At 42.6% G+C, this 72,089-nt stretch overlaps 3 protein-coding genes and 1 pseudogene across 4 annotated transcripts; 1 reads left to right on the top strand and 3 right to left on the bottom strand.

The window, feature by feature from the left end:
- The window catches only part of LOC115385885 (GRB10-interacting GYF protein 1-like), a 13,597-nt pseudogene extending 2,918 nt beyond the window's left edge, over positions 1 to 10,679 (bottom strand).
- An 11,446-nt stretch (positions 10,680 to 22,125) lies between these two features.
- Positions 22,126 to 22,868, bottom strand: ufsp1 (UFM1-specific peptidase 1; the record flags this gene model as incomplete). The annotated part of the gene is made up of 1 exon (XM_030087887.1): positions 22,126 to 22,868. A coding segment is annotated over one exon (741 nt), but the record flags the coding sequence as incomplete, so codon positions are not given.
- Positions 22,869 to 33,304: 10,436 nt separating this feature from the next.
- epoa (erythropoietin a) lies at positions 33,305 to 42,316 on the top strand. Of its 2 annotated transcripts, none has more exons than XM_030087189.1 (5): positions 33,305 to 33,412; positions 39,387 to 39,517; positions 39,612 to 39,698; positions 39,835 to 39,999; positions 41,566 to 42,316. In XM_030087189.1, the coding sequence occupies exons 1-5, from the start codon at positions 33,334 to 33,336 to the stop codon at positions 41,716 to 41,718; spliced, it is 615 nt and encodes a 204-aa protein (XP_029943049.1). In that variant the 5' UTR covers positions 33,305 to 33,333; the 3' UTR covers positions 41,719 to 42,316. The 2 variants fall into 2 exon arrangements, with proteins under 2 accessions (XP_029943049.1, XP_029943058.1); XM_030087198.1 differs by lacking the exon at positions 33,305 to 33,412 and adding an exon at positions 33,805 to 33,884.
- Positions 42,317 to 44,579: 2,263 nt separating this feature from the next.
- pop7 (POP7 homolog, ribonuclease P/MRP subunit) lies at positions 44,580 to 47,661 on the bottom strand. Its single transcript, XM_030087728.1, has 2 exons — positions 47,529 to 47,661; positions 44,580 to 45,352 (listed from the first exon to the last, which is right to left on the bottom strand). Exon 2 carries the CDS (start codon positions 45,338 to 45,340, stop codon positions 44,888 to 44,890), a length of 453 nt encoding a protein of 150 aa, XP_029943588.1. The 5' UTR covers positions 45,341 to 45,352; positions 47,529 to 47,661; the 3' UTR covers positions 44,580 to 44,887.
- Positions 47,662 to 72,089: the final 24,428 nt, after the last annotated feature.

Genomic DNA, 72,089 nt, shown 5'->3' with positions numbered 1-72,089 from the left:
TCCTCCTCTCCTTTTCTGTTCCTCCTGTTGCCTCCTCTTCTCCTCCCTCCTCTTACGCTGCTCCTCCTCCTCACGCTTCGCCCTGAGTTCAGCGTCTCGTCTCTCCTGCTGGAGCTGAAGGAGAAAAAGTACACAGATATCCTGATGTATGCAAGTTTCGGTATTTCCTAAAGGAGAGGAAAAATTAATGTGGCAAAAAACCTCAATCTCACCTTCTGAAGCTGTTCGAGAGTTGGACCCTGAGTAGAAGGATTCATTGTTATGTCCCAAAGACTGGCTTCACCGCCTGCGAAGAGATTTCGCATTGTTTTAGCAGCAGTACCTCCGACGACTATGCATCTTAAACAGCGCGTGCTTGTTTGTTCAAAGTGCAGCAGGCGGCAGCTCACCTGACGGCTGTGAAGCTGAGGTATGCATGTCCCACATGGACCCTGTATCTGGCACTGACATCGACCTGTTCATCGAAGGCATCATACCCTGCTCACTGCACCTGCCACACAAACACTTCCAGTCAGAACCCCCCCGGGGAAGCAACGCGGATTTCTGCGCGTGAGGCGACACCTCACCTGTTAATGAGCTGGAATAGCTGCTGCTGCTGGAGCTGTTGATAAAGAGCTGCTGCTGCCAGCTCCTGTTGCTTTTTCAGGCGCTCCTGGTCCAGGTTTCCCTGAAAGGAGGGGCGAAATCATCGTTTGATGCAAATCACTTGTAGAGCATGCAGAAAACACAGCTTATACATGCAAGCAGTATCATTATGTGTCATGTAATGAATACTTTACAATTGTGCTTCAACAGGCAGATTAACAGTGTGTGACATGCATGAAATATATGTTTATTTAGACTGGAATCAAGTTAAACGCTCATTACCCCAACCTGTCTGTTAATGTGCCCTCTCATCTCCAGCCTCCCCTCCCCATCCACTAGGTTGGCTGAGCTCTGACTCACAGTCCCGGCGGGCCCCCGGGTGGGCTGCGGGCGCTGCGTCGGAGGGAGCTGTCTCACCAGCAGGGGCGGCGGGGAGGGCCCCGGGGCGAAGGGCACGCGGCCCCACATCTTGATGACGTCGCCCAAGGGCTGGAAGCCCTCGTCGCAGCCCCGCTTCACCAGCAGGGTCATGGTGAAGTAGCCCGCCTGGAACCACTCGCACATCTCCACCGTGGTGAAGGGACCTGGACGGCGGACAGAGGCTCAGTGGATCCAGAACAGCAGCGTTTGATAAAAAACCGGGTGAATGTGAATTCTATCCAGCCAGTACCCTGGATCTCCCCCTGCGGGTCCTTGTAGAACCACTTCATGGCGGCCTCGTGCGACAGCGGCAGAGCGGCCGCAGTGTTCCTGCTCTCCTGCTGCTGCTGCAGCGCCTGGGTGAAACACTCCTCCTCCAAGGAGTGTCCTGCAGCGAGGCCACCATCTTCTCGGCCTCCTACACAGACACAAACAAGCCCGTTCATTTATACACTCATCGCAAAGGGAAGGAGACACTTCTAAGTGTCGTAACACACAAGCTGAGCTGCTTAATTCACCTGCTGAGAGAATAAGAAAGCTGACAATCTAACAAGCAGGTGTCAGAAGAGACTGCGTAATCCAAAGCAGAGAAAGGAAGCAGCTGCAGACTGTCGGATGTGTATTTCCAAATGAGAAGACGGCAAATGAAGCTAAAAGCTAGTGGAAAAGTAGGGAACATACCACCAATACGAAAATCTAAACACTGTACCATCATCAAGCAGATAACCAAACCCTCCATGACTGGGATTGAACCCATCTATTCCACACGGTCATTTGCAAGCCCTCATTTCCTTAAAAATCTACAAATCTACAGTAATCGTCTCTTGATATTCAGTGACTAGTTTCCTCCCTCCTCTGAGGGAGAAGCAGTTTCTGAGACATTTTGCGTCAGCTCGCTGAGACAGATGCTCCAGACAGGCCTCCTGCTGTTCCTACCTGCTGCAGGTGCTTCATGCCTTCATCATCCTCTGCGTCTCCTCCAGATGGAGGGAGGAGAGGAGCGGCGGAGGAAGGGGGAGGGGGAGGCAGGGCGGAGGAGGCGGCGGGGCTGGGGCTCAGCTGGGCCTTGGAGCCCCCCATGGGAGCTACGTCTGACACGTAAACAAGGAAAGAAGAGAAGAAGAAACATGAGTGAAACAATGGCTTCTATTTTTAGTTCTTCTATTTCTGGATGCCGGATTGTGAGCGGTAGAGCCGTCTACCGGCTCTGTATATCATACATCAGGAACAGCAGGCTCAGTAAACAAGATATTAAGTGACTGTGAGCAAACATATTAAATATCAAGCCAAAATACTGAATAAAATCTGGTCACAGACACAGATAGACTCAACACTCCCAACATAATGTTTCACACCAGCTGAAGACTCAAGTGTTTCCCAAATTTCTATTCAAGACAAAGATCGCTGGACAAGCCAAGCCATTAATCCTAATGCCCCACCCCTTCAAGAGGCGGGGTTAGCGTGAACTAGTGATCGGAAGCTGAATGAACGGCCGATGCTGCAGTTGTTGACCCAGTTCAATCACATCATCAAAGCGTCACAGTCAATAAATGCCCATCCCATCCCATCCCCCACGGCAGCACTGAAACGGTCTTGCACATGAAATCACATGCAAACATTACATTTGAAACACAAAATCACTTCGCAGCACTCATCATCATACATGCAGCACCGACAAACAAATGTAAACAACGCTTTGCAATTCAAAAATGAGCTGGGGTCAGATTCAGTGTGAAAGCGTACTGGAAATGCATCAATCTGGTGCAACGACATACACAGCTATAGTGGCGGTGTAAACCCTGAGTATGTTACTTAGAGAGATATGATACTACCTGTGGTTTACTATGAAACTGTGGTCTGACAATGAAACCAACGCTACATGTTAGCTAGCGCTGTGCTGAGCAGCACACAGAAACCTGAGTCAGGACATACCTTCGCTGGGCGAGCTGTTGGCCTTCACAGGGTGGCTGTTGCTGAGCGGAGCGTTCTCCACCACCTGACCGGCCAGGCTGGGCTGCGGCTCCAGGGATGAGGGTGCAGTGGACTGGGGAGAAGAGGAGGGTGATGCTGGCTTTATCTCGCCATCCCCAACTGCAGGAATGGCTTCTTTACACTCTGCTCAGTTTAGAGGAGAGGAAAGGAAGAAATGTGTCACACGTTAGTAATTTCTCCCTCTGTGGGCCTTGAAAGGTGAAAACGCGATCGAACACTTTAAAAAGATCATAATTTTCCTCCTCACCCTTGTCTTTGTCTCCTTCAGTGCAGTTCCTCTCCACGTCGGCATAGGCCTCCTCCTCGTCTTCCTCCTCGATCCCCTTGAAATCTAACTCCTCCTCCAGGATTGTCTCCTTGCCGCCCTTCTGGCATAAACGTACCAAGAAAAGAGGAGAAACAGAAAAACGTCAAGCAAAGAGAAATATATGTTTTAGCTGTGGTTATGATTCAGTGTTTGTGGTTTGTGGCAGAACAGCCTCTATATTCTGGAAAGAGGCCGACTAGATCAGGGGCAGATATCTGACACACCTTCAGAGGCATGAACCCCCGGAGGAGTCGAAGGTGCCCAGGTCTCCGTCCTCTTCGTCTGTACACCACTCAGGCAGGCCGTCCCTGTCGTCCTCCAGACCGTCGCTGCCCGCACGCCGCCGGCCCCCGCTGTGGCCCTCCGAGTCCCGGAAGTCGAAATCGAACTTCCTCCGACGGCTTTCGCCTGGACCGTTGTGGTCCCGCCAGCCCGCTGAGCGAGGACCACCATCTAACAACAACACAACACAAACTGTCAACAGAGGCAGGAGAGTAGTCTCTGGAAAACAACAATAGCAACATATTTTCTCCAGCGAGCAACTACAGGAGCTGAGAAAGTCTGTGAAAAGGTTTTTTGTTTTTTTTATGACACAACAGAGGTGAAGAAAGACAAATCTAAACCACAATCAAGACTCCTCAGAGCCACAAACTGAAATTGAAAATAAAGTAATTTTGTTTTATTTGGAAGAATTTTCATTGTGAAAAATACTTCAAAGAAGTCCAGCTTGTTAGTGTTATTATGAGAATCACGAACAGATTACTCGTTATTCCGTTGCTTTTTTATTTTCAGTTTTAGAAAACCATTTCAATGCAGAATATCTTCAAACCACCGAAGTTCAATAGTTTGAACCACATTTTTACTGGTAACTAAAAAAAATCTAAATTAAAACGGTATTGCTAGCTATGTTGAATGGAGCTAAAGTACTTACAACTTCAAAACTACTTTTTCAAAGCAGGATACTCAACCATTTAGATTTTTGAAGCTACTTTTACTCACTCAGTTAAATGGGGATAAGATGTTATTACTGAAAAACAAAAGATGGTGTTTGGAATAGTTTGAACTTGTAACAGAAGTCCGTCAGCTCCACTAGATGTCAGTATAGCTGCTGCACCCAGTGTCTCACAGAGGGTTAGAATCACAGCAGATTGTGAATGAGCAAAAACAAATCACTGCTGTTTTATTATGTAAGATTCACCAGCATAAGCCACACTTGGTTTATCATGACCTGAACTTGTTGACAATACGTCTCACCTTCATTATTGCGCACATCAAACAGCGAAGAACATCTTTGTTTCCTAGAGCCCTTAATGTTACTAATTATTAAAAAAATATCTAGCTGGGCTGTGTAGCAGCTCTTTTCCTGATTGTTCAACAGGCATTCATTAAAAAAAAGACATCCTGCTCAGCTGAATCCAGCTACGTTAGCAGGAAACTGAATCCATGAAATCAACATAAAACCCTGAGATCTGCGCAGGCCGTGGCCTTTAAATCTGTGCAGCGAGAAGTTAATGTTGTTATCGTACCATCCCTGCGGGTTCCAGCGAGTCTCCAGTTGCTGCCCGGCTCCCCCTCATCCTCCTCCTGCTCCCTCCCGTAGGGTGCGCCAGTTATCGCTGTCAGCCCTTGTGTACTCCTTCCTCCCTGACCCCCGGGACCCTCCGGCTTCTTCAAAGCCAGGTCGCCCCACCTCCCGCCGCAGAGGCTTCCTCGAATCGGACGCTCGCACCCTGAGGACAGGAAGGGAAACTCTATCAATCCAAAACATAAACCGTGTTCTGGTCCTGGATAAATGACTGCAGCTGGTACTTAATGTCACAGACTGCAAATTGATCATTTGAAACTGATCCATGAGGAAAAGACACAGAAAACTGACACTTGTTTATAGTTTGGACTGATAAGAAAAGATCCTTGCACAAGAGAGATAAAACATCCCACGGGAGCCCTCACAAGACAAAAATACCGGAGCAGATTACAGAGTTTATTACACTGGATGACAGCTCCTCTCAGCAACCTTTACCTCTAAGTAGAGCGCTTGAATTACAACCAACATTTCGAACTAGATTCCTGGTGGCGATCTGCTTACCGGTCGTCCCAGCTCTGGCTGCGGTGAATCTCTCGGACACTTCGGCCGAAGCCCACCTCTGCATCTTCAATACTTCTTGGTAGAATCCACCTTCGCCACGACCTCGGCCTGCGTGAAGAGGCACATGGAAGCAGGTGTTTGCATTCTGCGGGACAGAGCTTGTGGCCACTGCCCCCACCCTGCGTCTGTTGTTTCCCCGGGCCGCTCTGTACCGGACAGCTCGTGTTTACACTGGGGTGGAGTGTGTGACAAGGTGAGCGAGTAAGTACAGTGGCTTTGGACAGGTGTGGCTGGAAGGACGACTGTTTACACGAGCCAAGAGGAAGTGTGCTGCGTTAAGATCTTGGAGAAAGAGAGGAAACAAGCACTCCAGTCACTGCCATTGAATAAACTGTTTTACTTTGCCTGGACAACAGCCATTGTGGCTGCAGCCAAAGGCCCTGGGTAGCATTTCTGTTGTTTTTGGATTCTGCAGCTGTTGTAGAAATGAAGGTGGTCAATGCAAAGACTCATGAAGTGCTTTAGTTTTATGACTAATTCTCGTCTTTTAGTTTGTTTGTCTTACCTCGACCACCTCTTGCGGCCCCTCGTCCACGGAACCACTCCAGCTGGGGCGGCTCCACTCACCACCCCTTTTCCCATGAGCCTCAGCACCGCCACACTGTTCACCGACATGGAGAAGTTCCTCTGGCAGGGAGAGCGGTAGGATTGAAAGAGAGGAATGTGAGGAATTGAGCTCGTGAGCGCCACATCTGTCGGCCAAGACGACGACCGTGATCGCCGTGGCTCGGGCTCAAACTGTTTAACTTCCAGAGATTATCTGTGCATCGGTGCGTTTGAGACCGACCTGCTCCTCCTCGGTGAGAGGCACCAGTGCCAGGGGCTGCATGGGCTCATCTTGCAGAATAGCAGCAAACTCCTTATCCTGCATGTCCTCCGGGACCTAAAAACAGCAGCAGCAGAGGCTCAGCAGGGCAAAACTATCTTTTCCAGAACTGAACTGTGAGTTTTAAAGAAAAAAAAGATTCACCAACATGTCGTCATTTTTAAAGATGGGGCTATTTGCTATGTAAAAGTGAACAAATGTAACCGACAGAGCTGGAAACAAGATCCAGCAGCGGCACGTCACGGTTTAGAAAGAGGGTTATCACTGCACTGCAATCCACACACAAACTAAACTAATTGTTCTCACTTCAAAATCTGCCAAAACCTGACACCTTGACCCATAAGTGACCTATACGGACTTTTTAAGACTTGCTGAACAACAGAAAATGGATCTGGGAAACTGATGCAACCCGAAATCCAATACATTTCACACTTCTACATCCTTAATTGACAAAAGTACCCCGATTCTGTGTCGGGGAGGGCGCGATTATGGAAGGTCTCATTTAAATAAAGGACAAAACTCCACATTGACACTACACTGAACATAAAGACCTGCAGTGTGATCGCAGCCTGCGTTTAATGTGAAATCAGGCATGTGCTGCCCCAACTGACCTTGTTGTCTTTGATATAAAGTGCTAACATCTCCTCTCGGCCGTAGCGGTACTCGGCCAGCTTGTACTTTGGCATGGCGGGGGAAGGAGGGGGGGATGTCACACTCCCCCCACTGGACAGTGCACGAAGCCTGTGAGAGGAAAGAAACAACAAACTATGAGAATTACAATATTCAAATGCACTGACGACAAAAAAAAAATACAAAAGGAAATATTAACAATCATGAATGAATAAATGTACAACAGAAAAAATGTCAGCACAAGGGCTGCTCGGGGTCTTGGTTGAATTAGCTACAAAAGTACAGCGAGATCATCTTGAAATACCAATACCCACCACAGATGGTGTAATGAGACACTGGAGTGTTCTGTGGTATCAAATATAAATAAACCCTTAATCTAATTTCAGTTTTCTAGTGTCTTAAAAGGTTCTTTACAGAGAGCAAACTTCACCTCAGCATTCACCTTGTGCTTGTATTCATGCTTTTACACAAACTGTCCAGATTAAATCATTTTCAGCATTTTTAATAAGGTTAATAGGAAAATTCCCAGGAAAACAGGAATGTGCATTAGTCTTTCAAGTCTTTCTGTGAACAAATCTTGTTGGTGTTTCGTCAAATTGAAGCGTAGAAGTTATAGAAGTCACAGTCTCCAAAAATACATAATTCCTAAAACATTCAAACTGACCAATTGATTATGTTCTCTGTTCCATTTTGGAATGAGTTAACTGAGCTATCATCAGTTAGTATAACTACCCAATGAATGTTTCCCAACTAAAAGCAAACTGCTGAACCAGCACAGGACTGAGAGAACGGCACAATGGCGCCTCTAAATCACCGCCCAACACACAAAGTGGTGCGTTTTCATTTTGCACCTTTAAAAAGCTTTCATATTACTTTGTCCTGACTAATGACTTTGCCCACCATAAAATACAGAAAACTGTCTTGTAAATAACTCGGTGCAGGCCTGCGTGTTGGCTCAGGCCGTTTTATAACCTTAATAGAAGTCATTTCAATGTGAATTGGAGACCGAATAAAATAATAGCATCCATCTCGCCACACAAAGAGAGAGGAGAAAGATTTAGTGGATGTTTTGTAACAGATCAGCCATCCTCCTACGCAGGCCCCCCTGAATATGCTTGGCCCCGACGTGGCTGATATATTAGCTTTCCAATCTCAAGATTTCATTTTAAAAAGCCATTACGAGCAGGCTGGCTTCCAAGGCCCTGCTGTTTAACAATGACTCCATTCACATGCCTCTACAAAGTGTGTCATTGACTCGCAGCTCCACATCAAAACCATATGCGGCTCGGAGATGCAGAGGGTGGGGGTGTGGGGTGGAAGAGGTAAGGGAAAGCATCATGAAAGGCCGTGGGGAGCATGTAGCATATCAAAGAGGGTGAAAATAGCTGGAGCCGCAGCTACTGTGCATAATAGGAGGAGATCTGAGGAGGGGAAGGAAAAAAAAAAAGAAAAGAAAAGCTGCTGCTGCTGGTGGTTGAAGTCGCGAAGGTATTTGTATACAACTGCATCAAATCTATAAGACTGAGATGGATTCTTTCACTGACCTGTTTGGGTTCACGGTCTGATCTGGCAGAGTATCTTCACTTACAATTTCACCGCGGTGACCAACCGCACTCGCGGACCCGACCGCCAAGAAGACGTCACATTTGTTTTAAATACTAACAAGCTTCAACAAAATTGTAAACACGCTGGCCAGGCGGCCGCACATGTGGAGTACGGAGGGGGAAAAAAAGTGGGCTACGAGGGCCACCGAGAGGAAAGCAGCTGCAGATGTGTAAAGAGTGAAATATTCTGCGAGGCTGGCACCGCACCAAGAATGTGCGGGTCAGTCGCACTCTGCGAGATGGAGTGCTCCCAAACTCGACGCCGCACCGCTCCCGCCCCCCCATTAATCACTACACTAACACACAGCAGCGTGTACACGCAGCAAGATAGATGACGTGCATGGGGTAGCGAAGTGAAAAAAAACCTAGATTCTGGTTTAATTAGGTTGAATCAAACGGAAGAAAGAACTTTATTATCATTATCCTTGCCATGTGAATAGTTATGGCTTAATAGAACACAGCGTACTTTGTCTGTGTGACAGTTATTGTAATCACAGATTAAGCCACTGTTTTTTTTAGTCAGTTGAAATAGTCAATTTGTGTTTAACTAAATAAACAAAGTCTACAATCACTTGAGGCAATCAAAACTGTAGTTCGACTTCCTAGACTGTTAAAAATTCCTTTCCAATTACCTGCTAAGTAAAGGGAGTATGTTGTTATGAAACGATTTAGGCTGGGATTTTTAGATCATGGAATGTAAACATGTAAAAGCTTTAAGTCTTTAAGATGTGAGAAATGACTCATGTATGCTTAACACACACAAGACAATAGATATGTGCATTTCACACTGTAAACGGAGCCACCTTCATGCTTCCAGTGTGTTGGAATGAGTCACTCCGAATTAACATATTCACCACAAACCAAGGAGAAGTGGAGAGTTTAATTTGGGAGGAAAGAAGGAAGTCAAAGACAACCAACACTTTCATTATTTGTTATTCTTCCTAACCACAGTAGGGCTCCTTCTGTTGGCCGTGTCGTCATTCACAAGACGACCTTGTAGTCTTGTGGACCTTGTGTATTTAGTTTTTTTTCTGTTTTTAAAGGACCACAGTGGAAACAAGCCCCTGGCTTTCCTGTGCAATCCTTGGCAATAAGTCTGATTTGATCTTATTTTTATCCTGTGGTCATGTTGTGTTAATGTATTATTGCCAAATAAATCAATCAATCAACCAAAAGACTGACAGAAGTATGATCAAGGACAGATCTCTCTGTGTGTATGTGTTATTAATGTCAAGAGCAACCGAGTCTTTATGTGTGAAGACTCCCGTTTCAGTTTTGGATTCGACTACCAACCAAGAAAAACTTGAAAGACTCAATTTAAAGGTCATTAATGCAATATTTCAGCTTTTCTGTTTCTTAAAGACATTTCATGAACTGTTAAGAACATTAATATAACTGTAGATGATCATGCCAGATGTTAATAATGATTACTATGACAACATCAATCGCACACATTTCAATTCAGACATGTGGCCAAAAGACCGAATTAAAGAGAAAGAAAACACTGGATCCATTACCATTCTGGGCCGAAGTTAAGAGTCTCAGCAGTCATATTCCTCACGTCCACACAGAACTGAGTATCTGAAGAGGGAACGAGATTTCTTGTGTTAGGTTTTGCAAAAAAAACAAAAAAAAAAAAACAAACAAAAAACAAAGCAAAACAAATATCAAATGCAAGACATGAGTGTATTTCCTCACCCTGTCCAGATAATCGGAGCAGGCTGGACTGGGCTGGACCAGGCTCGAGCTGGCTGGCTTTAGTTAGGCTTAGGTGACTAGAAGGCTGAGTGGTGCTTAAGCTGTGGTCACAGAGCTCCCCAAACACACAGACACAGAGAGAATAGCTGCCAGTTTCAGGTGCTTGAGGAATACCAGGTTATCAGGTCCTAACTAAGTAAAAAGGAAAGGGCGGGGAGGGGTTTCGACGATAGTTTGGAGAATGGAAGCTCCTGCTACTCACAGCCGAAAAAGGGTTGTTAAACATAAAAAAAGAAACAAAAAGAACCTTGGAAATCAACGATGGAACAAAATAAAACACTCTTGCTAGTAATAATGTTTTCTTTGTTTTTTTTCCACTTTTTTTTTTATCTTTTTACAGCAGTTATATCTCACATTAAAGTTAAAAATATCAACTGATTCATCCAAAAGAAAAAGTAACGCAGGATCTAAATAACAGCCAAATAATGAAATGGGCTGCTGGAACAGCTGCCAAGAGCAGACGCGACTCCCACTCCTCGTCTCCTTTCTCCCTCTCTCCCTCTGTGCCGTTTTCCCCTCGCTCCAACTGAAATGTGGATTGACGGAGACCCTCCAGGTGACTCCTTTATTCCTGTCCTCCTCCCTTCGCACCACTGTTTGGGGAGAAAAAGAAAGAGAGAGAAAAGAGTTTTGAGTGACGGGATCGGAGGAACGCTGCAGTCACAACCAACGCTAAAGGCGTACACTTGATAAATTAGCTGCTGGCGAGATGCGTTTTCACGGCGCAGCGGTCCACCTGTATAGTCGGGAGGAGAGGAGGTGTAATTTGATTTTCCGCTGCAGGGACCTGACACTATTTACGCGGCGTGCCTCAGACTCAGTGAAAGGTACCGGCCCAATTTGATCAATCTGCTCCAGCACACTGAGCGTGGAGAAAAGCGCAGCGGTGTTCCTTCACTGAATAAATGAAAACTATTTCTGGTCTAGCACTCGGTCACGGCCCCGTGTTTCACTGGAGACTTTCCATCCAGAAATGTCTATTTCAGTAACGCTCGCGAACCAGCTGCCTCTTAAAGCGCGCAGCTGGCTGGAAACGCTTCCTCAAAGAAAAACCAAGGCAATATCGACGGCAACAACATCTCAACAGGTAAAGCCCACACATACAAACAGCGTCCCTGTTCAATATTCCAATTCACTTTAAGTGCAAATAAGCGTATAACTTATTCTAACAGTATATACGAGAGCTTTTATCACTCAACCACACTGTCCTTGCTAATGTATGCAACAATCTACAATAAAGTAACGACAGCGTAATATTGTTGGTTTGTTAGTCTCAACTGTAACAAAGCTAAACTCGCAGTTTGGTGCAGACAGGATTAGCAATACCACCACGTTGGGCTGTAAAGGCATTGTGGAAAGGAAGTCGATTCAACAATGAACAAACAGGCGCCTTGCCAAGAGTTTAACAGCCTTGGTAGTAACTTGTATTTGCACTCACTGGGATAAGTGATGAAAGGAAAGCGATAGAAATTTACCACCAATTCATCTGCTGCTGTCGCCAGCAGAGTTACATTAATTAATTCTCAGCTCCATCTTTCATCATCAACGCAAACTCAAAACAGGAGATACATCTCATGACACTATTGTTCTCTGTCGGTTCTCTACTGTAGTTGGAAATCCTCCAAAGTGTGGGATTACTTCGACTGGATAAAGGGTGACGCTCAATCTGTGTGCAAAAAATTTACAAACCAGTCATCCATGCTGAACATTTAGGTATTGTCTAGTGCAGTGGTTCCAAAACTGAGGTCTGGGACCCCTTATTGCAGGGGGGCCAGAGCAGACCAACTCTGGAAACCAGAAAAATCCACTTCTTGGAATTTAGAGCAGACCTGGGCAGTTTGCCGACTGTTTTGACTTTGAAGGATCCTGTTTTTCTAAGTTTACCTGTCTGCCAGCTTTAAGCTCCACTGCAATGTTTTGGCAAATATAATACAATTTAGTGGAGGTAATTGTGTGGGAGGAGGTTTGCTTGTTCTTTCTGAGGTCCAGAGCCTTCATGTGTAAAAGGTCTCCCTTTATTCAAATGAACTTCTCCATCCATCTTTACGAGGCTTTTTAAAGAAGAGAGCCTTCCGGACAGAGTCTGCATACAGTCCAATGTGATCCCAATCAGAGGATATGACTACACTCTGAAACTTTTCTGATTTCTTATGAAACAAAGGTCCAGTGCAAAATCTTTCCTGCATGTTCTACCTTTGGTGCCAATTCTAATTTTCTGGCATGTCAGAATTTCCTCAAGCAGTTAAGATGATTCATCTTTGTCGGTAAGTCGCATGCTAACATGCATGAGGGACGCCTGTAACTTGCAGCATCTATATATACAAATTGTGTGAGGTTATCAGGAGCATCTGAATTCTGTTACTTTATTACCATGTCGCCAACAGTCAGTCCAGTCTCTAGTGGACAACTTAAGAACAGCACTTTAAATGGGGAAAAATGTTGTTCATGTCATCTCAGACTGGATCCGATTTGAGACCACTGGCTGATATTTGTGGGCTATTGGCATTTAACTGACTTTATGTAAACACAATTCTGACTTTTCTCTTAACTATGCTTTTTCTTGACAATGAAAATCATTCCGCTATTCGATGTCTAAAAAGAGATGATTTCAATCAGGGCTGCACAATATATCACAAGAAATCAACATGTGCAATAGCACAAAGCTGAATTGTTTAGACACTGTGCATTCTGGCTCTGCAAAAATGAAATGACAGAAGGCTAAATTTGAAAGAAAAGAGCTCAGATTAATTAAAATGTCATTGGGACGCATGAGTCAGAAGCAGAGAAATCAACAAATGACTGAAAACACCTGGAACTGTTCAGCTACAACTGAAGGAAAAAGAAAACCTCATATCTTGAATGTGCATTGAGTTGGTAAGGATTGTCTTTAAACTCACAACTCGAGCATGAGTGTCTTAAATTACAAGCTGTTCCAAACAGAGGTTATTTTGGCTTTAAGAGACATGTTTCACAAAGGAACAGCAAAACAGCAATTCCTCTGACTTCTCTAACACAATTCAGCAAAAAAAAACAATTTGAAAAGCTTGGTCAAAGTTTGGTGACACAGAATTTTTTGACTTTGTCTAATATTCACATCTCTCACAATACAGTTAAATGCATGTAGCTATACATTTAAACTGTACTGTACTTGCAAGGTTTTAATATAAATGGAAAGAAAATCATTACCAAATAAAATCATATTTCCTTCCTAATATCAACATCATCTCAACCACTGACAGAGACAAACTTCACTCTCTCACACTGTCGTTAAATTACATAAGAGACTTATATATCAATGCGATTTTTTATCTTTCAAGCACAAATATTTTCAAGTGCCTCTCAGAAACCAAATGTTCTCCAAACTTCTCAATGGGGTCTTATGACTCAGGTCCTAGAACTGTGGAGAAATGTGGAATTTCCTCATTTTTATATGATGAGATTACAAATGCAACACGTCATGAACGCAGCTGCTTTTTTGAGCCATTCACTGCTCGCACTGCCTCTTCCGCGATTCTTTATACCTAACACACCAGAAATACACTATTTATTGAAATGTAATTAAGTGACGAATGACTGTAGTACCTTTAAATTGCATAAAGGAAGTTCAAAAACAGAATGCATCAAGTAGAGCTGGGCGAAAACGGCGACATACAATATAAACTAAGTTTCACCACAAATACTATCTAGGTCAAAGCTGGTAACAAACAGCAACACAGGCACTTTTATTATCCACCAGCTGCACAAAGTAAACACATTAATTGTCCAGAAAATATGTGGGGGGGGGAAAAAGAGTCAAGCAGTTTTTTTAGATCTTTTTTTTTAAGTATGTTTGAGCGAAGCTTGTTTCAGAGTGAGAGAGACTGAATTGATAAACAATTCCGTATTTTTTATATCGAATTTGAGGAAAACGTTAATATCTCGTAAGTTTCAATATATTGCACAGCCCTATGACAAACGTAAAACTCTGAAAAATTCTACAACTGTCACACAATCAAAAACTATGCAACATTTTTTTAATTAATGGGACTATATGTTTTTTTAAAAAAAAAAAGACAAGTACATAGACATAAAACACCAAACTGCTCCACTTCCGGTTATTTCTGATTTGTCAGATTATGGTTCTCAAGCTCTCCAACCACAACCCTGTGTAAATGATAAATTAATGTTAATTTTATGCCAAAAATAAAATAAAATTCCAATCATTTCTGATCGTGTATTCTACAATAAGCTTAAAAAGGAAAAATGTGCAAAAAGAAGCAGCATTAGAAAAAATAGTTATACTAGCAGCCAAAAACTAATGTGTATACCTTTTTAATAATAGATTTCCTTCAGATTTTGAGGAACAGGCAACACAATCTGTGCCTCCTGTTGTCATACAATATCTTAAATTAAGTGGAAATCATTTATCCAAGACAGAAATTCATTAATTCTGCCAACTTTGCAAACATTCTGGGAACTAAATGTGCATTTTTGGCATATTGGGACTCCTGCTTTGAATGTTTGCAAACACATGATTATCTTCTATCATTGTAATTTCATAAAGGTGGATAAACCGTAAAAATTTACAGTAAAACAAGCTGCAGAAAATCATTGGGGCTCAAGGATCAAGAGCACTGTTAAAATACAAAATGTAGAAATGTGTACCACCTAGAAGAACAGATTATACTGAGAAAAGCATAACTCAAATGCAGTTACAGGTCATTTCAGGAAGAAAAACTTCATCAACAATGTGAGTAATTAGCTGTAATCCAGATAAAAGCAAAGCAACTGTGCACAGGGAAATGCAGGAAGCAAGGACACAAAATTTAATCGACGTGAAAACATATAATTTGGTCAACAAATGAAAAAATCCCCAAAAAATCTTAAAGCAGTGTCACACAGGTATGAATGTGGCTGCAGGTTAAGAGGGGTTTACGTTTTACTATTGTGCTACGTACGTTAGGACGTGGCGGGATAGCTTAGATAAGTTAAGGGAATATAGGCTGCAACGTCTGTCAAGTAAAATACACTACAAGCACATCGATTTGTAAGTTTAGCAAAGTTAGATAAGGGGGGGGGGGGGGGGAAGTGTTTAGTTTTAGAACATTTTGTTTAGGCAGCTCTACTCGCCACCGTAAGAGGCAGCGAGCTATGCTAACCTTCACATTGCCCATCTTTAAAGCCAAGTACGCCGGGTCGGCTGATATACAGAGTTCAAAATATCAATCAATGCGAGAATATCTGCATGAAAATATCTCGCTCGTGTTGCATAACATTGGTAACCGGCTAAAAGAGTCTCCCTAAGCCTGCGCTGATCGTAAAGGCCTTAGCTTGTAGGTTCAAATGACACTGGATATGATGGCGGAGGGGGCGGAGTGTGGAGCTCGGAGTCCCCGGCCTGCTCCGCCAATGTGCGGGACGACCACCTCCACTCGCCTGTCGGCGATAAGCAAAAAGCTGCGCGGTGTAAACACAACGAACCGCGTCGGGAACGGAGCGGGCGCGCAGGGGAAACGCCGCCCGGTGTAAACGGCGCTCCGAGGCGGAGAGATAGAGCCCGAGCCGTCCGAGCTGCAGCTCGTTAGCTTAGCCAGCTAGCGCGAAGAAGGAACCGTGGCTTACCTTCTCTGTTTATAGCTACCAGACTGCTGGTCTGCTCGTCTGCATTGGTCTCTTTAAACACTGTAAACGTATTCATTCGACAGAATAGTACTTTGAAAAAGTCGTGCTCCGTGTTTTTATTTATTTAATTTCTTTCCCTCTCCTCCAACGGTCGCTGCTGCGTATCTGCGTGTGTCTGCTGGCTCCCAGTCGCTGCTCTTCTTGTTGTTTGTGTTTCGGAAACATGGCCGTCCGTGTGACACCACGTGACTGGACACTGACAAGCGGCGAGCCAATGCAGGAGCAGGACAAACACACCCCTCTTCGCCAGGCCGGGCTTCCACCGGGCTCACACCGGGGCTCGGATCGGGCTTTTTAACGAGAGGAACCGGCGGTCCGTGTCTCTGTGAAGCGTGCCGATCGTAAACGGATCGAATAAAACCCGGAAAGTATCGGTGATATAACCAAGACAACGCCCCAAAAAGTTACGTCCACGCCATGTTGTTGGTAGCGCTGCGTGTGAACTGATAATATCTGTGAGTGTTTTGTTATTGAAACCCTTCAAACTGGACGGGATGGCCTGCAGACACTGCGCATGCGCAGTTTGTGTCCACTGAGTAGTGGCGTCCCGGTTCTAAATGAAACAATTTACAGAGTCTGTTCTTTAAAGTGAAACATTGTATCACATTTCTCTCTTTCTCTCCCGCTCAGAATCAGAAATATCGCCTGCTGTGTTCAACATGTGAGCAATGTGTGTTCAGGTTTTGGAGCTGCATTAACTAAAAACTATGCCGAACACTTCTATTCAGACCCCGTTCACATAACTATATGATGATATATGACCATAGAAGCACAAATAAAGATAATATAATCACACAAATTGTATAAGTGAACATAATTTATGTCTATTTAAGCTACATATTGGTGGACTTGTAGTTTATTTACTTTCATTGCATTGCCTTAAAGTGTTTCTTACCTGTGCACTGGCTTGAACTGGATACACACACACACACATTTCTAAGCCCTAAACAATCCTGAAAATCTTTAGTCAGCATCACCAGAACCCAAACAGAAAAAGCAGTAACACTGAAAAAAAATCTCTTAATGAAAAAGATCTATAACAGAAAACCTGATAAGCAAAAAAATTAAAAAAATGTGCTGAAGAAAATATGCACAAATAGTAGATAGTGATATACTGAAACACAATGTAAATGTAAAACAGATTGAAAGCACTGAAATAAGGAAATGTAAGTAAGGTAAAGAGGTGAAACTGCTTGAGAGTGGCAACAAATATTGGTGTATTATCTATGTACAACTGTATCCATATCAAGTCCTGGAAGATAACCACTGCCCCCCCCCCCCCCCCCCCCCCCCCCCCCCCCCCCCCCCCCCCCCCCGGACAGAGCCAACAGAAAACAACACACAATACCACAATCATAACCACAAGATACCGTCAAACAGCAAGACTAACATCAAGTCTTTGGGCTGTGAGAGAAAAGCCACAGTATGAAAAGAAAATCCATGGCGGCACAGAAACAATGCAGCCCACCTCCAAATATTAAAGTCTTAATGGTGATAATAATCATTCATGTGTATCATTTTAAAAGTGATAAGAAGTGTATCCACCAGCACAGTCATTTATTTCATGGAATAAAACCATAGAATCAATCCAGGACGATTTATGAGGCAAGTTAGACCATGAACACAGCCTCACAGAAATTTGTGGTAAAATTCATGACTGCAGACATTTTCAGACCTGATAAGTAAACCATCCATCCAACAGAGCCACACTGTGCCGCCGCTTTTCATACTTGGTCTGCATTCTTCCTCCACTGTATTTTACTTGACTTTGCAGCAATTGCGAACACCCCTCATTATTGATTACTATTACCGCACGGCAGACATGTCTGTATGAGAAGGAAATAAGCTCCCAGCTCCTCCAGCTGTTTGAGGATGCTCCAGTTTTACCCGTGCATCCTGTCCTCTCTGCTGACGGTGTCCCTCTTGGTGAGTGCTACGGTGTCTCACAACTTCAAAGGCTGCAGCCATTTCTTCTACATGGAGACACCCCCCGCAGGGATCACAGGGACAGGCCTGAGGAGGATCTGTCAGAGGTATGCTGATAAAATGCGCTGTGCCACTCTGTATGACAGCAGTCGCCGTCCCCCCCTCTCCTCAACCTACATCTTTCAGAAGTCTGATGGGAAGAGGAGGATGGACACGCCCTGGATGTATGAGCCCCAGGTAGAGAGAGCACAGCAATGTCTGGATCATCAGTTTGGCTGCACGAAGCTGAACGTCTCAGTGCAATTATATGTTGTATTTCACTGTGATTTCTCTCACTGTCTAGAACAATCACTTGACTTGGATCAAAGAAAAGAATACAGAAGTGTTATTTTGTGGGTGTGTTGCCCAATATGCTCTCAAGTTGCAAATTCCCCCTTTAATTTAGCACACAAGACAATCAAATACCAACAGGGTGGGCCAGAGCCAGAACAAAGCCAAGTGTGCCACCAGCCAGTTGATTCAGCCGATTACTGTTAAAACATAAGATCCACAAGGAAAAAATAGGCTTTGATCATTTAGTTAAAATGGTCTGGTCCTGATCAATGCCTTAGTCCTCATTCAGATTAATACATTTGTTCTGCTCATGGCGCAAATCCCAATCCGTGCAAGTGAAATTTTACTTTCCAGAAGTCAGGGTGATGAAAGTTCCCAGAAAAATTGTCCACCAAAGGTCAATGAGCCACGCTAATGAAAGATCAGCCATATTAAGAAAGCTTGCTATTAACTTGTCCGCCATCATGATGCATCCAGCATCATTTATGCTATTTAAAGGGCATTTTCAAACCAGTGAAACATCATCAGCACTGCAGCTTGCTTCACTCTGTAACCCCATGGGACTCTCCACAGTCGCATCAGCGACTCAAATATTCACTTGGGCTATGTACATATGCAAATTTACACAAATGTTTACAAATCAGATGGAGTGGAGGCCTCTGCATATGTTAAATGTTAAAAGGTGGCATTGAGACAAATCAGCTTTCCTGCAGAAAGGTTCCTGAAGAAGCAGAAAGGTTTTGGCAGTGACGTGGCCATTTTCTACAGGAGCTGTGTGTCAGAAAACCCTTTCAGGAAGAGAAGGGACACCTGGAAACTGTTTCAGCATAACACGTCTTGATCGACACAGTTAAACTCAATAAGTCAGCTTACAGTAGGAACTCTTTTCCCCGATGATAAAGCTCTGAGACAGAAGGCACTGCACATGTTCGGACTGTCTCTCATCGGGGACAATCTCTTGGTTTTTCCACAAATGGTTGAGTAAATGAAAACAAACAGCGAGAGCCACTTTTCCTCAGCACAGCTCACTGTTCATTGATTTTAGAGGCAAAAAAAAAAAAAAAAAACCTGTAGCGCACACACACATCTCTTATCGAATACTGTCCATGTGTGGGGTGAGGACTCTCTGAAGCCGCCACTGAAGTGTCCAGAAATCAATACAGAACGAGAGCGCTTCGAGCACAACAGAACTGTGGGCCTGGCTCATGTAAATGCCAGCTGGCTTTGATGTATTTGTGACATTACTGGTTGGATTTTTCTTTTAAAAAGGATTTTACAAGTAACTTCGATGCAGAAATTATACAACTAACTGTGCATACATGTGACCAGAATCGTTTCGTGTTTGTTTTGCGGTAATAAATCAATTAGTGAAACTGTTTTCATCTGTATCTGTCAATCTGTCGTTATCTGAGGGTTGTGGGAGGCGGAGCCTGGGTGCAGGGAGCGTGTCGCTCGGACATGTTACCAGCCTCAGATAAGCAGGATGAACAAGAAAAGAATCAAACTCAGCTCAACTTCTCTTTAAAGTACCATTATGACAGCACTTAAACAGGTGCTTATCAATTTAAACAGCTGTAGTGTTGCCTCGCTCTGCAGTCAAGTCAAATTGTGTTGATTGGCTATAAAAACACATTCAGCTTTTCACAGATTCACCTGTTTGGCTCTTTATTTTGTAAACCTGATAAAGATGAATACACCAATGAGTGTGCTCGAGTTAAAGAACATCAATTTTATGTCTGCACTTGAAATAATAATACAAATAAAAATGATCTTTGAATGAAAACAACTGGTTTTTTTGACTGAAAGCCATTTGACTACATTGCAAATACGGCCGGTTTTTCTCAAAGAATCCATTAGCATGAAAAGGTTGAAGATATCAGTAGCCAGAGACTTTAGAAGTGAAAAAGAGACCGAGCAGAGCGCAGAGAGGTGTGAAGAGACGACCGAGGAAAGCAGAAGCTGCAGTGATAAAACTTTCATCTGTAAGGAATGCACTTCTGGGGTCCAGGCAGGAGCGTTCGGGGACGTTTTAACCACAATGAACACTGTAAAGACTTTGTTTACAGGCTTTCTACCTCGATGCTACCTCAGCAACTTCTTTTAAAAGGTTCTCCCAGAAGGATGTGGACAAACCTCACGATGTGACACCGTCAAGACACTCAAAAGCATGAGAGAGGCCATAAGAAGGTAGACTTTATCTGGATGTTTCCATCGTGTCTGTACTTTGCGAGCATATGAGTGGGTAATAACGTAAGCTTAAGATAAGCTACTTTACCAGCTATGAATGGAATTTCTGACTTGTACAAATTTTAAACTTGATTCACACGGAAAAGTCTGACATGCTGTATTTCTGCTTCTGCGGCCTGTTCCTTCTTTCTACTGCAATGAGATTCTAACAAGAGCAGTAGTAACACCAGGCCTTGTCTGAAATCTTTAGGAGCGTAATTGAAAACAAACTAAAATAAATATGAAATTAAGACTTTTTATAAATAGTCTCCATTGTTCAGAGTTCTTGTTAGTAAGTGTAAAAGCACAGTTTAACATGCTATTTGAAGAATTCTAAAAGTGCTTAAAGTTACTGGAGCAGTGGTTTTCAATGTGTGGGTCTGGTCTCTCCTCTGGGGAACAGAAGAACTTCAAAACAGATAAACCTCAGGTGATCAGGCTCATTTTCCTCTTCATGTGTGAGCGTTTCTACTAGTGCTGTGATATGCTGGTGACCTGTCCAGAGTGCAGTCTGACAAAAAACTTAAAACTAAACACAGCTGCTTTATTTTTTTCAGTATGGATAGTTGTTGTTTCTAATTCGGTCACCGGGAATCAAACTATGAGCCTGAGGAAATAAGCCATGGCAAGGCATCAGTGATGCAACTGATCAAGCATCAGCATTGCGCAGATCACATCTTTCATCGAAAGTGACAAAAGCACAAAGTCAAGTTTTTTTTTATTTCAATTTGTGAGAAAATTCATGAGACCAAACAACAAAAGATATGATTTTTACACTTTTAAATGTATTCTTTTTTTTTATTTATTATAAAACCAAGGGGCATAATTAAAAACAGCATAATGTTGAAATTGCACTTATTTCCCTTCAACTTTTTCCACATATGTAGAAAAAAAATTATGTAAATATATTCAGAATAATTTGAGCAGCAAAGCCAAGAGAAAGATTTCATGTCATTATCCATAAAAATCACAGCAGTGCGTTGCTATCTGGGCTGATCTGCTCTCCATACTGCCACCACGCCACCAAGTGGACGAAGTGGGGAAACACCAGAGACAGATGCTGTCATTTCACTGGTCTGGGTACTGGTAGAACAGGAGGCAGAGCTCTCAGTTGGAACCAGTAACCAGTTTCAGTAAGTGAAGCTGACTCAGTCTCTTTTTTTAAGGACAGGCTTCAAACAACCTTTCATAAAACTTACTGTTTGGGCTGATTCAGGTCTTTTTGATCAATTTTATCATGAACCGGTAAAGACTGTCCAGGGACCTACACTGAGTTTCTTGCCTTCCTCACTCTCCATGTGTCACTTATACAAGTCTCAAACATTTTGTCTCTTGTCTGTCATCTACAGTCTTTTTCAGTTTCTGTTCATTCCTGCACGATCTCTCAGCAGAAATCAAAGTTTGTGGTCTGATCCTCCTCCTGCCACCACCACACCTGCACTGAGTGGAGTTATGTTACTCTCTGCGCTCTCCTTTTCTCTTTCCATTCTCAGATCTCAACGGGAACGATTCAGTTCAGATTTTTCTCTGTAAAATGTGACTGTGTTGTATTTGCTGCTACAGAAATAAAACTGAAATGATCTGATCCACTCAAAATCAAATTTTGGTTGCATGAATTTGAATACTTTCAACATTTTATTGGCTTTAACCACTGGATGGCGCTGCAGCTGCAGCAGTTCTGATGCATTCCCACTCAATCATGACTGCTCTCCATCATGTGCTCTTCCTGGCAGTCTGGGGCATGCACAGGTTGTAGAAGGAGTCCTGGTCCAGGGACGAGACCCTCCTCCAGGCCACCCAGCCTCGCCTCTGCAGCTCCGCTCGCTCCGGCGGACCCCCATAGTAGTGCGGGTCAACGACCAGCAGGTGGCTGCCCCCGGCCCCGGTGCACACCCCCACGATCCCTTTGGAGGAGTTGTCCCGGTCCCCTCCCATCATGACGGGGGAGCCGTGCACGTGGAAGTGCCGGTGCAGCTCCTCGGCGGCCACGCGCTCCAGCTCCGCGGCCCCGCCTCTCACGTGCACCAGCTTGCAGGGCACGTCGTGGATGAAGTCCAGCACCAGGGAGGCTTCGAACGTCCCGATCCAGTCCCGAGAGCCGCGGAACGAGTCCGGCTTGTCCTGCATGGACACCAGGGCCTGCTGGATGCGCGGGAGGGTCGGCGCGGGGCCGCGCGCGGGAAATCCGTTCATGCGGAGCCAGGAAGACAGAGTCTGGACGGTGCGGTAGCCGCAGCCCCAGCCCCGGTCATCCTGCCCGTCACAGCCGTAGTGAAAGTACAAATAATCCCCTTCGATCACGGAACGTTTGACGGGATGAGGAAGCGGATCGGGAAGACCGGAGTGGACGTTCTTCAATAAACTCAGTTTTTCCTGAGAAGTCGCTCCTTCCTCCGGTCCTCCTCCTCCTCCTCCTCCTCCCCAGTCAATCTCCTGCTCTCTCTCCATTCTTTCATTCAAAATAGTCTAATGTGAAAAATAAAAACAACTTTGAAGAAGTTCAACTCATCTACGCACGCGTCAGCATGCATGTGCAGCGACATCAACAGTCCTGACGGAGCACATGCAATGATCAATGGTTCCGCCCTCACAGCTGCGCCCTCTGCGGTGCTGGAGTGGAAATACACGAGGAAACGAACGAACGAACGAACGAATGAATGAATGAATGAATGAATGAATGAATGAATGAATGAATGATTACAGCACATCAATGAAACAATTAAACTATATGGATACTGTTCATAATTGTAGAACTTATGGCCAAAGTTTTGTTCCAAGGAGCAAATAGGTTTCAAAATGATGGTTTTCGCTCTACAGGGACTAAAATAAAGAAAAGTTTCTAAAGTGGATAGTTATTCAGTTCATGCTGTGTATTTTGGACTTGAATGAATTTACAAAATATTAAAGTACAGACTGTTTTGAACTTGTATGATTGTGCCTCTTTATCTGTTCTGTGATAAAGCCTTGCTGTTGAATTATGCATTTGCCCTTAAATTCATTGTTTAACATTACGAATACCCTTACAGTTATGAAATTCAACAATTAAATGTACACTGCAGTGGTCCCACCACAGTTAGGCTTGCTTGGTTTATGAAAAGTCATGATTACAAGCTGGTTCCTCTTTATTTTTGCACGTGAGTTTCCAAATCAATTAAAAAATGCTGATGAATCAAACCACTGAATACTTTCCCGCTTCACTCCAGTTCAGCTGAGTCACATTTTACAGAGGAAACGATAGTGAAAGCCTTCTCAGTAAAGCTACTTTCTTTTTATTCCATTGGTTTATGATACAGATAAGCCGCAATACTGGTTTATCTCTTTTTTTATGCATTTTGTCATTTCAGCTGGCCCTTTTCTTGCTCAGTTGTGATTTATCAGCTGAGACTTTTTTGTTATTCAGCTGGTGTGCCACAGAGGGAGACAGTGTTCTGTTTGACTGCTGCAGTTTCCCCACTGAACATGCAGCTCAAACAGAAACTGTTTGCTCAGGAAAACACAAATAATACAACTGAATCACAATGTTTTATGTTGTTTTTCCGGAGTTGTTTTAAATGGAACGGTAATCAGACCATACAGGCTGCAACACTGAAAAGAAGAACAAGGCTGATAAGATGAAGAAGTTCCCACCATGTAAGACCTCCATTGGTCAGGCTCTCTGTCAGTCAGTTGCTTCAGCATCACATGTGAGAAACAGAAGGAGCAGGAACTGATGGGTATTTAGCGATCATCCTTATGTCTCATGAGCTGTTACTGGATTCTGGCATTCCAAAGAATCAAGGGTTGTTGAAAGTCAGAAAGCAGTTTAAAGTGAATCCATGCATTTGTCTTGCTAGTGTGATGCTGTCTTTACTGTTCAGACAGCTGATTCACAACGCTGCTGCTCGAGTCCTGAAGCGGATAACGTGAGTCCAGCTCTCGGGTCTCTGTATTATTTTCCTGTCATACGTAGAACTGAATCTTACAACTGGTCTGTAAATATCGGAATGGTTTAGGCCCAAAGAGCATCACAGATTTTCAGAAACATCCAGACTTCTCAGGCCGTTTCGCTCAAGCCTGCTTTCTGTTCCCAGATTCAGAACCAAACATTCAGAAGATGCTTTTAGTTTTTATGCACCAACTGTTTGAAACAAACCAGAATGAAGACCTTTCTGTAAAGACAGAACTTATTTGACGTTGCATATATGCAGCTCCTGTACTTTTATGCTTATTGTCCTTTTAATCGCTTTGATGTCTTTGAATTTATGTCTTTATTTATATCGTTCCTTGTTTTATACATTTTTCATGACCAACTGTACACATTCGTTAATTCAAAGCAGTCCGAATTGAATTGTTAGTGAAATACGCTTCACAAATAAACATGTCTTGTCTTGCCTCAAGCCTCAATTCATGCATTAAAAATAATATGAACTTTGGAGGAGTTATGCTGTCAAAGATTAACCTAAACACAATTATAGCTAAGAAAGATAAATAATCTAATTTGTGAGGATCCGTAGAAAGATGAGTTCCAGAGGCTGTGTTCTGAGACATCAAAGCAGGAAACTCAAACATCAGGAAAAACAAGCTGTCCAATCGTTCCCCCCTTGGGTATGAATAAAGGTTTCTTGAATCTGAATCTTATCCATAGGACTCTACCCAAACACTTGAGCATTACTATTATCCATAAACAATGGGAGCTTTAACTGTACAGAATGAAAACATCTTGCTTAGAATGTGCCTCATACATTGCCCTGAGCAATGTAACCATTAAAAAAAAAGTTTTCCATCATCGGCCTGTAAACAAACCTTTGATAGATTTCCAGAAAGAGTCCTGGGGACTACAATGGGAAACTAAAATATCTTGAGGCAACACGCTCGCAAGAATAAACAGACAGGGGGGTAAGAATGGGACAGCTATGTAGCCATGCATGTGCTCTGTGTCGCCTGTCTGCAGGAGAAACACTTACAGTACAGTCTCGTGACAGGATATGTGACAGACCAGATGGGAAACCTGGAGGGTTCCATAGCACGCCGTTTCAATCCGCGACTGCCTGGCATGGGAAAAAAAAAAGACTCCTCATGAATGCAATCGATAATTATATTTTTGTTGACGGCGGATTTTTGTTTGGTGTGTGTGTGGTTTCATTACAAAAACAAAAAATATATAATCTTCAGTATTCCTGCTGTATCTGTGTGAATGAACGTTGTTTTAAAATGTTGCCTCTCAAACTTGAAACTTTTCTGAAATAAAAATGCGAAAACAATGCGATTTCAAATTTATAAACAGGGTTTTTGTCTATTGTTCATCATACAAGAAGCTCCTCTTGCTCTGTGCCCAGCCACTGACTTTCAGCATTCCAGCCCTTGTAATTTGACACCAGCTTCATCGTCTTCCCTGCCATGTCAAAAGAAAATGTGTGACGAGCCGATGGCCGAGTGCAGGACAGCTCTGCTGCGTAATGCAGCCTGTTTGTGCTTCAAGCAGCTGTATCATCACTGAGCTAAAACAGTTAAACATCAAAGGTGTTTCTTTCGCCTTCGCGGCGAGGAGGTTTGCAACTTCACACGTGGAAATGTGTGTCAGTGAACGACTCGCTGAACGGCGGGGGATGGGCTCTAACAGGCTCCCTTTGTTAGTTTAAGAACTGCATGACGCACGTTCTACCCGACGGATCAATTTAATCAATCAGCAAGTTTTATTCATAACACTGATGTGGTTTATTTTAGCTCACAGGCGTATTCATGTCGACTCTGATTTCATCCCGCGTTTTACCCAAAAGACTTTTGACACAGTTTTACAAATGTCTGGCAGTGTTGGACACGTGTTGATTTTGGCACGGTCCATTAGATAATGGTTTGTGTTTGCTGTCCTCTTTAGTTGGCGTAATCTCAAGATGGAAGTGAAAACATGACAAAGGTTTTCTTTAACTTTCACAGGCCTTTTTTTACTGTTTGACACAAACTGACTGTCTGCAGCTTGCTTGAATTCTTGAATCAGGCTTTGAAGTGCATTATTCGGCTCTTCAACTTCCTCAGTCAACGCTTTATTGTAATTAGGATTCAGATTCGTCTGAACTGTCTTGGTCCTGTCAGCTGTTTGAACATGTGGCCTGCCATCTGACTGTACTCTGCTCCAACAAACCATCCAATGCCTTTATCAAGCCCGGATACTCGTCCTGATGCTATTACTGTTAATGGTGCTTTGCCCGGTCACCAAAAGGGCATCACACTCGTACCCACTTGACGGCACAAGTGTTGGTATTAGGACGGATTCTTCATCGAGGTAGCTCTGTCTGGGCTTGTGCCATCAATCGTCACATTATCCAGCATCTTCTGCAAGTAAAAATGATCCGTTTCCTTCTGTCTGCTCTCTGGCATTACACATTACATTACATTACATTACACCCAGGAATGTAAATTTATTTTGCTGGGATTTTATGGGATAGACCAACACAATGTGCTGCATAATAGTGAAGTGGAAGGAAAATGATACATGATTTTCATTTTTTTTCTGTATTAATTAAAACTTAAAGAAGTGTGGCATGCTTAAGTATCCATCCCTCCTGAGTCATTACTTTGCAGCTGTAAGTCTTTTGGAGTCTGTCTCTACAAGCTTTGCACATCTACAGACTGAACTTTTTCCCCATTCTTCTTTGCAAAAACAACTCAAGTTCAGTCGGATTGGACGGAGAGCATCTGTGCAACGTTCATGTCAAAGGTTTTCAGTTTGTCCATTTCAACACATGAATGATCCACACACCTTTCCATTGTAGCTCTGACTGTATGTTTCAGGCTGTTGTCCTACTGGAAACAGTAGGATCGAACCTCCAGCCAGTCTCAAGTCTTTTGCAGACTCTTACAGGTTTTCTTCTGAGACTGCCCTGGAATTGGCTCCATCCATCTTCCCATCAACTGCGAGCATCCTCCGCGTCCCTCCTGAAGAAAAGCATCACCACAGCATGATGCTGCCACCACCATGCTTCACAGTGGGGATAGTGTGACTTGCAGTGCTAGTTTTCCACCACATAAAGTATTTTGCATTTCATCCAAAATACATGAGATTAACAGGCTGGCTGGTGCAGCGGCTGCAGTGATGCGGTCGTTGTATCGGTCCGTTGTGGTGAAGAGGGAGCTGAGCCGAAAGGCAAAGCCCTCAATTTACCGGTCAATCCACGTTCCCACCCTCAAGTATGGTCATGAGCTTTGGGTCATGACCGAAAAGACAAGATCCTGGATATAAGCGGCCGAAATGAGCTTCTTCATTCTTCCTGGCTGGGTGCTCCCTTAGAGATCGGCTCAGTCACCAGGGAGGAGCTCGGAGTAGAGCCGCTACTCCTCCACATCGAGAGGAGCCAGCTGAGGTGGCTCAAGCACCTGCTTAGGTTGCCTCCTGGACGCCTCCCTGGGGAGGAGTTCCAGGTATGTCCCACTCGGAGGAGACCCTGAGGAATACCTAGGACACGCTGGAGAGACTATGTCTCTCAACTGGCCTTCGAACGCCTCAGGATCCTCCCGGAAGAGCTGGAGGAAGTGTCTGGGGACAGGAAAGTCTGGGCATCTCTGCTGAGACTGCTGCCCCCGCGATCCGGTTCCGGATAAGTGGTAGAAAATGGATGGATGGATGGATGGATGGATGGATGGATGGATGGATTTCATCCAAAAAGTTGAACTGTAGTCTCCTCTGACTAGAACACCTTCCTCCACATATTTGCTGAGTCATGGTGAACTGCGAATGGGACTTCTCCTGGCTCTGTTTCAGCGATAAAGGTGCGATTTGTGAAGTTTACCTGAGATGTGGATCTCTGCAGTTCCGTCAGAGTTACCACGGGCCTCTTGGCTGGTTATCTGATCACTGCTCTTCTTGCCTGACCTTTCCGTTCAGGTTAACGGTCATGTCTTGGTAGGTTTAAAGTTGTGCAATTCTCTTGTTGACAGATTCCACAGTGCTCCGTGAGATGTTCAAAGCTTGTTGTAGTTTTTTTTTTTTTTTTTTAATAACTGAACCCTGCTTGAAGCCTTTCCACAATTTCATCCCTGACCCTCCTGGTGTGTTCCTCGATCTTCATGATTCTGTTTGGTTCGTATATGTCCTCTAGTGAACGTCTGAGGCCTTTACAGAACAGCTGGATTTATACTGAGATTAGGGTGACAGAGTTCAGAATATGGAAGGAAAGTATGATTCATTATAAAAATAATCAGATTATCTGATTAACTAATTACAACCATTTAATCCATTGTCAGCAGAAGTGAGAAGTGCAGCAATAAGACCTTGTTATCACTTTGCTTCTGAAACACTGTTGGAAAAGTCTGATGAGAAGTATGACACCTGTTTCAACCCATGTTACGGGAGCTCCAGGGTGTTTCCACAATTAAATATCAAACGTCATGAAAGCATTGTGAAACTTCCCCGAAGACGTTCTTGCATTGTGATGCTCTCTGATTACCTCTGGATCACAACAAGTTCCACTGAACTATGAGGCTGTCACTGCTGTGGATACCTCCAGGCTGGAACAATAACTTCCGACCTCGTCGGTGGCTCCTGCCCTGGCTCCGGTGTCCCTCTCAGTCAGTCCCCCCATTCTTCTATGTCAGCTTCCTGTCTTGTGTCGCGCCAGAGGAGCAGACCGAGCTGGCCGTGAGCCCAAAACCTGGATGAGAAAGTGGATCACACACACACACACTCACATAACTGTGCACTTTCACTGCGTCCTATAGAGAACATTTCCTCAGCTATGTCTCCATCTTCCCTGTGTGCAATTGTGTGATTTACTTTGAAGTACGAGCAAGGCCGAGGCAGAGTGCATCTCGGTTTGTCCGAGACTTCAGATCTCCTTTAATCCATCCTGAATTCAATAAGTCTGTCCCATTCCAAACCAGGAGTCAGTGTGACTGGACACCCCTGCCCCCCACACTCTCCACACATCCCTCACCTCCCGCCCCGAGCCACCGCTGTGGTCATGAAGCATGGCTCGCAGCACGTACCACTCCTCTGTCTCTCATGTTGGCTCAGACATAAGCAAACAGCCCTTTGAGCAAACAGTGCAACAAACTCGTCAACATTGTCTTCAGTGCGATGACCAGGGTGCTTGAAAGCTGAGTCATAAAAAGTCAAAGACTAGAAAGCAATCCTATTGACTTGTTTTACATTTGTTACACATGAATTATGATAAAGATGTGATATAAACTTCATCCTTTTTATGATCAATGAAAAAATGTGCTACAGTCAATGTTTTTTTTTTTTTTTTGAACGTCAAGAAATTTGATTTATATTTTCCTTTTGCTTTTGCCCATTTCATTTGTGCACTTCTGCACGTGTGTGTTGGGAATCCGAGTCACTGTTGACCGAGTCTTACGAAACCGCCGGCTTGTATCAGGGTCTCCCAATATTTGGATGTGTACGGCGATGTGTGTGTCGCTCGACATTGCATGCTGGCTCCCGATAAACGTATGCAGCCACGCCATCACTTCCTGTCTGATGGTGCAGTGCTGTGTAACCCCTGGTCGGACAACCCCCCCCCCCCCTCCCCCCCCCCCCCCCCCCACCCCTTCTGTGACACACAGTGGAGACTTTCCAGGAAATTTCAATATATTTCCTTTACCCTGGCTCCAAAGGGGCTGTCAGAGGTCATAGTGAGGACATGTGATATACGTGCTCCTCTCTGATGTGCACGACTTCCCTGCAGAACAGCATTTTTGTTTCAAATGTACAGGTCGGCTTGATTGTATTAAATCAACATTTAATAACCAAAGGTTCAAATAAAGTAGTGACGTACGCTGTGGTATGCTTGCCATCATGGCTCCTGTGTTTGTCTAAGGCCCGTTTGTTTAGTTGATTCACGAGGAAGTCATATAGCGAGGGAAGTATTTTAAGAATGCCACTGTAAATGAAGTCTCACACTGTACATGGGCCGTTTCCTTTAAACAACCAAGATCTTCCTGTACAAGAGGCTTTGTTGTGATGATGAAACTCGTAGCTCTTCTCTTGTACCCGTTAACCTCTTATTTTTTAGCACAATTTCCAAAAGTCTGATGGGCATCAAGTAGCCATTCATTTAGGAATAATCATGGGTTATGAGCCAGTCTGATGGTTTGTTTTTCAACATTCACCAATGCTGTCATGTAACTGATAAATGATGGGATGCAGGTAAATGACTGCAAACCAATACATAAAGCTATAAAATGTAGGAATTTTATTAAAGATTACAACTTTTTAATTATCAGTATCAGTTAGCTGAGAATTTTCTAACCCAAACCAGTGTGAGCTGGTATTAACTTTTCACTTTTCAGACATTTTTACCAGTTTTTTTAAACATAAATTATGGTGGGTTAGTTCCGACGATGAATTTCAGGTTTACGGGTTTCAGTGAAAGCTTCTGGTTTTTGTGTGTACAAGGCAGCGTTTCAAAAATGATGCCTGTTTACACTGAAATGACCGAAATGCTGCACCGCTGGGTGCTGTTTGTTTTTGCAATGAAACCACACACAAACACACACACACACAAACACACACACACATCAGCGCAGAGAACAATATGCCATAAACAATAACAATGGTGAGTACACAGACATTATTATGGACTGGAGATCGAGTTAGATTTCTATTCTGTGTGACTCTCAACTACAAAACTAACAAGACCCAGGAGAATAAAAACAGGAAGTCATGACACTCTGGATGTAAACGTTGTTGTTATCGTCCATCTACTCGCGCATGTGCAGAAGAACTGTTCACTACAGCTGTGTTGAATTTACTCTTTCTTTTCGGTACTTGTTGACACACAGTTCATAGCACTGCTTTTAAATAGTTTGAGATCCAGCAAACGCAGTTTTTACTGATTGTAACAAATTTTTTTTCCTAACGCTATGAAAATGTAATTTATTTTTCAAAAAAAAGTGCAGCGCTACACACTTTTGTGCATCTGGCTTCAATGACTCAGATTTCCCGATTCACAAGGTTCCCTCGTGTAGCATCGTTTCTCCTGCTGCCCGTCCCTCGTTGACTTACAAGAGATTGAAGTTTGTGGTCAATTAAGATATTTTTCAATAAGTCTTTCTCTTGAACACTTACTGTCTGTCACAGAAAGATATTAATCCATCCCTAATAATTCCTACATCAAAAAACCCTTCCAAATAATCCTCTGAGAGAAAATGATGTGTGAAAGCAAAGGATCAAACCATAAAGGTATTCCTTACAGGCTTGAAAGACAAACTCCCGAATATAAAATGAAAAGTGATTGTGCAGACCATGAAAATCTACCACAAATATTGTAGGGTAGACCATGAAACCGCCATGCTGTGTTGGTTGAAATATTACACAAATATCAATTTGAATATGTGGAAATTTCCAGATCAGGGTGTTGTGTCAGACGTATTAATTCTAAAACTCTGACAAATTTCAGAAAAAGACACATTTAAGAACTTTTACACATTGTATTGTAATTTACTCTCAAAATCGGACACATTCTAGAACTGAGATAAATTCCAGAGATCTGAGACATTCAAGAACTCTGACAAACCCCACAACTCTGACATACCAGAAAAATCTGGAGCATTCCAGAAACTTCACACAATCTGGACTGTGGAAACTTGAGGTAATCTGGAGCTCTGGTGAGTTCTAGAACCTAGACACATTACGATGCTCAACAATGTTTCAGAAATATGACAGATTCTATAAACCCAACACATTCTACAACTCCAACATACTGCCACAAGCCCACATGTCAGCATTTTAACCCCTTCTATCCTATTTATCACTGTGAGTTTGACAGAGACAAGGGTAAATGTGGACGTTTCCAAATATGGTCATTTATCCAAAAAGGGGTTAAGGGATGATAACCCTGCAGGGCATATGGTTCATACTCTATTCATGATGTTTTGCTGCAGATGAAGCGTTTGAGCCTTACCATGTGATCTTGGGTCTTTTTGAACTATCAGGGTGTTGAAATGGGCATAAAGATTAAAATTAAGATCAAGAGGGGCATGAGGATGTTGTGATAAACTTGTTTGAAGAGTGGTAAGTCTGATCGCAAAGTGAACCGGAGCCGAGTTCAGGAATTGCTGCTGGAATGTGACTTGAAGTGGCAATCTCAATCCGCGGATTTAAATCCCATTCATAATCTTCAGTGGGATTAGGAGAGAGCAGTGGCAACACAGAAACAGTTAGATGCCTGAGAGACTTTTTGCCTTCATTGTGGTGTATACATTCTCATCAAAAAAGACATTTATGGATGGATTTGGTTTATTTTATGCACTGAGCAGTGAAATTCAAAGTTTTTAAATATCCTAATTGTTTGCTTGGATCTGAGGGACATGGACCTGGGTGAAGACCTGTCTTCTAGACAGATCTGAGCATGATGCATGTCAGGGAGGGAGATGTGTGTGTGTGAGGGAGAGCACACTGTGACAGCTGAAACACATCTTTATTCATCTATATTGATCTGATTTCATCTGGTAATCAAAAACTGAATCAGGTCATCATGTGTTCAGATTGTTGAATTCTCACTAGATTCTTGAGATTTGATCAGTGATCATAGATCACACCCTGAACAATTTGAATAATGTTATTGATAGTCTTTCTCATTTTATATTGTAAATATCTAAAAGCTTTTTAAAAAATCATGTAAAAATGTAATCAGCATTTCTGTAAAGCATCATAACGATGAATGGGAAGTCCCTGTGCGTCTTTTTTGGAGACACTATTTACTTTTTCTGGCCAAATGTTATTCTAACTAGAGGGGATAGTCCATTATCTGATTAACAATGAAAGAAAGCATTTTGCCTTAAGGGAGGCGCAGTTTATGTAGACATCACAGAAACAATGCAACTTTATTTTCAGTCATCAATAAAAAAAAGAGAAAAGAAAAAAAAAATCATACGGCATGAGTTTTTAGAAACACCTACCGGATAAGTGCACAACAGATCCACAAAAGAGCTTCGTTTCCAATTAATGGGCAATAGACGGACCTATGGGCCAAACCGCGAGGACCCTGTGAGGGGCTCTGCGGACACCGCTATGGACTTTCCCAGTGAGTTATGGACATGCATGCCTTCATCATTTTTTCTCTTCCCCTCTCTGTACGCCGGCTTTAGCAGTTAAGTCTATTTTCACGCTTTGCGCGCCGGGGGGCTGCATGACTGGTTGATGTTTAATCGCTCCGCCGTGGTACGTAAGAAAAGGCGCGTCCTCGTCCTTGCGGGCTCGGCGCTTTATCTCTGTATCCTTTAGGGGAGGCAAATAAAAGGTTTTGCCAGAGCCCAGGCAGTGATGCAGAGTGTGCTCGGCGACAGCTCCCGCACGCGGCAGCGCACACCGAGCTCATTTTACACGGAGCCGCGTGCCGCTCGGATCGCAGCGCGCCTCTGGTTACACGCCGGACGACCTGTTGCGCCCGGCCGGTCCCTTTAACGTGAGCCGTGGAGCCCGTGCGTAGTTTTTTCACCATGTTTTTGAAAGATGCCGCACCTGTTCGCGAATGTTGCAGAAAACGGGTAGGAGAGGTAAGCGCGAGCGTGCCGTCCGCCCGCCGCCCGGGCTGCGTCGAGCTGGCGCGCGTTTCTCGACTGCTTGCCTGCGTGTGATATCTTGCTCGTTGCATTTTTTTTTTTTAAATACGATCACCATGCTGATGATGTCTCGTGCATATACTTAGGATTTACATACCCGACTACCCAGTAGCTCAGGGGCTTGTAAACCCGGGAGCTCTCACCTGCTCTGAATATCAGTGCACGTTTGCGTAAAAAAAGCGACTGCTACATGGAAGCAATCTTCAACGGCAGTTCATGGAAATGAGATGTTGTTATTCTCATTTATAGCTATCCTGCAAAACAATAATACCCTTAGTCTGTGCCGGTGGAAGGAGAACATTTTGGGTGCCTTCTACGCAATGCTAGAAGGCTGAACTTTTCTTTACATTACACCCATTGAAGTAGCGATATTAAATAAATAATAATAATGCGATTGCTTGATCAACAACTTTACTATGATGGCATACAGTATTTCTTTGAATAGCTTGAGGACTAGAACAGACTAAATATTAGTGCAAAGTCAGCAAGACCAAATTTTTGCAAACCACATATGACAATATGTACTTTGATTTTTGTGTAACATTACAGCCAAATCCACCACAGACAGTTAGTACATGTTCTAATTGGGCTTTGTCATGCAGGTAGAGCTCCAAAGGACAACTTACATTAATTTAATCACAATAAAACTGACTTGTCAACATGTTTTATCTGTTAAAGCACTGATTGTTAAATGCAAGTTGAGCAAACAAAAGCAAACATTTATTGTGTGCCAGGCTGTTTTGATGGCGCCGTAGTGTTCACTAAACCAGGTCGGTGTGGGGACAGGGGTTTGCATGTTCTCCTTGTGCCTGTATGGGATTTCCCTGACTTTCTGTCATGATCCAAACACATCCAGTCAATTGGTGACTTTAATTTAATCATGGCTGTGAATGTGTGCCTTCTTTATCTATCTCTTTGTGTTGGCACTGCGTGTTCTGGCCTGCTGTCAAGTCGGAGTGGATAGGCTCCAGCTCCCTGTACACTCAACTTGAATATTTAGCTGTAGAAAATCAGTGGATGAATCAATGGGTGTTGTCCATAGTAGCCTATTACTATTGTCAGTATTAAGAGTTTAAAGTGGAACCAGGTGAAGGTCTTGTGAAGTGGAGCTCACTAAACAAACTTAGAGATGCAACAGTATTCTGTTCTACAAAGTCACTTCACTTTTATCTCGTTTATTGCTTTTGAAGTTTAGAAGCACTACAGCTGCCTTGCAGGGGGCTTGATGTCTTGCAGGTGTTCTTGCTCAAGGACACCTGAACATTTGTTTAGACTCTTTTGTCATAAACAGACTCCTTCAGTCTTTTTTAATTTTCTCATCAAAGCAGATGCAATACGTCGGTGATAAATGTTTGAAGTCAGGTCTGAGGAATTTTTGGCAGTTTCTGGTCGGGTTTCCCTTTTTAATCTGACGGATGCAGGCGCTTCTCTTAGATGCTGAGTATAGTGAAGAGCAGCTTGTTTCTGTTCTCCCTTCAGTGGGAAAGTACGTCTCAGGAGTATTTCCCTGGTGTGACTCAGCGTAATGGGAAGCTGAAGGCATTCAGCGTTGAATCTGCAGCCGGAGCCCCATTGTCACATACTTAGGTCAGCAGAATAGAGCAGAAGTTCATTGAAGACAAACAGCTAGAGGGATTCCAGCAGGGCAGAAGAGGAAATTATGTCACAACCTTGTCATCTGATAGCTTCTTTTTACAACTCTGCACTTTCTCGTGTGGAAGACCTGTTGAAAATAGAGAAGAGTTTTTTGAGGGCGACTTGGTGGTACGTTCTTTAAATAGCATCCCCTTCACCGCCTCCTGCGCCGTCACTTTCGCACCAGCGAAGTTGATAAGTTTACCGGGAAGTTTTAAGTTCTCGCCGTCGGCACGTGCTCATTAAAATAGCCCACGTCAAAAGGAGGTGTCGTCTCATGTCAGCGGCCAGCCACCTTTCCAAAAGTACCTGTCACATACCTGGAGTGACAGCGCTGTGCGCGGCGCTAGCACTTGATTCCGATTTAAAATAGCAGCGCCGGGGTTTTTTTTTGGCAGCCGGAGTTGGCAGACAAAAAGCTGTTAACCTTTCGTTTGGCCGTGATCCTGGGCCGCAAATTCCACAACGCTGGTGAGAAAGTGGAGAGAGAGTGAATACGTAAACGCCTCCGATTGATGCATTCTCACGTAGGCGAGAGTCGGGGTGAAAAGGTCGCCAGTAATCCTCAAGCTGAGTCACACACACTTGGTTAGCAAATGTCAGAGTCCATGGAAAAGAGGTCATTGGTTTGTCAGAGCAGACGTCACTCCGTCTTTGAAAACTGCCCAGTGTGTATATAAATGTATATACATATGATTTATGCCTATTTTAAAGAGTTTGAATGAGGACTACAAGCACAAAGATGGAAATTTAGTGATTTGTAAGAACTAAAGTCATGTGAAAATCTTTGAGTAATTCACTGCTGTCTGAGGAAAGTGGAGCAGCCGCTCGGAAGCCAGCTGGATGAAAGCAAAGCAGCCTTGGTGAAGCAGGATTTAATCTTTGTGTTGCCGTGCTTATGGCTTTTACTTATAGCAATGTTGAATGAATCTTTTCAAATGCATGTGCATTATGGCATCTTGCGTGCTTGATATGTGTGTACTGTCAAGCTGCAAGTGCATGTTACTTAAATATATGATGCTAATACTTTGGTGCACAGATTAGCTGATTATTATTCTATACGGCACTGATGTTTATAGTTGTTCATTTTTTTCCTTATTTATTAATTATTTATTATCATCATGTAGCAACGCCATCTACTTTTGGGAGCAAGATCAATCTGTGCAACTTATCTGAGCGTCTAAGAACTTTAATCTAATCTGTGGGTGCCCTGTCTGCCACAGCAGATATTTTTCCCACCCTTTTGCGTCACACATCCAGGCTGCGGTGAAAGAGCGCATTCAGCATGTCGCATGCATGAAAAAGGCCGCGTGCCCACATGACCTGCCGAGATGTAAAATCACCCGGATTTCCAAATTTGGAGAGTTCAGGCTGTGCTGTGAGGATGGACATTGGACGTTAGAAGGTTCTGTCGCACACACTCAGAGACATAGATTAGTAGTGATCTGTGTTTCTCTGTAAGAATACGGACTCATATTCAAGAGTTTATTGAAAGGTTAAACAAGGTCATTCATGCACTGTCAAGAACTATTACAGCAAGAATAAACGGAAAAAGTTGTGTGGAAAACAAAAATAAATTGGGACCTTGCTGCTTTAAAATGTTAAACTATTACTACACATGTAACTGAGTGTCTTAGATTTAGATTATTGAGTTGGTTTGGGATGCTTAATCATGCCGCTGTTCTTGTTTTATAAATGTGAGAGGATCAGCTGGCATGCCATGTTCATTCAAGAAAAGCTTTCACATCTAAATAAAGAAACTTATTTGTGATAAAAGTGCTTTAACCATAACTAAAGTGCATAAGAGCAGGTCAGACCTCTGCGGGAAGGCTCGGGATTCCTAGAAACTCTAAATTTGCTCTGAAATTGAAGCATATCCAGAGAGATCACAGGACTGTGCAGCCCTGTGAATTTACTTCATTATCAGATAAGTAAAGTTTGGGATAAAAGTCATGTGCCATTGGCCATGAAACTTGTGGCCGACTGTACATTAGCTGCGTGGATCGGTCATCTGATGCATTTTGGCATTCTGTACCATTGAAATATCTCAAGTGACGTCTGCGCAGGAGCGCGCTGGGTTTCAGGGTACATGTAATACAAAAGACGGCATTGTTGATTCCAAAGAGTTTTGAGATTGCGTTGGATATACCACATTTAGAATGCAATGTTCAGATTGTGTTTGGCCTAGATATTAAATCCAGTAGATTTCAGTGATAGCGGGTAAGGCTGCACAATTTGCAATGTCTTAGGATGAAAAAAAGAAGTTATTTATACTTTTGATTTGCTGGTTTCGACTGTTTTCTTATGGATACAGTTTTGGAATATTTAGGATGAGTTTTTCTGATTAGTCCTGTGTTTTCCGCACATTGCTTTTAACTACAGAGCGTTATCAGATCGTGATGTTAGATATCTGAAGTTGACTTCATGATAGAAATGTTAACTTATGAGATAATATTGGCGAAGAAATCAGGTCTACAGTGTTAAACTGGTTGGGAATTTCATTCATAATGCTCACATTAAGTTACTTTTTCATGAAGCAGCATGTGTTGTTTAGATAATAAAGGTGAAAAGATACTAACAGCATCTGAAATTTTGACTTGCAAACACTTGGATCCTTTAAGTTGTTGTTCTTAACCTGAAAAAACTACAAATGTAGCTCAGTGTTATTTCATCATTTCTACTGCTGATGAATAGCAGGACGCGTTTCGATTAAGGTGTCTTAGTAAAACAGGTTTATTTGGACCAAGCATGTTTCTTTTGGGTTTGTTTCCCAAACCATTTTGTTAGTTATGTTCGAACTTTAAGTCTCCTAACATTTAAAGGTGCTGTAGGCAGGATTCCGCATCTCTGCCATCTTGCTTAGGTTTACCTAAGCAAGATGGCGATTTGACCCATCTAAGATGGCGATTTGAAACCCAGCACAGCCAATCCTGTCCTGTTTTCTCTGACATCACGCCCTTACGCAAGTTAAGCCCCTCCCACAAGAACGTGCGACGAACGCCCCTCGACCAATCACGGTTAGAGCCTCAGGGGCTCTTCTGATTGGTCAAAGATACCTGGAGCTGTCGAGATTCCTTTTCAGCTCAGAACAGAGACAGATGGAAACGCTGCGCCCTCGCGGTAGTGCAATTATGCTACACTCCTAAAGAATTATCAGTGGATACTCTAACATTTAATCCAAAGAAAACACAGAAAAAATAGCATTGACTTGCAAAATCCTGCCTACAGCACCTTTAATGCATCACGGTTACAGAGTTTCTCTCATAGGTTCTTAATAAACTGATATCTTTGTTTTTGTATACGGTAACAAAATTCTGTGATAGATGTCTACATGTGGGCTTTATTTCTGGCCCTTGACTGACCACTCACACAAAGATTTGAGCCATAGCAGCGGTTTCAGACTAGGTTTTTCTTTGAAGCCACCCAGGCTTCATCCAGGATCCTGGATTAGGATCCACTGAGCTACGAGTGACACCACTTCACAGTCAGCATCTCTTGCACTCATCATGTATATCCTACTAAGAATTGCTGTTGGTTAAGAATTACTGAAACAGCCACTTTGTATGAATGATACCATCACATCAACTCATAAATTAAAGATATTTAAGTTAATTTAAAATCACAAAGGGAGACTGGAAAGTGGAAACACACAGAACACAGACAAACCAACAACCAGAACACAGAAGAATCCCAGTATATAACACAACAACAAATTATGTATCCTGATACAGTCTCAGCCAACAGAAAAATGCGTCACTTCGTTTTGCTGCTCGACTCAAACTTGTGTGTCTGCGGTTCCAGGACTGCTTGCCTTGCTGTTGATAGTACTGGAGTGGACCCGGCCAGGCCTGCTGTCCCCGCTGAAGCCAATCTGTGACCTGAGGGTCCTGAACCATTTCATCAAGGAGGCACGAGACGCCGAAGTCGCTATGGTGAGGGGAAAATGTATGCGTGCAGGAGATGAGATTTTTCTTAATCAGTGAAATGAAGCAGGTTAAAGACCCGTACCCTCTCCCGCCCTTGCAGAAGGCATGCAGAGAAGGCTGTGGCCTGACGGAGGCGGTAACTGTTCCCCAAACCACAGTGGACTTGGATGTCTGGGAGAAGAAAAATGTAAGTAAGCTCGAAGAACGAGCCAATAAATTACCGAAATACAAGAAACTGTTGCTCGTTTCTTTAATAATGCATCTTATACCTTCTTTCATTCACTGATAATATTGAACTCCTCTGTTTTTTTTGACTTGGGCAGGCACTGGATCAAGCTCAGGAAGTGCAGACCGGCTTGTGGCTTTTACAAGTGGCCCTGGGCTCGCTGCGGTCGTCGGTCACCAACACGGCTCTGCACAGCCACATAGACAACACCATCAGAAACCTGCCCAGCATCAACGCCGTGCTGCGGAGCCTCAACTTTCAGGTGAGTTACAGCACGTTGCCATTAACCCAAGCATGACACAGAAGTGGCCGGTGTGTTCGGGACTCCTTTTCTGATGGATTATGTCCAGTTTGTGGTTAGATGTGGACGTACTGGAGTAAGAAAGCCTATTCTCCATATTACTTTCTCCATAATTGTGTGAATCATCCATGCATTGTGCACCACTGTGCTCCCATGTCATGGCTGATGATGGCTTTGTCAAACATTCGGCCTGGAGACTGGATAACCTTTGAATGTGTAGAAATTATTTGTTAAAAATTGTTGCTGTTGTTAAAAAAACTAAACACTGCAAATAGTGTTATTAGTATGAGTGTTAATGCAAAGTTGACAGTAGGATCTGTGTTTTGAATTGCCAGTTCGCCTTTTGTTTATCTATTTTGGTGTGGGTTGGTCACACTTTGTACGTCAAACATTAGGTTCAGTATTTACTCAAAGCCGTTTCCTCCCAAAGTACATACCTAGTGTGCTTGACCTTTATGAATAACCATTTAAATGATCAAACACAGACAGAAATCCCCAGACTGTGAGGTCCTTATAATATTTTACATATCTTTAAGTTAAATCAGAACGTAACGCATGTATTTTCACGGTAAAAGACATGCGTCAATAGCGCATTTGTTCTAAAACGGTTCAATCTGAAGGGACTTTTTGTTATTATATAATTTGCTCTCGTTTGCCCAGCGAGATCATCTGAGGTGAGCTTCACTGGGAAGACACAACCTACTATCTCATGCTTGTTTATGATTTATGTTCACTCTCAGAGTGAGGCAGGATGACATTTTGTCCTGTATAGTTGTATAAGATGAACCGGAGTTCAGATAAGAACACATGAGGTCGATTTTTCAGTTTGTCTGATTGTCAGCGGGAGATGTACATCACAAACAATTCACCTTAACCAAAGGAAGACCGACAAAAGTAGCACTCTGTTGTCTCTCATGATGTATTATGTGGTAAAGAAGGCCTGTGTTATTATAGAGGAAATGCAAGCAGAGGCCTTGGATTATATTCCTGGCTCTGCAGTCTGAACTAACCTTGTTGGAGACCAAAAGTTCAAGATCAATTCACAAAAGAGACCATCTTCACCTCAGTGCACTCTGCCACACAGCGACAGCTGTTTACAATCCAAGTTTTACACAAATTCTCCCTAACTGGAGATGTGTGGCATGTGCTGTACAAAGAAATGTAATTCAGAGGGAGCCCACTTTGAAGTTTATGGACCTCGCCGGTGATTTCCTCTCTAAATTAAACCTCTGGTCAAGATGTTAGGACTGATCGGGATCCGGTGTGTCAGCTTTCCAAGAAGCAACAGTTAAGTTTCTTGAAATGTTATAAAACTGCTTTGGTGGGTGATGCGGAGGCCGAGGGGTGTCATGGGATGTTCTGTCAGAGCGAAGCCCGTCGGCACACGAAACCGCCGCACAAGATAGTTCTTTTATTTCCCCGATTTGTGACAAGACAACCTTTGAGACGGCCCTATGGATAGACAAATTGCAGATGAATGAGCGGTCTGTGTGCATGCTCAACACGCCGCCTTGTCTTCTCTCTCAGGAGTACACGCCGCCGTCGAGTGCAGCGGGGCTTGAGGGGACGTGGCGAGTGTCCTCGGCGTCGGAGCTGCTCCAGGTCCACGTCAACTTCCTGCGAGGCAAAGTGCGCCTCCTCCTCTTGGACGCACAGGCCTGTCAGCAAGACGTCAGCTGATCGGCCAAACGCCCGACTCCGGGGCGAAGGTAATTTGTGTTTCCAAAAAAGGCAAGCGGAGGAACCTGACACTGTTGACCTGCGCGCCGGCTTGCTGGAAGCGGAAGGAGGAAGACGCGGCGATCCTCGGGAAGCGAGGAAGGAAGGAAGGAAGGAAGGACGATCCCAGCAAGGCTTTGGACTGGACGGGAGACGATAGCACCTTGGAATGTAGACGTGACGGACTGGCGGATGTGGCGAAGCACACGCTGACCAAAATATAGGAAATGCCCTCGAGAAGCACTGTTCCAATCGCTGTCCTACTGGCACTCTCTTGCACTTTGTGTGGATGCATTTCGTGTGGGCGAGCTCACTGTGCATGTATGTGTATGTTTCCAGTGACTCTGACCCAGACAATCGTCTCTTTAGAGTAAATTGTGGAGCGGAACACTCAGAAAAGTATTGATCGCACCGGGAAATCTGAGGACTGCGGGGTTGCGACAGGGCGGCCGTTTCCACTCCCATGGCAAAGAGGCAGGAAAAAAAAAAAAACAAGGCCTCAGCCACTCATGAATTCAACAATTTTCAGAAGTATTCGTTCCTTCTTTTGAATTATTTTTCAGTGAATATTTTATTATTTTTTTAAGATGTGTAATTGCTATTTATACAGATTTTCTACTTTTAAGCTCCAGTCTTAGTTCGTTAGCGCAAGTCTAAGATTTTAGTCGAGCTCTTCGTCATGGGACACATTTGCAGAGGTGTTTGTTCACACTTGCAAAGTCACGCTGCTCTTCATATTTTTTTTTTATATACAAAGATTGTACGTACCTGTTGCAATTTCAAGGAAAAACAAAACAACGGAGGGCCTGTAATGTTTGATGCTTTAGTTACAGCGAGCGTGAGAGCAAGAGGTCAGAGTGGAGGGATTACATGAGAACTGTGAAACTGTTTCGTCTCTATCCGTGTTTTTGTTTTCTGCCGAACCAACACTCGACCACTGTCTGCACACTGATAGCAACGTTTTTTTTGGGGGTTTTTTTTACAATTAACATCCTGTGCGGCTGTAATTGCAAATAGTTTTCCAGAACCTGCCTCCGTTGTTCGTCATCAGACGGCAGGCGAGCAATCAGCTCGTCCTGGGAACTTTTGAGGCTCTCTGCAAAATGGATGCTCAGCTGTTTCGGATTCGTTAAGAGTTCTTCCTTGTTTTTTCCTTATTTTTATATCTCGTTGTACAAGTGCAAGATGTTTTTGAGGATGTTTGTATGTTTTCTTTCCTGTTGTTTTGTCCCGTTGCTGTATGATTCACTATTTAAATACAAAATATTGTTCTTGGATAAAGACAGAAAGGATAGATGGAAACACAACAAGAGGAAGTCTGTTCATTTCCTTCATTTTCAGATCGGTGGAGTTCGAAATCTTTTGCGGTTCACATCGCAAAGCTGTCTGTTTTTACACGCATGACATGGGGAAAGACGCAATGCTCCAGGTTTTACGTTTTTCCTGGAGCTCATATACAACATCCTCTGCTAAAGATGACGCCACAACAGTGATTTAAGGGACTGGAAGTGTTGATGACCCTCAGATGAACTCATGCTGACACCATTTGAAAAAGCACTGTTGTGTCATGCTCCCCTCTGGAGATTAGACATGCTAACTGTGTTCAACTACTGACATCTAGTGGACATTTGCAAAAACACCACCACCGCCACCACCTATCAGACAGCTGGAAACTGAGTGAAGATGTTAACACTAGTTTTTAGCTTCATAATTGGTTGGATCAATATGTTAATTGAGACATCAATCAGTATATGCCATGTGATTAATTTGGAAATGATGCTCACAGGTCACACACACTACTGGACCTACTTTTACCTTCAGAACTAAACATTAACATTTTGACATGACAGATTTGACGCAGATTTGCCCCTATCCACCATATTCCAAAAGTGTTTTTATCCTGCTTGTACTCTCTGGTCAGATGACAATACAGTCATGCACTGCTCATCCAATGCAAAGTGTGCCTGGAAAATCACCCCAACATCACTACAGCACCGTGACCCACTGACACGAGGCAGGATGGATCCCGACTTTGTTTACACCACATTCTGACCGGATCACGTCAATGTAAGAAGCAGAAACTGAGACTCACCAGACCTTCGAGGTGTTTCTAATCTTCTCTTGTCCAGTTTTGGTGAGCATGTGTGAACTACAGCCTCAGGTTCCTGCTCTCAGCTGACAGCAGGGTCAAACAGTCTGGTATTTTGCAGCTTCAAGGTCTCCTCTTCTGCACACCTGGACTGTTACCAGTGGTTACTTAAGTTACTGTTGCCTTTATAATATCCCCAAACAGACTTTTGAAGTTATTTAAATCACCTTTCCATCTCAGTCTCTCACTCAGTTCAGACTTGCTGGCTTGTCTTCACCTTGCCAGCATATTGAGTGATGCCCAGCATCCACCATGTGATTGGCTGATTGCGTTAACATGCAGTTGAACAGGTGAAGAAGCCAGTGAGAGTATTCTCTATCCAAACCCAACACATGCACTTGTTGGAGCTTCCAAACTAACATAGTTTATTCCCTCATGATACTGTGAGCTAAATAAGGCCTCACAGTGTGAAGACAATCTATGCTTGACTTTATCATTTCTCTGCACACGTGCAGAACCCTGTTGACCATCCATCTTTACACAGATTATTGTCTGATTTATATTCAGCCAACAAAAATGATTCAAATCATACAACTCTTAATAATGCTAATTGAGGGAATTCAGTCCGTCAGTCATGATGCGATTAAAGGAGTTTTATCAGAAAAGTCAACTTTATAAGGTTTTATTTCACCCGTGTGTTAAAAACAACACATCTGAAACAAGCCCCTGTTTGACTTTTTACACATTTATATCTTTAATACTCAACACAAACTTGTAAACACTTCCAGACATTGAAATTACAGACATTTGGAAGTGTACATTTGGCACAGCCACAGTTACTTTAAATATACTTCACTGAAACATCATACTATGATGGACACTGCTGTTTTCAGGCATGAAAACTAAAAAAAAAACAAAAAAACAGGATACCACACATGAGATATATAACAGTCACTTCAGAGATGTGGTTGACTGGGAACTGAACATCTGTGTCGCTCTGCAGTCCTGTAATGTGACAGCCATATGTGTTGATGTCGGTCACTACGGGTCAGGGTAGAACACTTTAATATGAATAGCTGAATTGTTGCGGGTGCGTGTCATGGGCTCCCCGGCCTCGTCCGGATCCTCGGGCTCCAGGTCGTCTACCAGCTCCACGGTGGAGGTGTTGGCGGCCAGCTGCAGCGCCCCCTGGCTGCTGGCTTGAAGCTGAAGGGCGATGTTAATGGCCCTGTTGATGGCCAGGCCCAAGCCGTGGACGCAGATCTCCCTGTGACCCCCGCCTTCCAGGAGCTTCTGACAGCGCGCCAGCTGGGCCCGGAAGTCGGTCTTCATGTTGACGTACACGTCGTTGCGTCTCTTGGGGAGTTTCCGGGGCAGGCGCTTTCGGAGGGTGTACTCCACTGGGTCCATCTCCACTGCGTGGGAGCCGGAGTCCGGGTGTGCCGGGGCCGTAGGAGGGGCGGCGGACATGCCGGGGGTGCGCTGCTCCGTCATGTGACTGGTTAGCTGCAGAGCAAATAATAATGAAGACAGTTTGATGAGATGTGTCAAGGAAAAATGGTGTGGAAATTAGATTGTAAAATACTTGTACTTTCATAATATCTGTCCTAACAGAACGTCTCAAATCAATACATCCTTCAAACACATAAACCTGAGTTGTGAAGCGATTAACGCTCCTGCTTGTGATTCAGCAGGTATCCAACAGCAGTGATGTAGATAAGACTGATTCTAATAAGTGTTTCAGTTTCCATAACTTTTTTTCTTAATCAGCACTGACCATTGAATTGATTGCACACTATTTACCTGAATCTCAAATGTGGAGGAACTATGATTAATGACTATTCTATTTCTGGTAAATTCATCTTAGTCTGTGATTTTGATTCAATTTGAAACTTCTGGGGTGGGTAGCCCATTAAGACTTTATTTTTTAAGAATGTATACAATCTGTGGTGTTCTTGAGTTTGAGAGTGTGATAATAATGTGTACTAGGCCCACATGGCACACAATTTCTCTCACTGTATTTTCTCCAGCAGATGAGAAAATCCAATCCTCACTTTATTGTTTCAAGAAAATACTGTTCTGGAGTTGCAGAATTTTAAGGGTTGCTAATGAAAAACTGACCACTGTAACTGTTCTGTTAAGCTGACATAGAGGAAGCGCCTCCACACTTTCAGCTCTGTCATGTAGTTTATCATATGAAAGACAGTTTGCAGATACAAGCGGCCGAAATGAGCTTCCTCCGTAGGGTGGCTGGGCGCTCCCTTAGAGATAGGGTGAGGAACTCAGTCACCAGGGAGGAGCTCGGAGTAGAGCCGCTACTCCTCCACATCGAGAGGAACCAGCTGAGGTGGCTCGGACATCTGTTTAGGATGCCTCCTGGACGCCTCCCTAGGGAGGTGTTCCGGGCATGTCCCACTGGGAGGAGACCCCGGGGAAGACCCAGGACACGCTGGAGAGACTATGTCTCTCGGCTGGCCTGGGAACGCCTTGGGACCCTCCCAGAGGAGCTGGAGGAAGTGTCTGGGGACAGGGAAGTCTGGGCATCCCTGCTGAGACTGCTGCCCCCGCGACCCGGCCCCGGATAAGCGGTAGAAAATGGATGGATGGATGGATGGAGACAGTTTGCTCCAGTTTGTGAGACTGACAGGACTCATACAGTCTGAAGACAGTCAACTCTATACCTAGAAAGACATTATCCTATCATGACTGAAGCATCCGCACACAGTACATACACACCCTTATCTAAACATTGCTGATTCAAATCCTTTGAGTTTCCTCATGAATCCCTGGCTGTTGGCTCCTTGGGAGAGGAAGTCCTTTGAAAAGTACTGCTCTCATGAATTCTCTGAGGTGTATGTTAATTTCATCTGTAATAAAGTCTCTGTATCATCTTGAGTCCAGTGAATTCCCTTTAACACCTCTCTTCAACAAGATTTAGATCATTGTTAAAAAATGCATTAGGACAAATGCCTGTCAGTGTTATACTCCAATCAGGCATAGAAACGTAATACATTTCTCTATTAGTGCTTATAACCAAGGAGTGCCAAACATAAGGCATGCGAACCAGAACCAGTCGACTAAAGGGTCCATTCATGACTATTCAATCACAAAGAAGACATTAACTTTGATTCTTCAATAAAAGTAATTCTTGTTCGGATGTTTTCACTGTGGGGTTGCTGCCATTTCATTAGAGTTACAAGAATTACAGTTCAGTGAAGGCATCACTGAGAATAGTTTCATGTTGAGATTGCACAAAATCAATTCTAAATGTTCAGATGAGGATGTGTGTGGTTCCTGCATTAAAAAACCTTTGACACTCCTAGATTAAAGACTTTATTAGTGATAACTTAATCGAGTATTATTCAGGCATCAACTGGCACATGCAATATCAAGTCCTGACAGCTTAAAGGCAGCTAAAGACGAAGTCACCTCTCTAAAAGAAAACTATGACCGTAGTTTGTGAAGTTTCTCGACAGTCTGGGTTTATGCACAAGTGATGTTTAAAAACTAGGTTATTGAGAAATGGATCAATACATCCAGCTAAGCTAACGGCGGAGATTAAAGGCCATGGCATAAAAGAAAAGGTTAGCGCTGCACAGTGGACGGTGAGCTAAGCTAACTGTGTCAACCACGAAAACCCGTAAAACCTGGTCTATTTCAACCACAAGGATGTGGACCTTACCTGTAAATGATAAAAGTGAAGTCACAAACACTCTTCAGGTCATCGCAGGAGGTATGCGCAGTGTTTTTATTTTCTTAAGATTTTGAGTTTATCTTTAACCAGACCGGAAGTCTTCTAATTCATTCCGTTTAGAGTTTTCCGGTAGTTTGAACACCGTCATGCAGCAGTGCTGCCACCTACCGATGAAATGACCACATCGCTCCTGTGTTCATCCACTGACCTCAGCCAACCCCCTGCTTCTCAAACTTTTTACAGGACACTAGCAGATTACCTATGGACAGATAACAAATGTGACATGACTACTTTCAATATAATGAGGAATTTTATAAGCTAAACACAACCCTCGGTTTTTTTTATGACTGATTTTACTGTTTAGCTCTTTGCACTGTTTTTTTATGAATATGAAAAGTGCTTTACTAATAACGTTTGATTGAACCCAATTACAGCCAAACTGCACAAAGCAACAGCGTTTTAACAGGCACTAAAACTCTTATCTATCACCTCATGCCACTCCCTGAGGTCTGCCAGTCCTTATACTTATTGCTCCAAGCTACAGTAAAGTGGAAAGTTTGCAGCCCTGCAAAACAGTTGGACAATCTTATCATGTGAACTTTGAACTGTGTCCAATAAAAACTCTTGGGTGCCAAATCAGGTCCTGGCTTCAGATGTCCAGGAGAAATAGGTCATTTCTTGGAACTCCCGTTGTTGAAATGCTGTTTCAAAGAATTGAAAGAAAAAGCATTTGTCTTCAACAAGAAAACACACGAGCCCATAATGGGCGAGTTACATTTCAGAATTTGTCATAAATTTCCAAAGTATGCAACAATGTCTCAATTTAACAGAAGAAAACGAAAAATACTACACTGAAATTTCTAATGATTTTTTCTGTCTGCTAATACACACTCATATATAACAACAACAACAACAACAATAATAATAATAATAATAATAATAATAATAATAATAATAATAATAATAATAATACATTTTATTTGTGATGAACTTTATATTTTAACAATCTCAAAGTGCTACAGAACAGGAGAAGTTAAACTTTAAAAGCCATGCAAGTATATCAATGAAAAGCTTTTTTGAAAAGGTACATTTCAAAGATCCATTTAAAAGCATCTGTAACTGGTGGGGCCCTCAGGTGGTCAAGAAGGGCAATCGAATCTTGGGGCAGCACATGAAAATTGTATTAATTGCCTCAAATAAAGACCACAGACTTACAGTAAAACTGTTGAGCAGACTACAGAAAATTCAAACAATTTAAATCTCCATTTCTCTAAATGTTTGATTAACTTACATTAAATGTAAATCAGTGCTGCTTCTAATATAAAGAAAGTGTGACAGAGTAGATAAACAACATGATTATTTTGACTCTTCAAGCCACATAAAGACGCTGGCTCTCATTTATCAATCTTGTACAGAAACAGCTGCAGATTTGAGTGTATGACAGGACTCACATGAGATTTATGAAACATTCATATATGACTGATTTCAGCGCACGAATGATCGGCTAAAATCGATCGTCATGAACATGATGAGCCCTGTTATGAGGTCAAACATGGAGAGGAGAAACTTTGTGAAACAAAAAAAAACTTTGGAAATTGGTCCACTAACTTATGAGGAGGACGTAATAAAGGACGAGCTATTTGAGGTCTAAAAATTGGAATTAAAGGATCTGTGTGCATCTGCACACACTGTTAAAACACCATTCCTGCTCCATGGCAGGTTTTGCAGTGGGGTTATTGAAAATTGTGATAGATATTATGAAATATTAAGATTTAAGGCTAAAGATTTAAATGCACGCATAATTATTTTCAGTTGAAGCAGATTGCTTTAGATGTGATATCTTCCTGAGCAGAGAGGGGGTTGAATGTATTAAGGAAATAAGGTTGTGCTTTGTTTGGTCTTTTGTTGAGTTCCTGCTTTCTTGGAACTGTAAAGAGTCATATGGAGACCACCTGGAGTGAAGAGGACCCTGGAGGACAACCTGCTGATTAAACCAAGCGATAAGAAGAGGAGTGAATCACATCTGAAGGACACTGGCATCATGAAGGTGGGACCCTGGGAGAAGCTTGACCGGAGACCAAGAGAGACTCAGGACAGACACTGGTTTTATGATGGAGTGAAAGAACACCCTCCCTGACTCAGCTGAGGAAAAGCCAAGAGACTTGAGTTGATGAATAGATGTAATGTTGACCATTGATCTGTTGTTTTCTATCTCTCCCAATATTAAGAATGATAGAGGGACATTTAGGATAAAGAAAAATAAGTCTCACAGTTGGAAATCCTTGAGTACATGATGTCAGACCTGCCGTGACATTTGATCATACCATACGCTCACATCCAAACTGATAAACACCAACCCTAACGTGGATATGCCCAGTTACATATCATACATTCATTTCATAGTTGAGGGCCATTGTGTCCTCCTGAATGACTTTTATTATAAGAATACAATAAAATACTGGTCTTATCTGTTGTCTGCGGAATTTGAATCCAAGGGTCATTGCATGCTATCATGCCAGAAACTCTTGTCCGATAAAAAAGAGCGAAATGGATAATTCAGCCCAGTTGGTCGCAGGTTATCTTTTACTTCTTAATCAAACATTAACCTCCAGGTTTTCTTTTTTTTTTACATGCTACTTAGTTAATCTCAAGTGTCGCTGTCATGTGGATGTGCACGTTCTCACATTGAATATCTGATCTTTTTTAGAACATCACAATTTTTTGGGGGGGTTTCTTTGTTTGTTTGTTTGTTTGTTTTACATACAAGTTCAAAAGATATACAGTGCAATTGGAATGGAGTCAACATTATTTTTCTCGTTCCACCAGAAAAAACAAAACAAAACATCAATATAAATTATCTACCAACAACCCACCCAGAACAACAGACCTCTTAGTTTAATGAAAAATTGAAATGCAAAAGTAGACAAAATTGAACGGAATAGAGTTGAATTGTGAACAACTCTATTGTGAATAGAGTTGAAGTGTGAAAAAAAATTGCCAAAAAAAAAACATTTAAAAGTAGCATCAAAAAGAGTAGATAACAAAACAAAAACAAAAAAACTCCATATTAACAGGAATGAATGCTATGTTTATATATACAGGTACAAAGGAAACTTAGTATGACCTATAAGAAACAGTCACTGATGCATACTGCTCGGCTGATTTATAAAGTCAATAACAGCTGCTGGCATCTAAGCCACCATCTCAGTGAGTCAGGAGCCCACTCTATAAAAAGCATATAGTCAGAACCTACATTTTGAACATTGGTCATGCACAGATTAAGGGTGAAGGCGGGGTGGTCTTAAAAGTACAAAACTGTAGCAAAGGACTGGTGTTGGCAGACATTATAATACCTCATCAGGTAAAAGTTTCTCCAAGTATTAGAGCAGAGATCCCCCAGTGTGTGTAGAACGTATCAGAACACACTCTACGAATGATTTTGATTTTCTCCAACTTGAGGAGAGATAGCACGTCATGCAGTCATGCCTTGAAGGAGGATGGTTGTGAAGATTTCCATGAGAGAAGGATCTTCAAGTCCAATCAATCAGTCAAACTTTGTCGCGCATTTTTCATATTCATAAAAAGCAACACAACGTGCTAAACAGTAAAATCAGTTCTGAAAACAAAACTGCACCTTCAATCAGGGTCATGTGCACGCACACACACACACACACACACACACACACACACACACACACACACACACGCACAGTCTTGTATTTCTATCCTTGTGGGGACCGTCCATTGACACCCATTCATGTCTAGCTCCTAACCCTGACCCTTACCCTAACCCTAACCCACACCACAACAAAGCCTAACCCTAAAGAAATGTTTTTGCACTTTTACTTTTTTCAGTAACAACAACATGGTCAAGAAAACACTGTTTCTCCTACTTAGGACCGGAAAAAGGTCCCCACAAGGCACGTCGTTCCACGTTTTGCTATCCTTGTGGGGACATTTGGCCCCGACAAGGATAGAAATACAAGAACGCCCACACACACACACACACACACACACACACACACACACACACACACACACACACACACACACACACAAACACAACTTGTTTATATAATTAGATACAATAGTGTGTTTTGCTTTATTGTTAATAAATATAATTGTTGCAATCATTTTTGTAAATGTTTCACAATTATGAATGAAATGTCGAGCTTGTATGTTCAAGAGCTCCAGAATATTTCAGGCCTTACAGTTAAAATTTGGTAATTAACAATGTAAGTATGAATCAAAATTCAAAATAAATAGTTTAACCAAGTTAATGAGACTGATTACAACAAATTTGCTATCATTCTTGTATTTATATCCAAGTTCTTTGGAGGTTATCTGATGCAAATCCACAGATCCCAAATTCTTTAATTAATAATTATCTTTGAGAATCTTTAATTGTTACATATTGTAGGAGCCAATTAGCACCGGATGCAGGGCCGGCTCTAGGCATAGGCGAACTAGACAGCCGCCTAGGGCGCCACGTCCCGGGGGGGGGGGGCCGCGGTCGTACAAGGGGCGCCACGACGCTGTGTGTTCCGTGTGCGCCGCTGTGCAGCGGTCCGACGCATTGCGCTCGTCGGTGCTGCTCGGCACTGATCGGTATCGTCCGGAATCGCTCCTCAGCACCCCACCCCGCTCAACAACTCTCGGGGCCGCTCGAAAAACACGCTCCCAAGGGGCGCTTGTCTCGGTCTCGCCTAGGGCGCCTCCGAAGCCCGGGCCAGCCCTGACCGGATGTATAAAATGGAAATGATCACGTCCTGGCAGGTGTTGCTGCCCAGAGAGGAAACACGGTTTTGACCGCTGCCAGGTGTGTCTTGTTGCAGCAGTCTAAACCAGACACACCTGGATTAATCAGTTTGGCCAATAATGCAAGACAGGAAATGAATGTGCACAGTTATTTTCAGGAAGTAGTGAAGCTGTGAAAATAGCCCATTTTCAAAATAAAAAAAATTAAATGACGATTAGTCACGGTGTTGCTCGTCCGTCTGTCACTGGGTCTAATCACAAGAGAGATGGACACACACAAACAGACGCGCGCGCGCACACACACACACACACACACACACACACACACACACACACACACACACACACACACACAGCGACAGAGATTCGCGTGATGCAGAAAAAAAGAGGACAGGAGGAGAAAAAGTCTCTCCACAGGTCACCAAAACACACACTTCCATACTGGCAGAGCGAGACAGAGGAAAACCGAGAGCAGACGGATCCAGCTGAGTACAGTTGATGTGTGAAAAGGCGGAGAGCGCAGGCAGCAGATGCGCCTCCAATACGAATAGCTAAGCGCCTGCGCGGAGAAGTTCGCGGCGCGAGCGTCGCCTCCGCTACGCTTCTGTGTCCAGTGCGTTCGGGCCGTCAGGATCTTACAATGTTCATATGCTCCTATGGACAAACAGCGGCATGCTCCTCTTTCTTCTTTCTTTATTCCAGACTCGAAATGGTCCATAAAATTACACACAAATACTAAAGACAGCAACAAAACAGAAAAAGAGCACTACACATATAAACTAAACACTCCCTCCAGTGTCTCCAGAGCACAGAAGTGTACCAGACACTGCTCTGCCCAGGTTTGACAAAAGCTTGAATAATTTTATCATCAGAGTCCATGAGTCGCTTAATAAACTTAAAAATAAAATTTCTAATAACAGCATTCAGTGTTCTGACATTATTTTGCACAAACAACCGGCTCGCACTGGTCCACTGAGGGACCTTCATTCGAAGCCTAAAGGCATCATTGTATGCCACATGCAACTTTTTAAATTTGGCTTTTGTGTAGCTATACCACAAGCATTGTTGTTAATAATAATAATAATTATTATTTTCTAACATTATTACAAGCCTAGTAGTGTATGCAATAAATGCTGTGAAATAAAAACGCTATTTAACGTAATTTATCTTTTATTACCCATTTATTAGTAAGGCTTTCATTTTGGTAGGGAGTCCATTTGACCCGTGACGTCAGGGGTCACGTGCTTCCGTTTTTTCGTTTTGAGACCTGAAACGAAAAAACAAAAAATTGAAATCCAAAAAACAAAATTCGGCCGTAATTTGCTTGTGTTGGTTTTGAATTGAGAAAGAAAAAAAACGTTTTTTCGTTTTTTGTTGAAAACGAAAATAGGAAAATTGAGCTGTTTTTTCCTTTTTTCATTTGTTGGTTTGGTCAGAAAAAGGTACCTTGTCCAGCACAACTGTTCCTTCTTAATGCTCAGGGTTTATTCACTTTAACACCCAGACTCCAAATGTGAGAGCTGAAAACATACAAATATACATATTAATCAACAGAAACTTACACAATAAACAAATCCATGTAATAACAAAACCATGTAATATCATGGAAACAAACCTCACTTCCTTTTACAGTACATATCCACTTTAATAACTATGTAATTTCGAGGTAGGTATTTTTGCAGTTCCTGGGTAACGAATAAGTAGTTACCAGGTAATAGTGTGGAAACAGGCCTCACTTCCTTTTGCAGTAGTCTACAGTTCAACCGTAATTACCAGGTAAATGTAGTTACTGGGAAATACAAAGAAGTTACCGGGTAAGTAGTAAAAACCACTTGACTACTAGGGAAATACATAGCGTAGACACCAAGTAGTACCTAGTAATATCTAGTAAAAAGTCTACATTTCCCAATGATTACATAGTAATTACTGAGCAATTACTTAGTAAGTACTTGGCAATTAACAACATAGTTTCTATATACATTATAATTACCCAGTAATTAATACTTACTACCAGGTAGTTACTTGGTATTTGCCTGGAATTGGCTTGGTAATTACTTTAAAAATACTAGGTAATTAGCAACACAGTTACCCTGTGATTACAATGGTAACTTTACAGTAACTTCTCCTTATTACATGGTACTTACCTTGCAATTACCATTTGATTTGATTTGATTTGATTTTATTTGTTTCATTCTTTTTTAAAAGAAAGAAATGAAAAGGAACAGAAAGAAGTGAGACTTATGATGTCTGCCCCATGTTAATACATGGTAATTACCATACCGTAAAAGGAAGCGTTACCCAGTATTTTTATATTAATAATTAGACCTATTTGAATTGGTATTTACTCTCAAATGTATTGATTCCACATTAAAGAAAAAAAGAAATTACTCGCAATGCCAACACAATCACATTCACTAAAATGACACTTGTTTTTTTAATACTTCTTGTTTGTGTAATACATACATTTGGTTCTGATAGACTGCACTGCTTGCCAACATTGGAGGGACCACTGTGGAGCTCAAAATCCGGAGGATGCTGGCATGGACCCTCACAAATGAGCTGGCTTCTGAAATCAACTGGGCTGGGAAAAAAAAACAAGGATCCATCCAAACAGAAGCGCCCTTTCAGAGAGCTGGCTCTCTCCAAGTGCATGCTTGGTGAGTACTGTAGATTATCCAATCTCTTTAGCCTATCAGCAGCAACAGTTCTCTAACAAATATGCAATGCCTGGGGCCTACTGTTAACTTGAGCATATTTGAAAATAGGAATATTAATTAAACAAATCTCAAGAAACAAAAATTACGCAGTAGCTAAGCCCAATGATACGCTACTGACGGGCTTATGTGACAAACGCGCCACGCTGACTTACAACTGTGGTCACGTCAGCCGTCTCTCGTTTTCGCATGGTCAAGCCAGCCGCTCCAACATCTTCACTGCCCAGGGGCCTTGAAGACTTGGTGGATGTCCTACTAAAACATGGTGTACGATCAAATCCAGAAAATGTTATTCCGCCAAAAAAAATCTGGATGTATGAATCTGTGTGCACAGCATGAATTCAAGCACGTGCCGGCAGCTGATTGGTCGAGCCAATTTTGATTCCCTTGAAGAACCAAGACTAAAGGGAAAACAAGTTTCCAAGGTTTTAAAGCTTCATGTAGATTTTTAATTGTCATTTTTCTGTGTGTACATTTTTATTCTTGACTCACCCCACCGAGCATTTTTCGGTCTAAATGACGTCTAAATGATGTCTACATGTTTCTTCGATGTCTAGTCTAAAATTGGTCCACCAGTGGTCTAAAAATGAACGTTTTTTAGCGGTCCAAGCTAGACGTCTTTTAGATGTTTAAGCATTAGCCGTCTTTTAACTGAAAGATTGAACTGAATTTCTTATCTCTGCTCCTCCCAGTCTTGTGCCGAGGATCAAAGATGGTTTATGTCTCCATACCTCCATGATTAAACCCTCCGTTAAAATTCTAGGTGTCACTGTAGACCACGCTCTGACTCTGGATCAACATGTGAAACTTCTGATCCGTTCTTGCTTTTTTCAGTTGAGGAACATAGCCAAACTGAGGCCCATTGTGTCTCAAGCTGAGATGGAGATCCTTATCCATGCGTTTGTATCCTCACGCCTGGATTACTGCAACTCGTTGTTTACCTGTGTCAGCAAAACATCTTTGGATCGCCTGCAAGTGGTCCAAAACGCCGCTGCCAGACTGCTGACCAGGACTCCCAGGAGGTCCCACATAACTCCAATCTTATCTGCTCTTCACTGGCTCCCCATTAAGTCTTGAATACAATATAAAATCCTTGTGGTTACGTACAGAGCTCTGCATGGCCAGGCACCGCTCTACATCACAGATCTGTTACAGCCTTATGTTACCAGCAGGTCCCTGAGGTCCTCCGATCAGGGCCTGCTGGTAGTCCCTCGCTCAAGACTAAAAACTCAAGGTGACCGCGCGTTTGAGGTAGTGGCTCCCACTCTCTGGAACTCCCTCCCAGTTAATCTAAGATCAGCGGACACTGTCGACTCCTTTAAAAAGCAGCTCAAGACGCATCTCTACAGTCTTGCTTTTCTGTGATTCTGTTGTTTCTTTTCCCGTTTTGTGTTGTTTTTGTTCTGTTTTTTATCCTTTGTTGTTTATGATGTGTAAAGCACTTTGTGACTCAATGATCTTGAAAGGTGCTATACAAATAAAGTTTTTATTATTATTATTATTATTTTAGCTGTCTATTAGCCGTCTATTAGCCTTCTACGTCTGTACGCCTCGTCTCATCTTAGACGTTTAAATAACCACTAATATACGTCTATTTGTAGACGTCTAAACTTAGACGTTTATTAGACGTTTATTTATATACCAAATTTATACGCCTTTTCTGATCTTAGATGTTTAAATAACCGCTAATGAACGTCTATTGATAGACGTATAAATTTAGACGGTTGCTAGACGTTTACTTTTGTACCAAATTTAAACCCCTTACAGAAACCACTCGTCTTATAGACGGTATATCGAACGTATTAGGATATTCTAATAAAAAGGCAGCCATTGCAATTTTTTAATTATTCACCACAAACCTGTATTTAATTTTCGTTAATCTTATCTCCTTTTTTAACCATTAGTACTGTAATCTAAACCAATACCTTTTGAATACAATTCAAAAATATGAATGTCCAAAAAATATTTTTAATTACACCACTTGAAAAGAAGCACAAACTCTAATACAAACTACCTACATAAAATATTATTATTATTATTATTATTATTATTTTTTTTAAATGTAACCCACTTCAGGGTATGTACACGTCACATACTTGGTTCGTAGGAGCGGAGTGAAACAATAACCACTGGACACAGAGGCTGAATGATTTGAAACTCTTTAGTTCCACAAAGATCTTAACAATACAAAACACAATAACATTACAACCTTGGGCCCATAAACTAAGAAATAAAATAAAATAAAATAAAATAAAATAAATGTCCAAATGGGAGTGTTCCTCAGTGGTTTGGATCCAAAAGTCAAAGTCAAAAGTCAAGTTTCAAGAATATCCAAGGAAGGCTTTCGTTGGTGCCGTCAGTTGGACTTACACAAATCCTACCACTTAAGGTGCGTTCACACCGGACGTGTTGCAAGCGTCACGGGCGTCGCTTTTACATTCAAAGTCTATGGTGGACGAGCTTCAACGCACCTAACGCGCGTCAGGCCAGTGAGGACATGACTATTCTGTGGGCTGCCACGTCACGGCTCCCTCCTCACAGAAGTGGGCCGTAAACACTTCTCTGGCGTCCAGTGCTTCTTGGGTGGCGTTGTTGGCTCCCATCCGCCCCACACCTGGAAGTGGCTCTTCAGGCTCTCTTGCTCCCCTTGGAGGTCCCTGCCAATCTGCTGACATCCTCATGAAGTTGTGCAGAACACAGGTTGCCTTCACGCACTTCTCCACAACTTCTGGGTGGATTTCCAGCACAGTGCGGAACATCCTCCACTGGGACGACCAAATCTCAAACGCATCCTCCACCACCAGCCGGGCCCGGGAGAGGCGGTAGTTGAAGACGCGCTGCTCTGGGGTTAGGCCACCACGTCCAGGAAAGGGGCGCATCAAATTGGTGCGCAGAGGAAAGGCCTCGTCTGCCACAAACACATGGGACTGCGGTCCCCGGTGGTCGGCTCCAGGTATGGGCTGGTTGGGAGGCAGATCCAGCGTGACCTCACGCAGAGCCTGGCCAAAGGCGGAGTTGGCCAAGATCCCTCCATCGCTGCTTCTGCCATACCCTCCGACATCAATGACCCTGAACTTGTAGCGTGCATCTACGACTGCATGGAGGACCAAAGAGTGGTGAAGCTTGTAATTAATAAACAAGGAGCCAGAGTTGGGTGGGGCCTTTAGATCAATGTGCTTCCCATCTAGAGCACCGCAGCACAAAGGGAAGTTCCACCGCTCCTGGAACTCCTCCGCAATGGACCGCCACTCCTCAGCTCCAGGCACAGGCATGAACTCCTCCACTAGACTGTCCCAGATGGCTGCCACCACATCTGGGATGACCTTGGAGACAGTCGAAATGCCCACCCGGAAGCTGCTGGCGATGGTCCTGTAGGAGTCCCCAGTAGCCAGGAACCTGCAGGCCACAGTTAATTGCATGTTTTTAGACACATATTTGTAATAACTCATAAATAACACTGAACATGTGGTTTTCCTTACTGTTTGTTACACGATCTTAAACCTATAGCCAATTATGCATATTGAACTGGCAGAGAATGTGGTCTTCACTAGATTTCATTCAATTATTTCATTTAATTTATTTATTTTGTTTTTTCAAGCTAAAGGGTAGGGGCCATAATACCAAATATTACAGTACATATAATAATCATAAACAATACATCTGACTTCATCTCCATCACATACATAACTTTACTGAATTAAAACACATCACTGACTTTTTCGCAATCATTATTTAACACAAGGACACTACCCAAACATGAATAATTTAGTTCTTTATATTTTGTGTCCTTTTCATTTTCAGCACTAATGTTTGCTCCTCTGGTTCTTTAAAAAACATTATTTCACTTACTTATTGAAGGCTCTGTAAATTTAGTACCATACAAGCTTGAAAGAAAAAATAGAGCCTATTTGCAGTTTATGTAAAGAAGTAAAACAATCTGTATGAATATAATGACCATATCACATTGTCGCCCAACTCAATATTCATTTTTAGCTAGAGCTATTTGTGCTCAATAGAGCTTTTGTGTAAGATAAAATCATAATAATAACATGCCCAGAGACTAACCGAAGACAGATGGACAGGCGCTCCTCCGGAGAAATAGCGGGCCTGAAGTTGGTGTCCTGGCGGGTTATTTGAGCACCGATGCGGGCCAGAAGGTCATCAAACTGGGCCCGGGAGAGGCGGAAGTACCGCTGAAAGCGAACCTCATCCTCACGCAGCTCCTGGAGCAAATGGTGAAATTCGCCAAATTGCGAACGCCGCTGCAGGATGGGATGAACCCACAAACGTCGCACAGCCAACTGACGCCGCCGTTTTATGGCTTTCTTTACTAAATAAAGCCAAGCCAGTGTCTCGATGGGATCCGCCATTGTCAACATGAAGACAGGACACAAGCTCCTCCCACTCCCGCCAGTGAGCTGCCGTGCGTCGCGAGCGTTGCAAGCGTCGTGTGTAATTTGAACACTTTACACGTGTCAACTTTGAGGCGTCAGTGACGCCCCTGACGCTTGCAACGCGTCCGGTGTGAACGCACCATTAATCCGTTAAGTGGTGTGGCGGAATTCAAAGTTCTGCTTGAAGCACCAAAGGTGGACTGGGAGCTTGTCATCAGTTGGATCGCTCATCAGCTTCGTCAGACACGAAAGCTGAAGCTTCACTCTTTCCAAGCATCACAATAGAACCTGACCTGTATTGAGAAAAGAGGTTTACATCCAATTCAATGCATAGAACCTCTTCAAATGATCACCTAAATGTTCAATTCAAGGTGGTTGTACAACACTGATAATCTTTATCAAACAGGAATCAAAGTACTATGGGTTACCTGCTGAAAACCATAATTAATCTTAACAATTAAGAGTTTATCATGTCAAAATGTATTTTAATCAATTCAAATCAAAAGGAATAATGTTTTAAAGATTTCATTCAACCAAGGAATTCTTACTTCTACATGAAGGCATAACATGTGCTTCCTCAAGTGTTTCTCTGTTTTTCTAGTTTTTTTTTTAACATCAGAGAAGAGATTTTCACTGAAATACATCAGTTATCATAACCTACGTAACTCAAATTACAGCTTTGCTGCTTCTAAGCAACTTAAATGAACTTAAAATGACTTTTTGTACTCCTTCTGAACACATTTTAACTTCCCATCACATGTGCAAAAGATGAGGCATTTCACAAAGTAAAACTCTCATAATGTGCTCATTCTAGTCAAATTTCACCATCAATCCATTAATATAAATGCTATTAAGTGCAAAACATGAATCAAAAACAACTTAAGATGTACAAAACACCCTTAATTGAAACAGCATGGTCACCTCATGACATCTCCACATACACACACATTGCAACATGTGGCGACTAGCTTACCAATGGTTTTTTCAGGAGAAACGCGGCCAGAAAGTGCTTCAACGATGGTTTTTCCTCTCTGAAACGGAATTTTCGGAGCATGGTATCAACAACTACTTCATTTCTCAGTTAGACTTCTTCTTCTTCTTCTTCTTGTGGAGTTTTACTGGCGGTTGGCAAACAACTTTGAGGTGCACTACCGCCACCAACTGATAAGGAGTGTGAACATGGAACGGCTAAACTAAATCTGAATAAGTAAAGATAAACTTAAATTCGACGGACTAAACCCGTTTCAATCAAAAACTGAAATAAAATTTTAAAACTACGGTTACTCGGATGCTGTTGTAAAAGTTCTATTAAATTAAATTCCATTTTGAGATTGTAGATGCTGTCTAACATATTCTTCCGTTCAAAATCATATTGCTCACACTCCGTGAATATGTGTTCTGTTGTTTCTGGCTGTCCACAATAATCACACTTGCCTGAGATATGTTTTCCAATCTTGTACAATGAAAAATGTAATCCTGGATGCCCAAACCTTAACCTAGAGCAAACTGAATCAAACCTCCTATTTCCACATGTGCTCCGCATTGGCCCCACCTTCCTCTTAACCCTGTGGAACCACTGACCTCTTCTCTCTCTGTCCCATTCAGCTTGCCACTTCTCCTTAATTTTTAATTTAGCTATTGACTTTGCCTCCATCTTACTTAAGCTTAGCTCAACATCCTCCATAGATTTCCTAACCGATTGTTTTGCATGGTTGTCCGCAGACTCATTCCCTCTGACCCCTATGTGTGCCGGAACCCATAGGAACACTACCACTAGTCCCATCCCGATCACTCTGTACAGTGCCTGTCGAAGTTCAATTAGAAGATCTGGTCTGCTATCTGAATGACCACTTTTCAAACTGAGTAATACTGAGCTTGAATCTGTGCATACTATTGCTTGCAGAGGTCGGTTTTCCTCAATCCATTCGATTGCTAACAAAATTGCCAACATTTCCCCCGTGTACACAGACAAAAAAATCACTAATCCTTTTCCCAATTTTAACATTAAACTCTGGGATTACAACAGCCACTCCCAATTTACCATTCACATTTTTGGAAGCATCAGTATATATTTGAACATGCCCCAAGTCGCTGTCTATATGTTTTTGAACTGAATGCCTATTACATACAAAATCTTTATCATGTTTTCTTTCCATCAGATAATCATCTATATTGGCCTCAGGACAGACCCACGGAGGAAATGTTGGCAAAGGAAACACTGGACTAATCTGGATATCTCTTACCTGGAATTCTGTAGCAGACCGCAGAATATTCCACCCTTTGTCTGACTCTTCTCTTTCTCCCAGCACGGCTCAAGAATCCCGAGTGTAGGATGATCACGCTTTTGCCCTTGCAAATTAAACAAATAAGTTAATGACAGTTGTTTCCTTCGTAAGTCAAGAGGCAACTGATCCATTTCAACTTGTAGTGCTGCCGTCGGGTTAGTTTTAAAAGCCCCTGTGCATAATCTCAATGCTCAAGCTTGAACAACATCCAACTTTTTCAGATTTGTAACAGCCGCAGATCCATATACAACACTCCCGTAGTCTAGCATGGACCTAACCATTCCTGTATAGACTGCACTTAATGCCTTCCTATCAGCTCCCCAGTCATTTGCAGCTAGACACTGCATTACATTAACAACTTTTTTACACTTATCTACAACCTTTTTAATGAGTAACCCATGTTATCCTCTCATCAAACCAGACCCCCAAATACTTAAAACTGCTTACTCTTTCCAGCCCTTGATTATAAAGTTTTAAATTAACATCACCTACAATTCTTTTCCTTGTAAAAAACATAGTTTTTGTTTTCTCAACCGAAAATTTAAAGCCCCATTTGTATAACCACTCCTCTATCTTATCAACCGCTCCTTGGAGTTTCTTTACCAAAAAATCAATGTTCCTCCCCCTACTCCATATTGTTCCATCATCAGCGAAAAATGAAAACCCCAAACCATGATCCAGGTGCTTAAAAACATCATTTATTAAGACAGAAAACAATAATGGACTGATGATACTTCCCTGAGGGGTAACATTTTCAACCTCGAACACTTTAGAATACGTGTCACCAATTCGTACTTGAATTTTCCTCCCCGTTAAAAAGTCTCTTATCCATCTGAACATTCTTCCACATACTCCCAATTGTCTCAGCTTAATAAGAAGTCCATCCACCCACATCATATCATAAGCTTTTGCAATGTCAAAGAAAACTGCCACCACAGTTTCTTTATTGACTTGCGCTTTACGGATCTCATGCTCTAGACAAACAACTGGGTCCATAGAAGTCCTGCCCCTTCCAAATCCACTCTGGTAACTTGCGAGGTATCCTTTACTTTCCATATAATATGTTAGTCTACTATTCACCATTTTCTCCATAGCTTTACAAACATTTGAAGTCAGTGCAATTGGCCTATAACTATCAGACTTTGTGGGATATTTTCCTGGTTTACAAATAGGAATCACCACAGCTGATTTCCAGTCCTTTGGAATATTCCCTTCACTCCAAACTTTATTATATAGCTCCAGCAAAACCTCTTTCGACTTCTCACTGAGATGTCCTAACATAGTATAACTCACATCATCCTTGCCTGGTCTCAGTTTGACTGTGAAATTGTACAGTTTTCGTACCTTTTTTCCCATTTTTCTCTCTCACACGGAAGTGAAGCGTGCTCCTTCTGTGCATTAGTGAGGTTAAGCTGCTTCACTAGCGCGGCCTACTACTTCCGGTCTTCAAAATAAACTTCAGGTTTTTCAAAGTAAAATACAATAGCCCAATATAAACATAAGGAAATAATTAAATAATGACTGCAACTTAATAGACTGTATTTATTAACCCTTCTGGAGGTGGGTCACATAAACATTGCAGTGAAAAAATAGAACAAATTGTAAATACAAAATTAAAACCAGAACAATAACAACAACATCATCAACTTTTTTTTTTTTTTTTTTTTTAGATTTTTTTGTTTGTTTTATTGCTGCAACTCAAACCTTTAAAGGGGAACGGTCGTTTTTACAATCTGGACCTTATTTCACATTCATCACAACAACATTTACTCACCCGTTTGACTTTCGTGTGATTTGCAGTTGGTTCGGAGATAATTATGCTCCCATATCCATATAACGGCAGCGGGCGGGACACCGACATGCAGCCGTTGCAGACGCTCTTTTCTCTTATGTTTGTTGTGGGGTGGTAGATACATGTAAATTTATTAAGTCAGCATCACTTAGCGCTATTGGGAAGTCTGTAAACCGGCTAGATTGAGCAACTCTCCGGGAGCGCTGAAGCGATGATGTCATCACACTGCGCCGTTGCGCACATTCATTCTGTTTGTTTACATGGAAGTAGCGTCTCTGCTCTGCAGTCAGACCACGGCATCTCCATCGGATTTTTTAGGCAGTCAGAGTTTATTTTCAGCTGGTTGTAACTTTGGTACAATGGTTCCAGTGTGCATATATCCTGGCTGTGAAAGTAAAATGACCAGCTGGACGTCACTGAGCTCACAGGCTGCCACTTCGTGACCGGGATTTATTGAAGCTATGGCTAATAGCGCTCAACACGGACCCCAGCATCAAAGTTCAAACTTAACCACATTTGGATTATCGGGTATTGAGTGCCCACTTCACATCGGAGGACTTCTTCCCAGTTCAGGAAAGAAATGAAGGCCAGAAGATCCAGAGAATGAACCTCAAAAAGAATGCCATTCCAGCGGCTGCAGGAGGAGAGCAGGTCGAGGTAACAAGACGCTAACGCTATTCATTTTTTTCTTTACTAATGCCTAGAGGCTGGGATGTTTACTGTTTAGTTCATTTGAGCAACAACAAAGGATGATACAAGTATATCTGTCAATGACAAGAGTTGTACATAAACAGTAAAATATTCTGTACACTGTTGCTCAAAAGGAGTAGGAACAAGTTTATAACATTCTCGCCAACTCTAGACATTAGTAAAGGAAAAAATGAATAGCGTTAGCGTCTTGTTACCTCGACCTGTTCTCCTCCTGCAGCCGCTGGAATGGCATTCTTTTTGAGGTTCATTCTCTGGATCTTCTGGCCTTCATTTCTTTCCTGAACTGGGAAGAAGTCCTCAGATGTGAAGTGGGCACTCCACACCCGATAATCCAAATGTGGTAAAGTTGGAACTTTGATGCTTGGGTCCGTGTTGAGCGCTATTAGCCATAGCTTCAATAAATCCCGGTCACGAAGTGGGAGCCTGTGAGCTCAGTGACGTCCAGCTGGTCATTTTACTTTCACAGCCAGGATATATGCACACTGGAACCATTGTACCAAAGTTACAACCAGCTGAAAATAAACTCTGACTGCCTAAAAAAGCCGATGGAGATGCCGTGGTCTGACTGCAGAGCAGAGACGCTACTTCCATGTAAACAAACAGAATGAATGTGCGCCACGGCGCAGTGTGATGACATCATCGCTTCAGAGTTCCCGGAGAGTTGCTCAATCTAGCCGGTTTACAGACTTCCCAATAGCGCTAAGTGATGCTGACTTAACAAATTTACATGTATCTACCACCCCACAACAAACATAAGAGAAAAGAGCGTCTGCAACGGCTGCATGTCGGTGCCCCGCCCGCTGCCGTTATATGGATATGGGAGGATCTAATTATCTCCGAACCAACTGCAAATCACACGAAAGTCAAACGGGTGAGTAAATGTTGTTGTGACGAATGTGAAATAAGGTCCAGATTGTAAAAACGACCGTTCCACTTTAAAATAAAACTACACCACTGATGTCCTGGGTCTCCTGTAACTCCCTCCACCAGTCTGAGTTGGGGCCTGTTTGAAATGGAGTCCCATGGCTGAGCGGATTTGGTCGTCTGTAGCCTCCTTAAAATTCTCCCGAATTGCTTCTGCAAACAAAGCAATAGAACAAATGAAGAAAAACTGCAAATGTGGCTGCCTATTGTATTATGTATTATGGTGAATTATGTATATTATGGTCAAGTATTGGCATCTGAATATATCTCGTCTTCGAAGTTAAACACTAAAATGTTTGGAAAATAGCCGGAAGAGAAGCTTTTAACCTCAATTCCTACAGAGAGAGCAGGCCCTTAATTACTGAACGACCAGTTATCACTGACTAGCCGATGCTGTTGGGCCCAGCTTGTAACACAGCAGCCCGCCTGCTAGCATCCAACACAACATGCAAGCAAATGCTAAATTAATGAATGACGGTAAAAGGACCAAACATTGCAAAAATAAACAATTTTCTGTAGTATTTGCTTCGACACCCACCTCTGTATGCCTGAAACAGCACTTCTTCGACCAACTTTTCCACCGTTGTTTCAGTACAGTGGAGCACATGTGCACAAGGATTTCACAGTTGGAAGTAGCGCAGTCCACAGGCACAAGTTGAAGCTGTTTTTTGGTTATGGTTGTACAATCTCCATAAGACTGCAAAGTAGTTCAGTTTTATCACGGACTACTTCTCTCTGAGCGGAATAACGTTTTCCCAGAAGTGGTTGCACGGTGCGTCACGTGACCATAGTACACCAATAAGGATTTGTCAACAACAAAAGCAACATGGCAGCAGTCAGGGTTACAGAAGCTGAGAAAACACAACCGACATCTAATAATCTAAGGGAATTTCAGCCACAAACTTCGTTATCGAGTGCTCAGCAGGATCTGGGCTTTCAGATTTACCGAAGGTTTTGGGGAGTTTTCATACGCGAAAACACCGATCATTCTACTGTGAAAGCTGTGCACTTCAAAGAGCTGGCTCTGCCATCAGATTTTTGTTTGATTTGTATTCCGAAGATGTAAAATGGTGTAATTATCGACACTGAAATGTGGGATATTAGACGTCTACATCTAAAATACACCTTATAACGATTATGGCTATTAAAATGATCTCAATCCAATATTTAGAGATCAGTTTTGCAACGTGTAGTTATTGTTTTAAATACACAATTACTGAATGATGGATTAAATTCAGTTGTCTAGATTCGGTCTATATCTAGACGTTGAAATGCAGTAGAGATTGAGACGTCCAAATCTCGGCTATATTTATACTATACTGTATATCGCTCGATGGCTATCAGAATTATATCAGTTCAGTATTTGAAGATCAGTTCTGCAACATACAGTTATTGTTTTAAATAAAAAACTCGTAAATAATGGATTAAATACAGTTGTCTAGATTTGGTTTATATCTAGACGTTGAAATGCGGTAGAGATTGAGACGTCTAAATCTCGGCTATATTTATACTATACTGTATATCGCTCAACGGCTATCAGAATTATATTAGTTCAGTATTTGGAGATTAGCTATGCACCTTACAGTTGTTTTTTTAAATAAATAATTATAGAATAATTGATTAAACTGCAACGTCTAAATTCCGTCAAAAAACAGATGGAATCTAGACGGTTGAAATTAGGTCTAAAGAAAACTAGACGTCTACTAGGCGTCTATTGCTCAGTGGGACTTGACTTGACTCACTTTTTATTGGTTTCATATTTATGCTCAATCAACGTGGAATTCAGCGCACATGTTGGAGTAACCACGCCTTCATTTACATAGGCAAATCATATTTAAATGAGCCATGAGATTCCTGCCTCTGCACGATCAGAAAATTAAAATAGAAAGAGTGAGATGATTTAAAAAAATTCATGAAAGCACATTTGACTCACTATTCACTGAAGTGTCGCATTTAAGATGTTGGAGCGGCTGGCTTGACCATCCGAAAACGAGAGACAGCTGACATGACCGCAGTGACTTGCATTACTGTATTGCTGGAACTCTGTAGCTGTATGGGGCTGCACAGTGGCGTAGTGGTTAGCCTTGCAGCAAGAAGGTCCTGGTTCAATCCCGGGGTGGGCCTGGAATCTTTCTGCATGGAGTTTGAATGTTCTCCCTGTGCATGCGTGGTAGGCTGTATTGGCTGAGCGAGATTGTGTTGGTTCATTCCACTCAAGTGGATCTACACGAACTCTGCGTTATAAGATGTATCTATTGCTAATTAGTACCCCAAAAAAAGTTCTACTCACGGTTTCCAGTCATTTTTTAATAATTAGCGTTTTTGTGTCGGTCTTTTTTTTTACTGTGGCGGAGTGATATTTACACGGGCGGATTAGGATTTGCAGTGCGCAGCTGTCGTTTGTTCACTTGGACCAATAGGAGCTGAGTCCTGTTGCCGTGGTTTCATATCAACACACAACATGGCGTCGACTGTATCCACATCAGATACGAGCGAGGATGAAGAAAAGGAAAGAAAAAAAAGGAAACCGCCGTCAAAAGCTACCCAAAAAGGATCGAAACAATGCTATATACATCTCGCAGCTGTCCAGGGTGAGGACGTGCAGGAATAGAGTTGCCAACCGTTCCTTGAAAAACGGAATCGTTCCGTATTTGAATGTAAAAGTGTGCGTTCCGTATTGAGCTGAAAAGGAACGCACTTTGTTCCGTATTTTTGTGAGAGTCAAAACGTGAGAAATGGAACTTGCGCTTTTTTATGAAAACTTACGGTAAATTGTTCACCGTCTCTCTGACGTTCTGTGACCAATGAGCTGACAGAGATGGCTCGACAACACAGAATCACTCTTATCTCATTGGTCAAAAAAATACTGTTCCTAGTAGGCAGCTCATTGGCCAATAGTCAGTTTGGTCACAGAGCGCACAGGAAGAAGTAAAGCAAAACATTAAAGCAGTGCAGCATGGCTTCCAGAGACATGTAAGTTTGTGTTGTTTCCATATCGGATATATTATGTTTAGTTCATTGATTTGTGTCTGCTGCTGCAGAAGGTTTTTCAGTTTTGATTTTGCACTTTTTTAGTTGAAAATTAAAAAAGAACATGTTAAAGTCCAGAAGAGACAGCAGCTGTTTGATGTTATTTTGCACATTTAGCAATAAATATAGAATAGAATAGAATAAAATTGAATAGAAGACTTTATTAATCTCACAGTGGAGAAATGTACAGGTGTATAGGCTCATAGAACCCACAGCAGGGTGCAAAAGTAATGAATGGTGCAATAATTAACAAATAATAGGGCAAATCATAGTAGGATTGATGACAGAAGCTAAAGACAATGAAGATCTGACTGTGTGTACAACCTGAATCTTAAAAATATAACAGGAAATATATAATATATACAATATATACAATACAATATGCAATATACGATGCAGTATATAACTATACAGTATGATATAATATGTACAATATGTTTTAGCGGAGTGAATGGATGATAAAGTGTTGCTGAATTTCTTAAAGGAATACTCCACCCAAAAAACGATTTGGCCTCATTTTCTACTCACCCTCATGCTGAGAAACACTCTGGAGCACTTTTTTGACGTTTCAAATGCAGTTGGAGATGTTTGGGGATTTTCGTTGTCAACAAACAGGGACCGACAGAGCCCGACAGAAAAAATGGTCCATAAAATCCACAAAACGTTCCCATTTTCCTTCATACTGCTCGTCCGCTGTAATCCAAGTGTCCTGAGCGCGTAACGTCCATAATTAATTCTTAACTAGGTAATTTAGTACATTTTAAGAGCCCAAACAGGGCACTCTCATACAGCTCCATTGCATGTCTGCGCGCGCACCCTGAACTACGGAAGCCGCGGCAGACCAAGCCGGATGCTTGCGCGCTTTCAGCGACTACTTTTCTAAATTTCAAGCGTAGAAGAAGAGGTTCCGCTGTTTATATTCTGCTGTGAGTGACCGAGCTGTGGACAATCACAAAAGTGATTGGCTACTGTTTTAAAGCTTTGAATTCGGTGTCCTGCTGAAAGGGCACAAGCATCTGGCTTGGTCTGCCGCGGCTTCCGTAGTTCAGGGTGCGCGCGCAGACATGCAATGGAGCTGTATGAGAGCGCCCTGTTTGGGCTCTTAAAATGTACTAAATTACCTAGTTAAGAATTAATTATGGACGTTACGCGCTCAGGACACTTGGATTACAGCGGACGAGCAGTATGAAGGAAAATGGGAACGTTTTGTGGATTTTATGGACCATTTTTTCTGTCGGGCTCTGTCGGTCCCTGTTTGTTGACAACGAAAATCCCCAAACATCTCCAACTGCATTTGAAATGTCAAAAAAGTGCTCCAGAGTGTTTCTCAGCATGAGGGTGAGTAGAAAATGAGGCCAAATCGTTTTTTGGGTGGAGTATTCCTTTAAGGGGGGGGGGGGGGGTGCAGGATATTATAATGTCCAGGATTATTGCTCATATTCTACACAGTAGAACTGTACAGTCTGACAGCGGTGGGGATGAGAGGCCTGTGGTAGCTCCTTCCTGCTCTGAGGGTCTCAGTCTCCACTGAAGGAGCTGCTGAGCTGCTCTACCGTCCGGTGCAGTGGCTGAGAGCTGCTGTCCATGATGATGATGATACTGGAATGATAACTGTCTCACTGTAGGCCTCAAATACAAACAGATCAAGCTGATCATGAGTTATTACAGTCTTGCTGCTGTAGGTGTGATGCCTAATGCCTAATGTGTTTTTATAGTCTGTAATAGGTATAACTGTGGCAAAATGCTGTTATATATGCGTTTTTCACCCCAAAAAAAAACAGTTTTTTTCAGCTGCCCGCGAGAGGCGTTCCTTATTTCAATCTCTGGGAGTTGGCAACCCTATGCAGGAATTTACACGGGCACGGTGGGAAACTTACAAATCCTGCGTCAGACAGTGGCTTTCACTGCAGGGTGCGTCTAAGGATCTTGCCGAAAATTATAAACATTGCGTCGATGTTGATTTTGACAATGTTCCTGGGGATGCTGGTTTCCATAAGACTTGCTACATGCGATTTAATTGTAAAAGGCGTTTGAGTTTGGCCGAGAAAAAACGCGAAACTGCAGCCTCGGATCAATCAGCCCCTTCAGACCGCATCGCCGACGCCGAACCATCGAAATCAACGGCAACTGAAACTCCACGAAAGAAACTTCGCTCCAGGACAGGTTTGCCAATACCTGCAGCTGGTCATGTTCTTCCACCACTGTGCATCATTTGCAAAAAAACGGATAAAGTGATTACTGTGAAAGGCAAACGACAGAGGGACAAACTTTCACAAGCAGAAACATTGACTGCAGGTAAGCCACACACACTCCTTTTGTTGTGAATAATAATGGGAGGTGGGGGAGGGGGGCTTCTGATCACATCACAAATGGAGTTAACACTTACAATGTGATATCTGGGCTGCAACTGTGATGTGTTGGTCATTTGTGTAAGACAGATGTACAAATAGAGACCAAGTCTGAGGTCATTTAATGAAGTCAGTTAACAAAAAGTTAAGTTTGTGATTTGTATAACATAGCCATTAAAGAACTGGGGGTGGGGGGAAGGCGTGCTGATAAGAGTGGAATGCAGGGCTTTCAGGTCAACAGGTCACTACTGCCAGCCCAGCCCCCCCTCCACCACACACACACACACACACACACACACACTCTCTTAGCATTTGGGTGTACTGATTTTGTCTATACATTTTTTTAAAGGCTGGTTGCAGAAGGCTGCTGAGCTGAAGGGAGACACCAGCGTGCTTTTGCACATTAAAGAAAAAGACTGTGTGGCCCTGGAGGTGCGGTACCACAGGACCTGTTACGCAAAGTACACAAAGTTTTTGTCAAGGCCTACGGAAACAAGTACTGCAACCCCAGATGAAGCATGAGTTATTACAATGCATTGACATGTTATCACACATTGTACATCTCAAAACGAGGCATTGACAAATAACATAGTCTTTCATTTGTTTAACTGTAGTTCCAAAAACCTACTTGAGAATTTTATTCAGGTCAAATTGGCGGAACAGACAGCCTTTGATAATTTTGATTGGATGGTTATGTAAACATGACATGACTGCAACAGATAACACATGGTTTGTGTGTGCATGTGTTTTTCAGAACTGAAACACCCTTCACTGAGAGCTACAACTTCTTCTGTGAGACTGTCATCCGTCAAAGGATTACAGTTGACCAGGAAGTGCTGAGATGGACAAGCTCCGAAAGATATTTGTGGACATCGTAAAGAATCAAGAGGGTCTTGATGCTTCAGAATACAGGTAACCGAAATATCATGTCTCTCTCTCATGGTTCTTGTAAACAAATACAGTAAATACTACAAGGTTAATTGTTATTGACTTATTATTAAAAAATGGGGTATGTGTATGTAAAGACACACGTGCATGCGCATACTCATCTTTCCGCGTATTTTTTGTGTTTCAGACAGGATCTACTAAAGAGGCGGCTGACGCGTGACTTCCCGCAGCTCACATTCCACTGCCCTGCCAAGAGAAACATCAGTGAACTTGTTTTTGTTGATACACTGTCAGCTGATAGGCTATTACAAAAGATACCTCCACAGTCAGGCACATCCACTGACTCCACTGAGGTAAGCCAAGCTGACAGCCAAACTGACAGTGACAGTGAACACAAGGCCAGCACAACATCTGGACAGAATACTACTGATGTCACAAGGACACTGTACAGTGCAGGCTTGATCTTAAAGATGGTTCTCAATGACTCTCCTGGTATGACATGTCCCTGGCCTCCCACTGCTGACAATTTAAATGTGTCTGATGCTCAATCTGTTGTGCCAGAAGAACTATATAATCTAATTGCATGGATTATAGGGGCATCAGAAGAGCCAACAGGAAGGGGTTATGTCGATATCCCCGATGATGTTAGGCTAAAAGTTCTATCTGTTTGTCAAGACATTGTTTACCTTGCATCTAAAGGTCGAA

The sequence above is a fragment of the Salarias fasciatus genome, chromosome 3 (genome assembly GCF_902148845.1).
Source record: "Salarias fasciatus chromosome 3, fSalaFa1.1, whole genome shotgun sequence".
Classification (NCBI taxonomy): domain Eukaryota; kingdom Metazoa; phylum Chordata; class Actinopteri; order Blenniiformes; family Blenniidae; genus Salarias; species Salarias fasciatus.
The sequence above is the reverse complement of the archived record's forward strand: the minus strand, read 5'-3'. Positions and strand labels throughout refer to the sequence as shown.

What these genes read in the sequence shown, in the direction of transcription:
- pop7 (XM_030087728.1), bottom strand. Translation starts at nt 45,340, where the DNA reads ATGACGGAGCAGCGCACCCCCGGCATGTCCGCCGCCCCTCCTACGGCC.
- epoa (XM_030087189.1), top strand. Translation starts at nt 33,334, where the DNA reads ATGGGCAATAGACGGACCTATGGGCCAAACCGCGAGGACCCTGTGAGG. An exon ending in CACCGCTATGGACTTTCCCA is followed by an intron (nt 33,413 to 39,386) that starts GTGAGTTATGGA and finishes CTGCGGTTCCAG; the next exon opens with GACTGCTTGCCTTGCTGTTG. An exon ending in ATGTCTGGGAGAAGAAAAAT is followed by an intron (nt 39,699 to 39,834) that starts GTAAGTAAGCTC and finishes TGACTTGGGCAG; the next exon opens with GCACTGGATCAAGCTCAGGA.